The sequence below is a fragment of the Capricornis sumatraensis genome, chromosome 10 (assembly GCF_032405125.1).
Source record: "Capricornis sumatraensis isolate serow.1 chromosome 10, serow.2, whole genome shotgun sequence".
Lineage (NCBI taxonomy): Eukaryota > Metazoa > Chordata > Mammalia > Artiodactyla > Bovidae > Capricornis > Capricornis sumatraensis.
Genome location: NC_091078.1, coordinates 60,602,419 through 60,668,854, shown reverse-complemented (window position 1 = coordinate 60,668,854; position 66,436 = coordinate 60,602,419). Strand labels below are relative to the sequence as shown.

At 48.7% G+C, this 66,436-nt stretch overlaps 1 protein-coding gene across 1 annotated transcript; it reads right to left on the bottom strand.

Annotated features, from left to right (window-relative positions):
- Positions 1-27,810: 27,810 nt before the first annotated feature.
- Positions 27,811-63,289, bottom strand: GASK1A (golgi associated kinase 1A). Its single transcript, XM_068983102.1, has 6 exons — positions 63,253-63,289; positions 46,832-46,893; positions 44,626-45,894; positions 29,736-29,858; positions 28,561-28,664; positions 27,811-28,012 (listed from the first exon to the last, which is right to left on the bottom strand). The coding sequence occupies exons 1-6, from the start codon at positions 63,287-63,289 to the stop codon at positions 27,811-27,813; spliced, it is 1,797 nt and encodes a 598-aa protein (XP_068839203.1).
- Between the last annotated feature and the right edge of the window lie 3,147 nt (positions 63,290-66,436).

Below are 66,436 nucleotides of genomic sequence, written 5' to 3'. Positions count from 1 at the left end.
GTTTACCTAACTTTTTTCTTTAATTGTGCTGACAAGTCAATCAATAGAAAAATGGATTCAAACTAAAAAAAGAAAAAAAATACTTTTCAAAAGAAAGGGAGTAAAAAAGAAATGAGATTTAAAACATGCTTAAAACAGCCCTCTAGAAACTGAGGCAGACAGAGGAAACCACCAATTCACCCCACCCCACCCCAAACTGCTTCCCTCAGCTCCTGGACATGGATGATCAGATTCTTACAGACAGCGGGATCCCACCTATTCCAGAAAGCACCGGAGGAAGGTGCTGATGCTGCCGCCACACCTGCAGACACAGTAAGACCTGTGGGGTCCCTACTATGGGGGCTCCCAGCCGAGGCTGCTCACCCATCCCTGGGTGCCGGCTCCACTCCCGGGGGCCCTGCCAGGCTCCACACACAGGCACAGAAAAGCCGTTCACAAGGGCCCCGGCATCTGATAAGGAGTAAGAGCCCCAGGAATTTCCGGCCTCGAGCAGAGGGTGCAAATTCACATGCTTACTGAGGCCAAGAACCAGCAGTCTCTAGGCATCGTGCCCCAGAGACCAAACACCCAGATTCAAGTTCAGGTTGACGAGGGCCTGGCAGTACAGTGGCCTGGCGGCACCTTCAGTATCAGTTTGCTCCAGCTGCTATAACCAAGGACTGCAGACATTTCTTTTCACACAGTTCTGGAGGCTGGAAGTCCCAGACCCAGGTGTCAACATGTATGGTTTATCCTAAGGCCTCGCTCCTGGGCTTGCAGATGGCTACCTTCTCACTTGTCCTCAGGTGACCTCCTTGTGTGCACTGAGGGGAGAGAGCTCTCTGGTCTCTCTCCTTGTTATTGGGACACCAGTCCTATCAGATTAGGGCCCCACCCTTATGACCAGGCTCCTCTGTCCATGGAATCCCTCAGGCAAGAACACTGGAATAGGTTGCCATTTCCTTCTCCACGGGATCTTCCCGACCCAAGGATCGAACCTGGGTCTCATACATTGCAGGCGGATTCTTTACCGTCTGACCTACCAGGGAAGCCCTTATGACCGTAGTTAACCTTCATTACCTCCTTAAAGGTCCTATCTCTAAATACAGTCACACTGGGGGGTCAGGGCTTTGATTATGAATTTCCAAGGACACAATTCAGTCTGTAATACTACTTTTCTGGTTTTCCAGAGAAGCCAGAAATCTATTTAAAATGGGAAATGTCCTAGTCTGTAATTTCTGGCCACTATTCCACTTGAGTGAAGATGACAGGTAGGCCCAAGGACTGGGGCTGCTAGCCTTGTTGCTGGTCCAAGGATGTGAGCTCTGGTTTTAAATGAACCCCTCTGCTGCTGACCTGGCCAACTGTACTGGGTTCCCAACTGCCAGGGCCAGCCGCTGGTCACTGGTCATGCCCCCAGGAGCAGGGCGGAGAGGCTAGGACTGCCAGCACCCACCAGACCCAGGCTCAGAAGACTGGCAGGGCCAGGCCAAGACAAGGGCTGGCGATAGTGTCTAAAGAAGGTTTTCTATTAATAGTACAACAATTTTACTTTAACAGGTTGTTCATACCCCCAACTGAAAAACCAGAGAGTTCTTGTTAATTATTGAAAAATATGCTTTTACCCTAAACGCAGCCTGGATCACTGATGCTGAATGATGGAAGCTTCCTGTCCTGCACCGATGCATCTCACGTGTCACCAGTTAGCGAACACCACACAAGCTCCAATAACTCAAACGCCCTCAGAGTGATCTCTCCCTGGTCCTTGCCCCTCCTAGTTATGGCTACCAGAAGCAGAACATGGAACTGCTACTCCTCCATCATGTTTATGTGGGGTCCAAACTCAGATCTCCATCAATGCTGCTGACAAGCCTGAACAAACACCGACAAGGCATCAGGGTTTCCGCCAAAAGCGTTTACATTTTGGCCAAATGTTGGTAGCCTCTGACTACTCCTTGTAAAACCTAATATTTAAGTGATCAGGCATCTTTAACATTTAGTTACAAGTTCACATGCTTACACCAAAAACTTAACATGGATAATAACCCCTCAGTTTAGCATAAAGAGCAAAGAAAGGCGAAGATGCAGACGTTCATCCTCTATCAACAGCTAAACATAGTGACTCTTCTTTCTTATCAGCAAAATTGGATAGAACTCCCAGGGTGGACCGGTGGGGCTGCGGGTGAAGCAAAAGAATTCCAGTCTGTGTTATTCTGGCACAATGGGCAAAGGCAAGCTTTGCTGAGGACAGCCAAGGCTCCAAGGCACTCAGCACAGGCAGGACAGCTGAACAGGTGGAGGTGAGTCCCACCTACCACCAACACAGAAACCCTTGCTCGTACAACTTGCTGTGACACCATCTGGCTTTTGCTTCACACCCACGGGTCACTTGCAAGTTAGAGCCCCCTGTGTTGGCCCTTTCTGGCATAACAGAAAAGCATTACCAGGCACCAATGTGGTCACAAACAGAGATGAAGCAGCAAAAGAGAATCGAGGGAGTGGCTGCTGTGATGCTCAGAACACGCCTGCACGACTGACTGCATCAAGAGGGTCAGAAAGCAGCACAAAACATTCACCCAGAAGAAGGGAGAAGTGTGCATGACAGGAAATGGTCCTGGTTCGACCTGAGGCTATCCATGGAAGCGACCTGAAGGGTGGAGGGGTTTTGAGCAAGGTTTTGGAGGTGTTTTTGTGGTCGTGGGGATTAAGATGACTGCCCCTGTTAGGTGTCCACACGTCCCTGCTGGCAATAACTATGGCAAACTTCCATCCACAGCAGACATCGCTGTGCCCAGGTCTTGCATCTGCCTACCAAGCAAGCCATGAGGTCACCCAGCTATGGGCTCCTCTCTCTCCCAGGGCTGTGACACGCAGGCCCAAAGCCACATGCAGCTGAGAGGGCAGTGCATTACAGACAGGCGCAGAGTGGGCAGCGTCAGGGACATGCGTTTCACCGGTGGAGCCCCCTGGGCTCAAGTGATCACCTGTGAGGCCCCTGCGGCGGGGGAGCCAGGCAGTGCCAAGGTCACAGCAGTCCCTGCCAAACACTCGGGGAGCCTGGAGCCCGGCATGAGTGATAAGGAGGCGAGAGACCTCAGTGAGGGTTTTCCTTTGGCCTCATCACCAAGATGTCACCCTCATCGCCTTCCTTGCATCATTACCACCACCACCACCACCACATCAGAGCCGACATTGACTGGCCAATCATGAGGTGCCGGGTTCTCCACTTTACGTGGTGATCTTCGCTTTATAGATGGTAGAACCGAAGCCCACTGAGACCTGCCCAGGGTCCCGCAGGAAGCAGCGATGAGACTAAGGAAGGCGGGCTGGCTCCAATGTCATCTCTGTTACCCGTTTTCCTTCTTTTTATCTGGAAATAATCCCAGACTTAGGAAAAAACAAAACAAAACTGTGTGTATAGTACAAAGAACTCTTCTACATCCTTAGCCTTACCACCAACTGCTAATCTGACACGTTCATTGTACCATTTTCTTTTTTCCGAACCTTTTAAAAATAAGCCAGAGACATCTGCCCCTTTAGCCCCTACCACTTCATCATCTGTCTCCTAAGAATGAGAACATTCTCTTGTAATCACACAAAATCGGGAATTAATATTGTTAGTAATTTGTGGTCTCCACTCTGTGGCCCAGAATCCAAGCCAAGGCGAAGCCTGGTGGCCGGGTAGCACGTCTCACTCGTCTCCCCTAATCTGGGCAGCCTCTCAGACTTTCATGGCCTCAACAGTTTCTAATGGAGTCAGATATTTTCTGGTATGTTCCTCAGTTTGGGCTCGTTTGGTGTTTCTTCATGATTAGACTCTAAATATGCACCTCTGGCAGGAATCAGAGTCTATGTGCCTAATTGTTCATATGAAACTATTCTATACAAGTGCTTCTGGGATTCTCCCAGTGGGGCAGCCAGGATCAGCAAAGGTCCAGAAACCCCACTCTGTGTAGGATGCAAGGAGGAGTAGGGCCCTCTTCCTCAGGGAAAGGAAGCCCCTGGACCTTGGGCACACCTCAAACGCCGAGGGGCAGAGCAGCAAGAGGGAGGCTGCCACAGAGGGGGGCTGCACCCCTCTCTAGCTGAGTGGGCACACACGCACGCTGGCAATACATGCAACCTAGTCCCCGGGCTGAAGAAAGGACGTGTAGCTCCCGGCTGCCACGGCCACCAGGGCCCTGAAGTAAGGCCTGCGGAAGCAAATCATGGGGGTATTTCAGCGTGGGAGACAGGAAGAGGACTTCTCCAAGGCTTAGAGCTGTTCTAACACGGAGGAATCAGCGACTGTAGTGAGCCCCTGCCCTGCCAGGAAGTGGCCTGGAAAATCAAGGTCAACCTGTGATGTGGACACAGGGTCCCCCAAGGCAGTCTTAGCATCACCTGGGATGTGAGAAATGCAAAATCTGGGGCCCCTCCAGACCTGCTAAACCTGAATCCCTGAGGGAACCCAGGAACCCATGTTTTTAATAAAGCTTTCAGATGACTCTAGAGTGAACTCAATTTCAGAAAGTCCTCTAAGATTTCTGTAACACTTCACAATTCTGCAATTCCCCGCTTCTAAATACCCAGCAGGGCATTTCTGTCCAACCCAGGATAAACCACCAAGGACAGCCCTCCCCGTCACAAGGCTAGTAAATCCTCCCCCCAGCCTCTGCGAAAATGATGTTCCGGGGCAGCCTATGTTCCTGGGGCAGACTGAAAAGGCTGCCATATTCTAAGCCCCACTTTGAGAAAAGTTTCCCCAGCTCACACCTTCCCACACAAGCCATATCACTTATAACGCTGAGTGGCAAAACAAAACAAAAGCAGCCCAGTTCTCCAGGCCACAGCTAAATGGATGAGAGAGTGGAGCTGCCCGAGAAGTCAGATCAGGTGGCGGTGGCGGTGCTGTTCCCAGATGCCCACACCTGCAGGCCTACAGGGAGGGAGGTCGGTCTCCTGACAAATGGACTCCTGAAGGGAGCAAGGCTGGACTGCTTCTCTGGCTCCTAACAGGGGCCACTGTCACTCCTCTCGGAAGCTCTGGGACCAGCCTAACCCTGGTAACTCCGGAAGTCCCCCAGGATGTGCCTTGATTCCTGCCACAAACCCCCACTATTGAAGGTCCCCAGGGTGTTCCTTGTCACTGGGTGTCGGTCTGAACCGGGAACAACAGTGATGGTGGCAATACAGCAGACATGGTCCCCAACCCCTCCCTGAAGCCTAGCCCAGGGCTAAGTACCCACTGCTCAGCCAGGAAAGGGCCCTCTGTTCCGCTTTTCAAAGTGGAGAAAAGAGACAGCTTTTAGCATTAAGACTGTACTGATGGGACTTCCCTGGTGGTACAGGGGATAAGAATCTGCCTTCCAATGCAAGGGTCACGGGTCCGATCCCTGGTCCAGGAAGATCCCACATGCTACGGAGCAACTACACCCATGCGCCTCAACTACTGAGTCTGTGCTCTAGGGCCTTTGAACTGCAACTACTAAGTCCGCGTGCTGCAAGTACTGAGCCCACGTGCCTGCATGACAAGAGAAGACAGCACAATTAGAAGACACCACAATTAGAAGCCACAACGAAGAGTAGCCCCCGCTCGCCACAATCAGATAAAGCCTGCACAAAGCAATGAAGTCCTAGTACAGACAAAAATAAAATTAATTAATTAAAAAAAAAAAGACTACTGATGGTAGTCACCAATGGCAGAGTGAAAGGTGTGGTTTCCTGACAGACCGTGGGTGCTGAGTATGTAGGTGAGGACCTGCAAAGCCAAACAACATGGAAAGACTGGGACTTCCCTGTTGGTCCAGTGGCTAAGACTCTGCACTCCCAATGCAGAGGGTCCGAGTTCAACCCCTGGTCAGGGAACTAGATCCCACAAGCCTAACTCCTAAAACTAAGGAGTCTGCACACTGCAACGAAGACCTGGTACAACCAAATAAATAAATAAAACATGGAAGGATTGACAGCTGTTCTGAAACATGTCAGGAAGAGGATACTGGCCTCTGGACAGGGGGTGGAGGTTAATGCTGCCACCATCTTACTTCATGTGCACCTACTATGTGCCAGTCACTGTTCTAAGCCCATTCTCTGCCCACTTCCACTTAAGCCTCAATGCACAAGCCCTCTAATGCAAGTACTCGTGTTATCTCCATTTTCTTTTAATATGAAAAACTAGAGCTTAGTGGGGTTAAGTACTTTCCTCTAGGTCCTGCAGCTCAAGCAGAAGCACCAGAATTCAAGCTTGTGCCTGATTCTGGGGTTCGCAGTAATTCAGACTCAGAGGCACAGTCGGTGATGGAAAAGCAGGAAAGATCTCAGAGCTGTGAGTTCTCCTCATGCAAGAAGGGCAGAGCAGCTGTGGACAGCTCTGGAAACAAAGACCTATAGGCCCTCAACTGTAACTTAGCAACCCAAGGCTTCTTGCGTGTAACCATTCCCCACCCATCCAGGCAAGTAGCTCAGGGAGCTGTGGTCATTCTCTCGCCCAGAGGGAGGTGTGGGGTGCACAGTGGAGTGACAGTTACCCCACCCACACTGGTGCTGTGCTGACAGGGTTAACCCACATATTTAAAATGACAAAACCAACAATTTTTAGAGCTACAAGAGCCCTTAGAAATTATCTGCTCCAACTCTTTATATTATAAAAGGTCTTGAGGGGCAGGGGGAGCTCTCACAGGGGCCAAGATGAAAGCAGTGGGGCTGGCTTTCCTCAAACCCACAGGCAAAACCCCCTCCCCAAAGCAGAGGTCAGGCCCAGAAGCAGCACACGCCTCCGGGCCTCTTCCCAGCTTCTGGACAAGATCACTTCTTCTCCAAACCAGGCTTCCGGTCTCACCCAGATCACGCCCTTCCCTGGCCCTGAGGTCCATGATGAGAGCCGCTAGGGTCGAGATGGCCTTCGGCTGCCTCTTGCTAACGCTTCACCCTCCAGCCTCGGCCAACCTCAGACACAGAGAGGAAGCACCCTCCGCCAGGCTGCAGGCTCCTGCCTCTTCTCCAAGCAGCCCAGGCTACCTGCTGTAACACCGGAGGCTGCCCCAGGTCACAGGCGGGCTTCCAGAACCATAAAGACCCCAAGCAGCAGGGGAGGGGAAGTAAAGGGCTCCGGTTCTGGAGTGAGATGCCAGGATGTGAGCTCTGGTCCTGACACTCAGCAGCTGCATCATCGTACACCAATTCTTCTTTTAAATTTTTCCACCACACGACAAGGTGTACATAATTAACATACACAACACTCTAAGGGTGGTGATAAGTAGATACCCAGGAAACCATCACCATAATTTATGCCATAACCTATCCATCACCTCCGAAAGTTTCCTCTGTCCCTTTATTTACTCACTTTGTGATAAGAACACTTAACGTAAGCTCTACCCTCAAAGCAAAATCCGAAGCATATACTACAGTGTTGTGAACTGTAGGCTCACGGCTGTATGCTGTGCAGCAGGGCTCTCAGAACTCGGCCCTCTAGTCTATCTGAAACTTTACACCCTTTCACTGATACCATCTCATCTTCCCTCCCTACAACCCCTGGCAACCACCATTCCACGCTCTGCTTCTATACATCTGACTATTCTACATTCATCCTTTAAGTGGTATCATGTGGCTATTTGTCCTTCTATGTCTGCCTGGGTCAATTCTTAAACCCTGCAAGCCTCCATTTCCTAGTCTGAAAAACCAACAATTATACTGACTTCACAGGGTGGTTTTACGAATTCAAAGAGAACTCAGGCAAAGCACAGTGCCTGACAATTATTTTTGTGTAATTATTATTAACCATAATAATGCCATAACTTCCATTCACTGGCACTGACTCCAGGCCAAGAACAATGCTAAGTGCCTGACAAGAATTATCTCGTTTGTTCCCTATTACAAATCTATAACAGGTATTAACCAATCTCATTCCACGTTGAGGACGTATGGTCAGAATTATTCAGAGAACTGCCCACTGTCCCACAGCTATCAAGTGGTGAGACTGGGATTCAAACTCAAGTTTGGTTTCAAAGCCTATGATGACATTTTTGGGCTCTGCCTTTCATGTTCATGATTTTATCCAATTAAAAAATTTACTAGGTGATAGACCTGGGGGAAAAGTATCCACTGACAACCATTGAGAATAACAAGGACCTTCAGGGACTGGAACATTTGATAATTTAATTTTCTGGTTAGCTCAGTATTCACTAGAAGCCTATGTTATTGCTAAGCATTTTCTAAAGCAAGGCTCAGAGCAAGAACTTGCCAACCAGAAGGTCAGTTTGAAAAATGCTCTGACACCTGCCACATCGAGGCCACCAGGACACACACACAGCTGCAGTCCGGGGGAACTGCACTTGCAGTCCCCAGCAGCCCAACCTCCTTTGCTGAGGATCCCCATTCTGCTTCTCCTCACCCTCCTAGGGCCCAAGACTCAGGATCTGATGCTCTGTCCATCTCTGGGGAAGAGAGGACTCCCCTGTGCTCCTTCCTGGCTCTGCTGGCAAGTGGGACTCAGATTTCTCATTTGTAATGTGCAAGGATGAGTTGGAGAAAAGATCTCCAAGATCCATGAGAGTCAGAGTGGGCAGCTAACTCCAGTGATACAGACCTTGGTTCCAATCCCACCTCTAACATTTTCTGTTTGATAGCGACCACAAATGCTAATATTTGCTGCACGTTCACTGGGCACCAGACACTGGGCTTCCAACTTGTAAGCATTATTTTATTTAATCCTCACAGCAACCCCGTCTTGCAAAGAAATAAGAGGTCCAGAGAGGATAAGTGACTTGCTCAAGGGCTCACACTTAGTAAATGAGAGCCAAGATCTGAATGCCCTGCACACGTAGCAGAACATATTTGGTAAATAAACCCTATTCTGTCTGTGCTCGGAGCCACCAAATCCTGAGATAGTTCACCCCATAACCATTCCCATGCCATTCTCGATTCCCCCAAAAGTAGGTTCTGAGACTTGGTTGGCATAAAGAAAGCCAACCCTAGCTGCCCACCACCTGGCAGGACTCTGGCCTGAGGGCCCTTGACCTTAACAGAGGATATTCATCAGGAGACCGGCTCCTACACACATGTTGGGAACCGAAGCCCATTGTGTCCCTACTTCTGAGGCTATCCCAGCATTGTCAAGCAGGCGATGCCAGGCTGTCATCACCAGACACACAGTGGGCACCGTACTGAGCTCCCAAGGAGCCCAGGGGTCACTTGCGGGCTGTCCTGGTACTGCCTTCACAGGAAGCTTGGGAGGGCCAGGACCCCTCCGTGCTTCTCGCCTGGCTCCCCGCCACCCGCGCCTCATGAGCACCATCTTCCAAGCAGAAGGGCGTGGGAACCGGCTGCCGGTGCCAGCCCCGAGCTAAGGTCTGTAGCTGACACGCCGGGGCCCGCGGTACCTGGACCTCGAGGGTCCACATCCCCTCACCCTCGCCACCTCCCGCGCCTCCTTCGGCCCCAACCCACATCACTCCTCCCAGCCGCAAATCCCCCTCCACTCCTTCTCTCCAATCCTCCGGGGGGAGGTCGCAGGGCCGCTGCTTCAATTCCAAACCCAGCTGTGTCGCGGAACCCTTGCCCTCCGCGAGCGCGCGCACCTCACCGGCACCCTACAGCCCGGGCTCCACGGGGCTGAAGCTTCCAGGCAGGCCCTCCGCAGAGATGGCTTTGGGCGAACCCGTGCCCGCCGCTGCCCCGGCCGCCGGCTCGGAGCCGTGGAGGCCCAGGACGGGAGCGCAGGCTCCTCCGCGCCGTCTGGTCCGTCACCGCCGCCAGGCTCGCAGGTGCCCTACGTGCGCCTGCCCAGCTGGCGGGCCCCTCGCGTCAGCTGTGCACGTGCGCAGGCTCGCCGGTTCCACCGCCTCAGCCAGAGGCCGGACCTCTTCCTTGGCTCGCGGAATTCTGGGAATTGCAGTTTGCTTCCGATGGTTGCCGGCTCCTTCGACCCGGGGGATCCTGGGAGTTGTAGTTTGCTCCTGGAGACGTGAAGTCGCGCTTCATGTTTTTCAGTGGTAAGTCGTGTCCGACTCTTTGTGTCCCCATGGACCCTCCAGGCTCCTCTGTCCATGAGGTTCTCCAGGCAAGAATAACGGAGTGGGCTGCCATTTCCTTCTCCAGGTCGCTTGGTGTTAAGTTTATACAATTATGCGAGGCCCGATAATACAAGTTTAAACCGACAAGCAAAGGTCATTTATCAAATCAAAATACTACTTTCACATGCTTTTAAAAAATATATAATACTTGGGAGGGGGGCGCGGTTCTCAGGTGTTCAGTTCAGTCGCACAGTCGTGTCCGACGCTTTGTGACCCCATGGACTGCAGAACGCCAGGCTTCCCTGTTCATCACCCACTCCGTAGCCTGCTCAAACTCATGTCCATTGAGTCGGTGATGCCATCCAACCATCTCATCCTCTGTTCTTCCCTTCTCCTCCTGTCTTCAGTCTTTCCAAGCATCAGGTAAAGAACCCGCCTGCCAATTCAGGAGACATAAGAGACGTAGATTCGATCCCTGGGTTGGGAAGATCCCCTGGAGAAGGGCATGGCAACCCATTTCAGCATTCTTGCCTGGAGAATCCCATGGACAGAGGAGCCTGGCAGGCTATAGTCCATGGAGTCTCAAAGATTTGGACACAGCATGCACACACACTGCAGGGGACTTAAATACAAAAGCACCATTCCTCTGCTCCAATCCCCTACCCCTACTCTATCCCATCCCACAGACCTGCCCCTGAAGGACAACCATTCCCCACTTTGATGGCTGCTGCATATGACATTTACTGATGACTGACTGCGGTAGTGATTAAACAAATCTACACATGTGATAAAATGACACAAACTATACACAACTTTATACCAGTGTCAAAACCTGGTTTGGATACTGTACTATAATTATGTAAAATGTAGCCGTTGGGGGAATCAATCTGTAAATATTTCAAAATTGAACAATGTAAGGGTTAATAGTCAGCCACCTGTTGCTCTGGCTAAGCCATGAGAAAATCACCATGGGAAAAGCAAAATACAGCAATACAGCATAACCCTAGTAAAAGTACATCGGTTGATCAGTTGGAGTTGCCATGCCCTGCTAAGCTAAGGAAAAACAAAGTGTGGACCTTGGAACACCGTGTCAGAGCAAGTTCAGAACACTGCTTGTGCACACACTAAGATGTTTTCCCAAAGGCACACGTGAGTCTATGACCTTCAGCTAGGTGACAGCCCTTGTGCAAGAAAATAACAAAGATAGTTTACAGTAACCAATCAAATGGGAGACATGACTGGGGACACAGAAGGCTGGCTTCATCATAACACAACAGACACCTTCCGCTTGCCAAGACACGAAATAAAAGTGATGTGGCTCTGAGGAACAGGGCTCTTGAGCCAAGAGGTCTTGAGTTCCCCAGTTCCATCTTTAAAACTTTAATTCTGTCTCTAGTTTCTTTTTCTCAAACTGCATCGACCACTTTCAATCCCTACCTGCAGTGCTGGCTGCAGCAAAAAAGTTTTTTAAAAAGAAACAAAAAACAAAAAAAATGGACATTACTTAGGTCCTCAGCTGTACAGGACAGATTAAAAAACATCATGGACCATCTAAGAAATCGTTAAGAGAAAGTTTCAAAATAATATTCACTTAATGCTTGGAACATATTTCATATTCAGTTCAGTTCAGTTCAGTTCAGTCCCTCTGTCATGTCCGACTCTTTGTGACCCCATGAACTGCAGCACGCTAGGCCTCCCTGCTGCTGCTGCTAAGTTGCTTCAGACTCTGTGCGACCCCATAGATGGCAGCCCACCAGGCTCCCCCGTCCCTTGGATTCTCCAGGCAAGAACACTGGAGTGGATGGCCATTTCCTTCTTCAATGCATGAAAATGAAAAGTGAAAGTGAAGTCGCTCAGTCGTGTTCGACTCTTTGAGACCCCATGGACTGCAGCCTACAAGGCTCCTCCACCCATGAGATTTTCCAGGCAAGTGTACTGGAGTGGGTTGCCATTGCCGTCTCCCTATCCATCACCAACTCCCAGAGCCTACCCAAACTCATGTCCATTGAGTCAGTAATGCCATCCAACCATCTCATCCTCTGTCATCCCCTTCTCCTCCCGCCCTCAATCTTTCCCAGCATCAGGGTCCATTCAAATGAGTCAGCTCGTCACATCAGGGGGCCAAAGTATTGGAGTTTCAGCTTCAACATCAGTCCTTCCAATGAACACCCAGGACTGATCTCCTTTAGGATGGACTGGTTAGATCTCCTTGCAGTGCAAGGGACTCTTTAAGAGTCTTCTCCAACACCACAGTTCAAAAGCATCAATTCTTTGGCATTCTGCTTTCTTTATGGTCTCCAACTCTCACATCCACACGTGATTACTAGAAAAACCATAGCTATGACTAGACGGACCTTTGTTAACAAAGTAATGTCTCTGCTTTTTAATATGCTGTCTAGGTTGGTCATAACTTTCTTTCCAAGGAGTAAGGGTCTTTTAATTTCATGGCTGCAGTCACCATCTGCAGTGATTTTGGAGCTCCCCAAAATAAAGTCTGTCACTGGTTCCACTGTTTCCCCATCTATTTGCCATGAAGTGATGGGACCAGATGCCATGATCTTCATTTTCTGAATGTTGAACTTTAAGCCAACTTTTTCACTCTCCTCTTTCACTTTCATCAAGATACTGTTGATGAAGTTCTTTTTCTCTTTCTGCCATAAGGGTGGTATCATCTGCATATCTGAGGTTATTGATATTTCTCCCAGCAGTCTTGATTCCAGCTTGTGCTTCTTCCAGCCCAGTGTTTCTCATGATGTACTCTGCATATAAGTTAAATAAGCAGGCTGACAATATACAGCCTTGGTGTACTCCTTTTCCTATTTGGAACCAGTCTCTTGTTCCATGTCCAGTTCTAACTGTTGCTTCTTGACCTGCATACAGGTTTCTCAAGAGGTGGTCTGGTATTCCCATCTCTTTCAGAATTTTCCACAGTTGATTGTGATCCACACAGTCAAAGGCTTTGGCATAGTCAATAAAGCAGAAGTAGATGTTTTTCTGGAACTCTCTTGCTTTTTCGATGATCCAGTGGATGTTGGCAATTTGATCTCTGGTTCCTCAGCCTTTTCTAAATCCAGTTTGAACATCTGGAAGTTCACGGTTCACGTATTGCTGAAGCCTGGCTTGGAGAATTTTGAGCATTACTTTACTAGCATGTGAGATGAGTGCAACTGTGCGGTAGCTTGAGCATTCTTTGGCATTGCCTTTCTTAGGGATTGGAATGAAAACTATTATATCGTATTTAATTTTAAAAAGTACCAAAACAGGCAAAGTGACTTCTTTTTAAAAAGATTATATTGTTGGAGAAGGAAATGGCAACCCACTCCAGTATCCTTGCCTGGAGAATCCCATGGGCAGAGGAGCCTGGTAGGCTACAGTCCACGGGGTCGCAAAGAGTTGGACACGACTGAGCGACTTTTTACTTTTACTTTTTACTTAGTAACTATATAACATCCAGCTAAAGACTAGCAGGCAGGTATTCTTTCTGCCCACTTCTGATGTCTATGTCAGAAGCTTTGTCTATCTCCTTTATACTTTAATAAAACTTTATTACACACACACACACACACACACACACACACACACACACAAGAGTATATTGTGCAAGAGTCCAGAAGGATATCACCTGTGTGGTGAGATTAAAGGTAATTTTTATTTTCATCTTGTTCATTTTATATGTGTGTATATATATATACACACACACGCTCCTGGAATGAACATGTAATTTAAAGTTTACATTGTTTTTAGTTTTTAAAAAGCTCATAGGTTGAATTTATGGTTCTCAACAAGAAAGCCAGGGATGGTCTGCTGATGGAAAGAGGCACCAAGCAGCCTAGGTGGAGAGGGACTGGGTTCTGTCCAAGGCAGAGTTTTCCGGATAAGATCACAAAGGACATGGCCTGTGGGTTCCCTAGGACCAAGTTTGTAGACAAGGATGATGTTTCATTTTACAAGCCAGTCATGTTTTTAAAACTAGTCTGGTGTGGAGCACCAAAAAAAAGTGCTTTATTTACTGGCTGTTTGTTGTTGTTTAGTCACTAAATCATGTCCAACTCTTTGTGACCCCATGGACTGTAGCCTGCCAGGCCTTCCTGTTCATGGGATTTTCCAGCAAGAATACTGGAGTGGGCTGCCATTTCCTTCTCCAGGGGATCTTCCCAACGCAGGGACTGAACCCACGTCTCCTGTATTGGCAGGCGGCTTCTTTACCACTGAGTCAATATCCTCCTATTTTAGTTGTCTGATACTGCATAGCAAATCCCCCCGAAATGCACTGGCTTAAAGCAACAATAATCATTTATTATATCTCATAGTTTTTTGGGTCTAGAATCTAGAAGTGACTTTGCTGATTGGTTCTGCCTCAGGGTCTCTCACAAAGTTGCAATTGGATGTTGGCTGAGACTGCAGTCAGCTGAAAGCTGTGTGAGGCTGGAGGATCTGCTTCCAAAAGGGATGGTTCACATGGCTGGGAAGTTTGTTCTGCACATGGGCCTCTCTCTACAGCCTCTTGAGTGACCCTGTGGCAAGGCAGTTCCCCAGAGCAACTGGTACAAGAGACCGAGGCAGAGGCCGAGATGAGACCGAGACACAGTGCCTCTCACGGCCTGGTCTCCGAGCCCTCACGTGCTGTCCCATCTGTGTGTTCTATTGGTCACGCAGGTTGATGCTGATTCAATGTGGAAAGAGATCAGGCAGCGGTGCGGATACTGAGCAACAAGGTTGCTCTAAGACCTTCCTGGAGACTGGCTACTATATAACAAGAGGTACCATCTGTTCAGTACCTAGGCTATGCTTGGCTTTAGATGGAAATCTCATTTAGTCCTCACCACAACCCTATGCAATAGATTCTGTATGTCCCCAATTTATAGATGGGAAAGGCTGAGAGTATTAAACACTTTGCCCAGGGCCATGCTGCTGGCAGGTGGAGGGAGGGGAGGAAGCCAGTTAGTGTGACTCCATCCCGGCTTCTCCACACCCTCCCGGGCCTGGAAACCTCCACGACACTTTGCCCATCTGCCTCCTCACCACCAATCATATAAATTCCTGCCATGTTTATCCTCCCCCTCATTCCCTTGCAACTTTCCCTCTGCAGTCCTGATTCGGGATGATCCCCCAAAATAAAACTTTGTTTTTTTAATGCTTGTTTGTTAAATTAAGAGAGAAACTCTAGCAACCTCTATAGTCTACTGGGCATGCATGCTCAGTCACTTTAATCAGACTCTGTGATCTTAAGAACTGTAGCCCACCGGGCTCCTCTGTCCATGGGATTCTCCAGGCAAGAATACTGGAGTGGGTTGCCATGTCCTTCTACCGTACTCAGTTTTAAACCCATGCATCTGCTGTATTAGAATCTTTAAAAAGAATCTGCAGGCTCAGACCAAATGGTGAAACAGGAAGCCAGATAATCTCAATGGAATCTGTGCCCGGATCAGAAAACGAGGCCAGGGCAGGCCCGGGAGAGCTGGATTAAGAGGAGAGGGGGAGAATGAGAGTCCTTCTACTCAGTCGTTAGTCCCAGGCTGGTCTCTCTGGCTAAGGCCACAGAGTGCGGTTTTGGAGGGCTTGAAAACTATGCTTTTAGAAATTTAATCATTACTTTTCAGAAAAGGGAATTGTTGTAAACCTTCTCCAGTGTATGTTTTTAACTCAAGGTTATATCTGCCCAGTTCACTGATGACACGTTACATCGTTTTGCTAGTATTTGGGCTCACCAACCCTGTTTGCTGAGGGGACATTCCATTTCTCCCACGGAGAGCACTCCCTGCAGATAAGCAGGGGGTATAAATCAATGGACATGAACTTGGGCAAACTCCGGGAGATGGTGAGGGACAGGGAAGCCTGGCATGCTGCAGTCCATGGGGTCGTGAAGAGTCGGACACGACTTGGTGACTGAACAGCAACAAATAATTAGGGCTTTTGTGAGTCCCCCCTGCTGTATACTGACTTGTAGAGATAATTAAATGCTCTCGAGGGAGAATGATAACTATAAAAGACACAGCTCAGTTCAGTTCAGTCGCTTAGTCATGTCCGACTCTTTGTGACCCCATGGACTGCAGCACGCCAGGCTTCCCTGTCCATCACCAACTCCTGGAGCCTACTCAAACTCATATCCATTGAGTCGGTGATGCCATTCAACCATCTCATCCTGTCACCCCCTTCTCCTCCCACCTTCAGTCCTTCCTAGCATCAGGATCTTTTCTAATGAGTCGGTTCTTCACATGGCCTAAGTATTGGAGTATCAGCTTCAACATCAGTCCTTCCAAGGAATATTCAGGACTGATTTCCTTTAGGATGGACTGGTTGGATCTCATTGCAGTCCAGGGGACTCTCAAGAGTCTTCTCCAACACCACAGTTCAAAAGCATCAATTCTTCAGCGCTCAGCTTTCTTATAGTCCAGCTCTCACATCCATACATGACTACTGGAAAAACAATAGCCTTGACTAGACGGACCTTTGTTGACAAAGTAATGTCTCTGCTTTTTAATATGCTGTCTAAGTTGGAGAGGGAAATGGCAACCCACTCCAGTACTCTTGCCTGGAAAACCCCATGGACGGAGAAGCCTGCAGGCTATAGTCCATGGGGTTGCAAAGAGTCGGACACGACTGAGTGATTTCACTTCACTTCACTAGGTTGGTCATAGCTTTTCTTCCAGGAGCAAGCGTCTTTTAATTTCATGGCTGCAGTCACCATAAGCAGTGATTTTGGAGCCCAAAAAATAGTCTCTCACTATTTCCCTTGTTTCCCCATCTATTTGTCATGAAGTGATGGGACCAGATGCCATGATCTTTGTTTTCTGAATATTAAGTTTTAAGCCAACTTTTTCACTCTCCTTTTCACTTTCATCAAGAGGCTCTTTAGTTCTTCCCTTTCTGCCATAAGGGTGGTGTCATCTGCATATCTGAGGTTATTGATATTTCTCCCAATCTTGACTCCAGCTTGTGCTTCATCCAGCCCAGCATTTATCATGATGTACTCTGCATATGCTTGACGTACTCCTTTTCCCATTTGGAACCAGTCTGTTGTTCCATGTCTGGTTCTAACTGTTGCTTCTTGACCAGCCTACAGATTTCTCAAGAGGCAGGTCAGGTGGTCTGGTATTCCCATCTCTTTCAGAATTTTCCAAAGTTTGTTGTGATCCACCCAGTCAAAGGCTTTGACGTAGTCCATAAAGCAAAAGTAGATGTTTTTCTGGAACTCTCTTGCTTTTTTGATGATCCAGCGGATGCTAGCAATTTGATGTCTGGTTCCTCTGCCTTTTCTAAATCCAGCTTGAACATCTGGAAGTTCACGGTTCACATACTGTTGAAGCCTGGCTTGGAGAATTTTGAGCATTACTTTGCTAGCATGTGAGATGAGTGCAATTGTGTGGTAGTTTGAACATTCTTTGGCATTGCCTTTCTTAGGGATTAGAATGAAAACTGACCTTTTCCAGTCCTGTGGCCACTGCTGAGTTTTCCAAATTTGCTGGCATATTGAGTGCATACTTTCATAGCATCATCTTTTAGGATTTGAAAGAGCTCAGCTGGAATTCCATCACCTCACTAGCTTTGTTCGTAGTGATGCTTCCTAAGGCCCACTTGACTTTGCATTCCAGGATGTCTAGCTCTAGGTGAGTGATCACACCATTGTGCTTATGTGGATCATGAAGATCTTTTTTGTATAGTTCTTCTGTGTATTCTAGTACTTTTCTGAAACTGAAGCTCAAATTATTGCTTTTAATAAACTTTAAGTTTTGGAAGAAGATGTAAAATTTGCCAAATTCAGCATCATCCCATTCTTTCATCTTCTCTCCCCCAACATTCCCCTTTTCCTTTTGCTCCTGCCAGTAACTGTTACCTAAATTATCCTGCCCATCCAGGCTTCCAGAAGATTTTACTCTGAATGTGAGAGAGAAGTAAGGCACAGCAAATGCCTTTGCATAGAAAAAACAGTGCTTTCAGTACACACACCTGGGAAATACCTAACTGAGCAAACTAGTCTCCCCACACCTTATACGATCATCCTAGGTCACTGGCTTGTCTTTCTCTGGTGTCTCATTTACTCAAATAGCTGCAGTCACCCCAATGCTAGTGGTAAAGAACCCGCCTGGCAATGCAGGAGACATAAGAGATGCAGGTTCGATCGCTGGGTTGGGAAGACCCCCTGGAGGAGGGCATAGCAACCCATTCCAGTATTCTTAACTGGAGAATCCCATGGACAGAGGAGCCTAGTGGGCTACAATCTATAGGGTTGCAAAGAGTTGGACATTCAGAACGCACGCCCCCCAAATAACGTTTTCCCAGGTGGCACAGTGGTAATGACACTGCCAATGAAGGAGACACAAGAGGCATGGTTTTGATCCCTGGGTTGGGAAGATGCCCTGGAGTCGGAAATGGCAACCCGCTCCAGTATTCTTGCCTGGAGAATTCCCATGGACAGAGGAGCCTGGCATGCTACAGTGCATGGCATCACAAAGAGTCAGACATGACTGAGCGTGCACACACACACACACACACACACACACACATACCTTGAGTATGGCTGCTCCTGAGATCTCCAACCCAGTGACTTACTTCACTTTTTCCTGCCTGATGTCCTGAATTACTTGAAGGATAATTTTGCTGTAAACTAAAGAATTAAAAATAGGGAACAGTGGCAAAGTGAAATAAATCAGACATAGAAAGACAAATACTATATAACCTCACTTATATGTGGAATCCAGGATCCCCTCCCCCCCCAAAAAAAAAAACCCAATAAGTTCCTAGACACAGAGAACAGACTGATGGCTGCCAGGGCCTGGGGCATGGAAGGCGGGTGAAATGGGTGAGTGGAGTCAAAAGATACAAACCTCCAGTTATAAGTCGTGAGGCTGTAATGTACAGCATGGTGACCGTAGTTAATACCGTACTGCATATTTGGAAGTTGCTAAGACAGTAGATCTTAAAAGTTCTCATCAAAAGAAAAAAAATTCTGTAACTATGTATAGTGATGCATATTAACTAGACTTATTGTGGTGGTCATTTCACAATATATACAAATACTGAATCATTATGCTGTACACATGAAACTAATATAACTCTGTATGTCAATTATGCTTTAATAAAAAATTAATTAAATGCTAAAAATAGGGTAGGTTGTAATACCTAGTAGATGACTTACTATCTGTGGTATGAGGGAAGAGGTACTATCATACACTACAGATGAGAATATAAATCAATGTGAATAAGTCAGGGACTACATTGGGCTATTAGCAGCAGAGGGCAGCCTACACATACATACAGTCGCTAAGTCGGGTCCGACTCTTGAGACCCCATGAACTGTATCCCACCAGGCTCCTCTGTCCATGGGATTCTCCAGGCAAGAATACTGGAGTGGGTTGCCATTTCCTTCTCCAGGGGATCTTCCTGACCCAGGGATCAAACCCAGGTCCCCTGCATTGCAGGCAGATTCTTTACCTCTTTACTGACTAAGCTACAAGGGAAGCCTGGTATAGTTTAAAACAATTAAGACTTTGTTTGCTGAAGTCTGAGAAACAGCCCAGAGCTGTTTGAAAGCTCTAACAGGGCTTTCAAGGACCCAGACTCATTTGGCCTTCTTGATTCCCCATCCTTAGTACACACTGCCTATCCTCAAGGTCATAAGAAGGCTGCTGCAGCTCCTACCATCACAACAGAGATCCATATAGGAAGAGGAAAAAGGACAGGAAGCAAAAAAGGACTTTCCGGGAAGTCTCATTCAAAACTTCTGCTTACATCTCATTGGCCACTGGGTCAGCATGGAAGGCCCCAAAATATAATGTTCTGATTATTAAGGGAATTAGGGTGAATGGATATTGGGTAGATTATTTGCAGTCTCTGCCATGAGATGCAGCCTCTTGGGAGGACAATTCAGAAATAGCTATCAAAATTTAAAAATTTAAATGTACTTACCTTGACTCACAAATCCCCCTGCTAGAAATTTATACTGTAGATGCATTCTCATATATGTGCAACTGCTTACACACCACAAGTTGTTTCTTCCAGCAGGAAAGGATTCAGGGACATGCATTTTCACTAAGTGTAATGTCTCAGTGAACGTCGGGCTCTGATCCATAACTTTAGCAAGTTCTCTTTCCAAGGAGGAGGTGGGTAAAGACAGGGAGCAGGAGAGTAGGTCGGGGGGAGGGGGGTCCATCTCTTAGCCAAACCAGTGAAGTGGAAATCAATCTGCCTTCCAGTGCAAAGGACACGGGTTCGATTCCTTGTCTGGGAAGATTCTATACGCTGCAGAGCAACTAAGCCCATGAGCCACAACCACCGAGCCCAGGTGCTGCAGTTACTGAAGCCCAAGTGCCCAGAGCCCATGCTGTGCAACAAGAGAAGCCACTGCAATGAGAAGCCTGTGCACCCCAACTCAAGAGTAACCCCTGATCCCGCAACTCAAGAAATTCTGCGCACGGCAATGAAGACCCAGCACAGCCAAAACTAAATAAATATATTTTTTAAAAAAACTGGAAGTGTTCCTCTTTCATTTTTCTTCCTGTGGTCCATTTCACTTCTGCTGGAGTGTCTTTCGGTGAAAATGACTAACTTCACTCACCACTGACTCTATCTAGGGCAACCTTTGGATGAGCCACCCCTTCATGGGACTCCAGAGTTGTCTGTCGTCCTTGATTTGGTTTCTGCTGTGTATCTCCATCTGCCTTCACCAATTTTTGATCCACTGTCCAGAGGCAATATGACTGAAGAATGCATTACATAAGGTAAAGCCTCAGAAACTCAGCAAGACGGATAACGGCTCTGCCTTGCAAGGATGCCCCTGGTGAGCTCACTTGCTTAGTTACCCAATGAGACTCTATTTTATTTTCCAGACTACCTAAACAATCCATGGTGTACCACATACAAATTCTAGCCAGAGAATATCTGCTGACGATGACAGTAGTTGATTGGCGGAGGTCCAGCTACAGGCAAGATGAGTTTCACCCAGACACTACCTGGAACAGCGCTGCTCACAGATGGGAGTCTCCCACTGAAGCTCAGGGGGGCTCTGGGTCTCTACTTCTACAGGGGGAAGATCAGACTTCAACAATTCCCTTCCTTCAGCAAATACCCTGTGCAACACGTTGTTTGGGATATGTATCAGCATTTGGGGTAGATCTTCAGTGTGTGTTTTCAGACTATATAACCTCAGAGAAGGCATCTGGGCCAAGTTCCATTCATCAAAGACAAGGCTGAAGGCTTGCTGGCTTTGCTTCCTTTAATTTTGGAAAAACCCTTCTAGCCTGGCTAAATCTACCTGATTCATAGCCAAGCTGGAAGGGGACAATCATCTGAAAGACATTCTAAAGAATTCTGGAGGAAAATGTCTGTTTGTCCTGCTCTCATCAGACTGCTATCACCCACTCTCTAGTTCACAGGAGAAACTGCCAGTCCTGGGCCTGCTTTGGGGTGGGAGAGTGGAGGCCAGACCCTTGAATTTACTGTGTTCCGTACTTTGTTCTTCTGTCAAGAACTTGATCCTGGCTTGTGAAAGAGACATTTTGCAAGAGCAGGAAGAGTACCGAGGCTTACATCAACAACGTGACCTGAAGGGCAGGTGATCTGTCTCACTGGCACGTGAAGGGTCATCACGCTCAGAGAAGGGAGATCATTCCTGAAGATGAGGGAGGAGAAGTCTTGAAACAAATCAGACAGCTTATTGGAGCAGAAAAGTCATTCCATTCCTGGAGCAGGGAAGGAAATCCAATACAGCCTGCTCGTTTCCCACTCCTGCCCGTAGGGTTTGCAGAGAGCTCCCTCCTTTGTTTCTTCTCCAACATCAGACTTCTGAAGCCCAGGGAACACACTGATGATTTGGATCATCCCCACCTACAGGAATCTGTCACTCCCCATGACCTGCATTTGCTGTATCATTCTCTTAAGTCGGGTTCCTCCAAAATAAGAATTTGAGGGAAAGCAGTTTGAGAGGCAATACTAGGAAGCTGTAGCCAAGGGTTGGGGAAGTGATACAGGGAGTTAACAAAGGTAATATGGGGGAATTATTAATCACACCGCCACCGTGGGAATCAGTGGCTGGGCCCCACCAGCGAGCTCTGGAGACTGAGGAGAATCTGTCTCCCAGTCATCTTGTGTGAGAAGGGTGTGAACGGAGGCTTTTACTCTTCACTTCCTGTCCATTTTGCAGGAACTGCTTCTAGGAGTCTCCCAACCTCCTTCTGCACCACATCTGTGGAGAAAGACCTCAGATGGAGAATCCCAGGCACTTTTCTTCAGAAGCTTTCACTGTACCAGGGCCGGGGGGGAAGGCTGAGGGGCTGTGGACAGCCTCCGCCGTGCTTTTCCTTGCTTATTCACTCGCTCACCGCCCTGTGTGGAGCCCTGTGCCAGATCCTGGAGCTGCAGTGGAGAACAAGGCAGACGCTGTCTGCCATCCCCTGGAGCGTAAAGTCCTGCAGAGAAGTCCAATGCTGATTAAATAAGCATGCAAAGATGTAATGAAATCCGTGAAAAGGGAGGTAGAAAAAAAGAACTGAGAACTCTGGGAAAGGACGGCAGGAAAACATATTCTGGTTGGAGATGTCATGGAGGGCTTCTTTGAGGAGGATGTGAGAGTTATGTAACTAGAGATGGCAGAGATATGCGAAGAGAATTTCAGGCAGAAGAAATATCATATGCAAAGGCCCTGAGGCACCAGAGACCATAGTATTAAAGCTAGAGGTCAAAGAGCAACAGGAGGAGTTGGAGGGAAGTAAAGCTGAAGAGGGAAGCATGAAACATGCCATGCAGTGCTGTGTGAGCTGTGCTCAAGCCAGAGCTGTGCTCTGTTCTGGAGCAGTGGGCGCCACTGAAGATTGTTAAGCTAGGAAGTGACATAATCTGACTTTAAAACTTAAGAGATAGTTTAAAAAAAAAAAAAAAGAAAGAAAGAAAGAAAAGATAGCTGCTGGGCAGAGAGTGTGTCAGAGTGAGAAAGAGTGGGAGAAGTCATGAAGTCAAGAGCTGATGTTAGGATTTCTGCTCCAGTCCAGAGTAACAGGGACTAGATTTATCCTCTAGCCTGAAATAGTTACAAAATTGGACAAAGTGGTTTTGAAAACATCAGGCATGCTTAATGATGCACAGTGAGAATTAAATGAGGCAGAGTTACGATTTCCCCATCTTACTGCATGGAGAGTTTCTAGCCCACAGGGCCAAAGAAAAGAAAACGAGGCTGAGTTCTGAGCTGAAAGAGCTGAAAGCCTTGGTAGTCAGAGTAGCCAGAGTTCAAAGGGCAGAGTACTGGAGAACAGAGATCTCAGAGGTCCAGCCATAAAAAAGAATGAAATGATGCCATGGGCAACAACACAGATGGACCTAGAGATGGCCATACTGAGTGACGTCAGACAAAGACAAGTCCATCACCTATATGTGGAACCTAAAAAAAAAAAAAAGACACAAATGGGCTTATTGACAAAACAGGAATAGCTTCACAGAGAAAACAAACTCCTGGTTACCAAAGGGGAAAGGGGGAGAGGGGTAAACTGAGAATTGGGGATTAATGGATACACACTACAATATATAAAATAAACAACAAGGATCATCTGTATAGGGATTCAATATCTTGTAATGACCTGTAAAGGAAATATCTGAAAAAGAAAAAATATATATGCATATATCACTTTGCTGTATTCCTGAATCACTGTAAATCAATTATACTTCAATTTAAAAAATAATAAAATAAAGGGGAAAAAAAGAAAGTTCCAGAGCTTAGGAGTGGGTCCCCCCCCGCTAAATTTTTGGTTGAATATTGATCAGTGTATGTGTATGAGGAAACTCCCACAGGCCAAAGAAAGAACCACCTAAAGGGATTGGAGGGAAGAGTGCCCAGAGCTCTCATGCGGCTGAGAGATTTCAAACTTCCCTCTGAATAATTAGTACAGCAAGAGAAGACAGAATTACTGACAATGTAAAAGACTTGAATATGTAAGTAAAAATGTAGAAGATTAATCAGTAAAGATGTAGAAAACAACCAATTTGATTTAACTGATATTTAAATAATACCCTGAAATAGTAGAATATTCATTTTTTCAAATGCACACAGACCATTTATCAAGTCAGACAATATTTTGGTACATAAAATAAGTTAATAAACTTAAAAGGATTCAGGTTAAAAGTAGGTTCTCTCAACAAAGTGAAATTAAATTGGAAACCAATGATGGAAACATACTGGGAAAATTCCCCAATTTTTGAAAACTAAATAACACATTTATAATTAATTCATGGATCAAAAAGTAAATTAGAAAATATGAGCGAATGAAAACAATAACCCAACATTCTAAATTTGTGAGATGCCACTAACAGTAAAGAGCAGTTTATAGCACTAAAGGCCTAGGTGTTTTAAAAAAAGTTTTCAAATTGATGACTTCAGTGTCTACCTTGAAAAACTTTAAAAAAAATGTACAAATTAAACCAAGAGTAAGCAGATGAGAAGGAAATTATAGATCAGAAGAGCAGTAGAAATAGGAACAGAAAACAGAAAAACAAGAGAGAAAAACCAGTGAAAATATCAATAAAATTGATAAGCCTTTAGCAAAACTGAGCAGTATAAAAACAAAAATTAAAAGATTACCAATCCTATGAGAGAGGTGACATCATACAGATTTCACAAATATTAAAAGACTGATAAGCAAAAGTTGGGACTTCCTGGCAGTCCAGTGGCTAAGGTTCCACACTCCCAACGCAGGAGGCCTGGGTGCAATCTCTGGTCAGGGAATTAGATCCCACATCCCACAACTAACGATCCCACATGGCACAACTGAAAATATTTCACTTGCCACAATGAGCTAAGACCTGGCACAACCAAATAAATATAGTTTTAAAATAAAGGAGAGTTATGAATAATTTAATGCCAATAAGTTAAAAGCCATAAGAACTTGAAAGATAAAAAAAGTATCAAAATTCTAGAAGAATAACTTGGAAAACCCTATAAAATATCTAAGAGAGGAATATTAATAACTGGACCTAATCAAAACAAAGAAACTTTTTCTCTTCAAAAGTCACTGTTAAGAACATGAAAAAGCAAGCCACAGACTGAGAGAAAATATTTGAAAACATATATTTGACAATGGACTTGTATTTAGAATGTATGTATGCATGCTCAGTTGCTTAGTCATGTCCAACTCTTTGTGACCCCATGGACTGAAGTTCACCAGGCTTCTCTGTCCATGGGATTCTCCAGGCAAGAATACTGGAGTAGATGGCCGTTTCGTCCTCCAGGGAATCTTCCCAACCCAGGGACTGAACGCACATCTCCATCTCCGGCATTGGCAAGAGGATTCTTTACCACTGTGCTACCCAGGAAGCCTTTTTAAACATAAAACATGATACCATAAAACTCCTGAAGGGACCATTAGCAAAATATTCTCTGACATAAATCACACCAATGTTTTCTTAAGTCAGTCTCCCAGGCCAACAGAAATAAAAACAATAATAAACAAATCCAACCTAATCAAACTTATAAGTTTTTGTACACCAAAGAAAACCATAAAAAAAAAAAGAAAAACCTATGAACCGGGAGAAAATATTTGCAAATGATGCAACTGACAATGGCTTAGTTTCCAAAACATACCAATAGCTAATATAACTTAACAACAACAAAAACAACCCAATCAAAAAATGCCAGAAGACCTAAAAGAACATTTCTCCAAAGAAGACATACAGATGGCCAAGAGGCAAATGAAAAGATGCTCAACATTACTAATCATTAAAGAAAGAAATGTGAATCAACGCATGTACACCCGTGGTGGATTCATGTCAATGTATGGCAAAACCAATACAGTATTGTAAAGTAAAATAAAGTAAAAAAAAAAAAAGAAATGCAAATCAAATCTACAGTGATATATCACCCACACCAGTCAGAACAGCCATCATTAAAAAGTTTACAAATAACATGCTGGAGAGGGTGAGGAGAAATGGTAACCCTCCTACACTTGGGAGGGTTGGTGGGAATGTAAATTGGAACAGCCACTATGGAAAACAGCATGGGCCTTCAAAAACTTAAAATAGAGTTGCCATATGATGCAGCAATCCCACTCCAGGGATTCAGATAAAACTATAATCCCAAAAGATACATGCACCCTAGTATTCATTGAAGCATGATTACAATAGGCAAGAGATGGAAAAAATCTAAGTGCCTATCAATAGGTGATTGTTTTAAGACGTGATCAATAAATGCAATGGAATATTATTCAGACATAAAAAAGAATGAAATATTTCCATTTGCAGCTACAAATGGACCTAGACAATATTATACTTAGTGAAGTAAGCCAGAGAAGGAAAGATAAATATTATTTCACTTATATGTGGAATCTAAAAAATAATACACAAAAATAATCTACATACAAAACAGAAACAGACATAGTAAACATAGCAGACATTGTAAATAAACTTACAGATATAATAACAAACTTACAGTTACCAAAGGGGAAAGCAGATGGGGAGAGATAAATTTGGGATTAACAGATACAAACTTTTATACATAAAACACATAAACAACAAGGATTTACTGTATAACACAGGGAATAATATTCGATATCTTATAATAACCTATAATGGGAAAGAAGCTGAAGAAAAAAATACATATAACTGAATGACTTTGTTGTATACCTGAAATCAACACAATATTGAAGGATAGTAAATCAACTATCCTTCATTAAAAAATAAAAATAGCTTTCCCTATCAGATGAATAAAAACAGTAAGTCTGAGAATATCAAGTGATGATGAGGTGTAATGAAACAATTAGTCCCCTACCTTCTGGTTAGGAATGTAGACTGACACCACCATTTTGAAAGGAATTTGGCAGTTTCTCTGAAAATAAAGAATGCCCATTAGCCCATTTCTGCTATCCACTCATGGAAATATAGCCGGCAGAAATAACTGCACATCATGAAAAGATGTTCGTGGCAGCATTGTCCAGAATTGGTGAAAAGTTAGAGCCATCTAAATGTTCACCATGATGAGAACAGATAAATGAAATATAATATGCCCCTGCATGGGAGTTCCTTGAGGTCATAAGAACGAACTGAGTCAACTAGACCGCAAACACAGAACGTAGTGTTCGGCTGTAAGTTCGTTCAGGAAGTGCCAAAGTAACTTTCCTCCAGACGCTCTCACTTCTTATCTTGTACGCTTCTATTATTTATGAGTTTGTTTTTAGTGAGCATGTATTACTTTTACAATTCTTAAACCAAAACATAAATGAACAAAAATTGAACATCTAAAGGCTATAGAGACAAAAGGCTCAGGGTTCTAAGAGCTGAGTTCACTTTCAGTCAAAGTAATTCTGGGCCACAGGTACAATTCAGTAAAGATCCTTGATGAGGCTCATATCACGTGTGCATGTGGGCAGGTCCACATACCATGCATGCATACCCACACACCTACACACACACACACACACACACACACACACACAGAGTTGTCCAGCTCTGGGTGTGCATGTGCAATGCATGACTTTACAGTATCTGGAGCAGTTCATAGAACATTCTGTGTATTTATTGGTGCAGGAGAATAATCAGCCAGCTGAGCTGGCAGAAAGGAACGTGATGAGATTGAGAACCCAACACCCATCACCTCCTCCACCAGCCCAAGCATGCGACACATCCCACGGCGTCCATGGTGCCCTCCTGGTTTCTGACTTTTCCCTTTTGTCTTCGAGACATTTTCAACACAAGAAATTGTGGCCATGAGGATGGGCGCTTATCCCCTCAGGTCGTGTAGTGAGTGACTCGCCTGCGGTGAGGCGAGTCCTGGCGGACGGAGAGGGGGTGGGGTGGGCGGGGCTTGGGGTGGGCGGGGCTTACGGGTCCCTCCAGGGCGTCGGGTGGGGCTGGGCGGGGCTTACGGGCCTTAGTCCGGGAAGATTGTTAGGTTGTGCGTCCGGATGTGGTGCAGCAGGACCTGTGCTCGCTGCTCCAGGGTCTGGAGGACTTGCTGAAGGCCCTGTCTCCCACCTTGGCTTTCCCAGAACACTGGGTCCATCTGCAGCGACTTGAGCAGCATATTCTGTAGACACCCTGATTCCAGAACCTTCATGACAGGCTCAGGAAACCTGGAGGAAGGTCCCCCAGCCCCGGAAAGAAAAGAAGGGCAAAAGCCCGCTTAGAGAGTTTCCACCCACAAAGTCCCGGGGACCACCTGCTGACTAGTTGTCCGGGGACTCTTCCACCCACTCTGCTGTGACAGCAGACACAGGATGAAGCTTTCAATGGGTCCCAGTCCCCCAGGAGGGCGAATCCACTCTGCTGGCCTGAGCAAAGTGAGGAGGAGCCCTGGGAAGGCCGAGGTGTGGCAGGACTGAGCAGGGAAGTTGGCTACCTGGCCAGCTCCCTGCCAGGCAAGGGAGCCTGCCCACTTGGCCTGCCCACTCCCCAGCAGGGCATCTCGTGCTGTGCTCTGGATACCAGGGCCATCCTAGACTTCAAGGGCCCACTGCCTGTTAGCTTTCCCAGGACTCTCCACATCCTCCTGAGGCTCATCAAACAGCTTCCATCTGTCGGACAGTGGACTTCTCGGGGGCCATGGTTCAAGGCCGCGGTGTCTACGACAGGGCCGCTCAGCTCAGTCCCTGAACCTCTGCCCAGCCCCTTCGATGCTCACCCATCGATGCCCTCGAGAAGCCGGAAGTTCAGCTTGTGCTCCGGGTGCTGAAGGTGGCCAGCGTTATCAATGTAGACCAGACGAGTGGGGTCACTGCTCCGGACCTCGGGGAAGAAGATGGACAGGGACAGAAGATGGACGTGGTGCCCCAGGGTGCAGCAGCTCAGGGGCCCCTAAGCTGTCAGTCACACAATGCACCCTGCTCCTCGCCCAGTTGGTTCCCCCACCACACAGAGCAGTGAGCTCTTTCCACCTGGTGCTGTGCTCAGGGCGGCCAGGCACCATGTCTGGTGAACCCGCCCAGCAACCCTGGGGCGAACGGCCAGTAATACCAGCCCCATTTTACAGAGGCAAAAAAGTTAGGTAATTTGCACAAGGTCACACAGCTAGTAAATAGCTGGTTGGCTCAAACCTGGACCCATAGCCCCAGGTGGCAACACCACTGGTGAAACCACAAAGTGGAGGCGTTGATTTCTCTTCTGGCGACTGAAGGGGTGAGGAGCCCGAGGCCGGGCGGCCTGATGCTCAGTCCCAGGCACCATCTGATGGCTATGCTCCATGGCCAAGGGGGGACGGCGAGGACACCAGCCTCACTGAGGGAGACAGAGCAGCCCTTCCCCAGGGTGGAACTTTGCCCCTCCTGCAGGAGCAGCAGCTCTTCTGCCCCACCAGCCCCTCGCTGATGGTCTCAGCACAAGGCTTCCCACCCTGGGTTCTAGTTTTCACTGGAAGCAGTGTTTCCCAACAGCCCCAGCCTGTGAGCCGATAGGGTCCACGACAGATCCCTGTCACTGCCACCAACCAGACATGCAGCCTTGGAGGGCCCCTGCCCCGCTCCAGGTCATAATTTCCACGTTTACTGGCACAATGAGGATGCCCTACTAGATACACACATACCACACTCAGCTGCCAGGACCCGAGGGCGTCCCTGGAGTCTTTAGGAGACAGAGGGGTTGGTGACACTGGCTCCAGCCCATCCCCTCCTCAACCACATACTCCAAGCTTCATTTTTGTCCCTTCTATATATTAAGGCTTCCTGGAAACATTCAAAGGGTTTTCCTGCTGAAAAGAACAGGATTGTGACACCCAGAGTCACGTGACCCCTGACCCTCGCCACCAGCGTCTGCTGATGGACAGACAGGAAGACCCGAGTCTGGGGTGACCCAGGGACATACCAGGATGTGGACCAACCGCAGCTCCCCGGGGTTCCGGCATTTCTCTCGGAGTCTCTCTTCCACACAGGGGTCCGAGGGCTCGGGCTTGAAGCCGCAGCAGTAGCGATCCAGGCGGTCATGCACCTGTGGGGGCACCGTCCTCTGAGGGGGGCGGTCTACCATGTCCAGCACTCAGGCTTCTTGAGCCCTGGGGCCACCCTCAGGGATCTCTGCCCTGGTGAGCTCAGCTGCTGGCCCCCAGCTGTGATGGGCTTCTGCTTGCTCCTCTGGCCAGCTCACCCTGCACTGGAATGGCTTACTCACACTGCATGGATTTCCACCCAACATGCGGCAGGTGGATCTTAGTTCCCTGACCAGGGATCGAACTCAGGCCCCCTGAAGTGGAAGTCCTGCTGCTGTTTAACCTATACTACTGGCCCTGAGCTCCGGCCTGGGGCCTCCCAGTGCAGACTATCTGTCCACCTGGGGAGACTCACACGTGACCACTTTTTCTTGAAGCAGCAAATGCTACCGTAGGGATTCCTCCTTTTTCGGGGATAGAAAGATTTTAATGACCGTCCAGGCAGCTCCTGACTCTCAAACAGCACTTCCACCCTGCAGGAGGCCTGGATCAGAGTCAGGAAGGAGAGCATTCCTTTTCCTGACTCATCTTACACTGGATGGCTAAAGTGGGAACAAAGACACAGAGTCTTTCCCTCAGAGATGATCATGAGAGATGGTCTCTGTCCCTGGTTCTTGGCACAGAGCTCCTAAAACCCCTGCAATTGGCTCTGTGATATGAGTACATTTTGATATTCATAATCCTCCGACCACATCAGAGTTTAATAAGATGACTCATGGGGCCCTGAGATAACTTCATGCTGATTGTTAGATGGACAAAGAATAGAGAGTAGGTGCTTTCCACCTGACCCTCCAACCTCAGGGAAGAAGAGGGGAGCTGGAAACTGGGTTATAGAAACTTTTGAACTATATTCTAGGTAGAACACACCCACCCACCAGGAGGGTGATGCACCCCAACTCCACATACGGGGTCATGGACTTGGGACCTTTTCAGACTTCACCGCACATACCTCTTCTACTGGCTGTTCACTGACATCCTTTATAATAAACCAGACCACTGAAGTGTGTTTTCCTGAGTCCTGTGAGCCACTGTAGCAAATTATTGAACCCAGGGATGAGACAGTCATAAGAACCCCAGATTTTTAGCCAGTCGGCCAGAAGTACGGGGGGCTCAGGACTCGTGACTGGCATCTGAATCAGAAGTCCTGTGGAGCTGAGCCCTTAGCTTGTGGAATCTGACATTGACTCCAGGGGGATAGAGTCACCCAGCTGGGGTTGGAGAGTTGGTGGGCTCAGAAGAAGGCATCACCCAGAGGACCAGCAACATCATTGCCTCTCTGTCTCAACCAATTCTCACTGCAGGCTTGCAAGGGAGATATTATTGCCCCAATAACACATGGAGACATGGAGCCCAGACCTCCCCAAGGTCATACACGAGGAAGTAGTCCAGCTGGGGTTTGAACCCAGGTCTGCCTGGCTGGAGCCCAGCACTCTCTGATGTCCTCCACTGCCTCCCTGAAGGTCAGGGAGAGGGAGCCACTTGGAGGCCAAACTCTCTCCACACATGGCAGAGGGACCAGGGGCAGGGAACACACAGATGACAGCCCCCAGGTGCAGCACACATCAAAGCCAGGCCAGCGACCTCACAGTCCACTCAGCTCAGCGCCAGCCAATGAAAGGTCTCACTCCATTTCCATATCCCTTTGGAGGTAACTCTTGTGTGTTCTGAAGAAATACAAAATTGATTTCCTTCTACACAAGCCAGAAAATAACTATAGCTCTATTCACCAATCAACCTCATGAAACCAGACGTCCAGAAATGAGACAGTGTTGAACAGTCCCAACTACTGTCCCCAAACATTATTTTCCCCATTTCATAACAATTCGGTGTGGAGAAGTCCCACCCCGGGCCTAGACCACTGCCCCAGACAGGCTGAGGGCCTTTCTGTAAGGCCGCATCATGGAGTGTTTCCAGGGGCAGCGGACTAAGGACATCACTGACACCACAGAAAAGGCATGTTTAGCCTGGAGGACCTGCCTGGCTTGGCCATGATACAAACAGCCAGAGCCTTGTCCATGCAGCGAGCCCATTAAGCCCCCGAGGTGGACAGTCACTGCTTTAGCTTCCTGGACTTTGAATAACAACAGCCACAAGTAACAGAAAATTCTGGTTGGAAGTGACTTTAACCACAGGGGAAATTAAGATCTGCAGCAGGAAGCCTCAAGAGCCTTGCAATAGGACAGGCTTGGGGGGCACCTTAAAGCAGCTCCCATTGTCATGATAAGGACTCAGGTTTCTTTCTGCTCTTCACTTTACCCCACAATGTTAAGGACATCCCTCTGTTGTCTCGGAAAACCTGCAGGTGGCCCCTGTGGGTATGTTTTTCCTTGTGAGTGTGGTAAGTCGCTTCAGTTGTGCCCAACTCTTTGCAGCCCCAGGGACTGTAGCCCGCCAGGCTCCTCTGTCCATGGGATTCTCCAGGCAAGAATACTGGAGTGGGTTGCCATGCCCCCTCCAGGGGATCTTCCTGGCCCAGGGATTGAACCCGTGTCTCTTATGCCTCCTGCACTGGCAGGCAGGTTCTTTACCACTAGAGCCACCTGGGAAGTCCCCATGTTTTTCCCTGTTCATGTCCAAAGAGAAGGAGACAGAGAGAGAAATAGAGACAGGAAGGAGGGGAGGGGGAAAGAGAAGCCCTCCCCCAACAATCATGGAACAGCAGTCCTTCCTTTCAGTCTGATTGGACCAAATCTGGACCCAGGCTCATCCCTTGTCCAGAGGCCACCACGGGAAGACGGTGATGTACTGACCTCTGAGCCTAGGAACGGGGAGAAAGGGAATCACACCAGGGCCCTGTGCAGAAGAGACAAGAGCGCCCCACTGGGTCCACCAGAGCCCCCGAGTCCTCACTGGCTCCTACAGAAGTGTTGACAGGACGGGGCTGAGGACAGAACCCTGCGGCACACCCCCAGAGACCTCCCAACCTTCCGACAGTTTTTACATCCACTCGAAGATAGTAACACGCCCCTATATTTCTCCATATTGTCCTCGAACTTGGCAAGGGGTGGAGTCCTCCACACATTCCTATGTAGGCCTGCCCTCGGCAGGAGCCCTCCAAGGCCGCCTGCACAGAGGTTTAGGGCAGAGATCAGCAAGCTTTTCCCACAAAGGGCCAGACAGTAAATATTTTAGGCTTTGCAGCCCATACGGTCTCTGTCACAACTACCCGACTCTGCCTGAGTTGTGCATATTGTACATATTCCAGATAATATGCAAACAAATGGCCGTGGCCATGTTCCCCCCCCAAAAAAAACTGTATTAACATACACTGAAATCTGAAGTTCATAGCATTTTTAGATGTAATGAAATATTATTTTGATCTTTTCAACCATTTGAAAATGCCAAAACCATTCTTAGCTCATGGACTGTACAAAAAAAAAAAAAGAGGGGAATTTGGCCTGCAAGCTGGGCTGTGTCTGTGACCCTGGTTTGGAGCCCAAAGGATCTGGGGGTGAATCGTGGCTCCTCTATGTCCTAACTCTATGACCCGAGGAAGTTATTTAACCTGATGTTCCCTCAGGGCCTCACTGGGGACCACACAAGGTGAGGAGGGTGGCTGTCATGGAGAGACCTGGAAGAGACAGGCCTAAAGGCCTGCAGGAATCTCAGGGATTCCTCTCTCTGACAGCCCTGGCCATAGCCCTGTGAAGCAGTCTAAAATAAAGCCGTGTCATGACGGTCTAGCCACTCTCCTCTACGTGTGTGCAAGGCCTGGTTTCTGGAGCCCAAACAGACTTGTGAGACGGATACCACCTGCCGAGTCATCTCTGGCTGGGAGAGTAAATGCCAGGATGGTTCTAGCAGGACTGAAATCCAGCGACTGCTCCAACCGCATGTCACATCTGATGGCACAACCAGACAAACCCCCTTCCTCAGGCCAAACGCTCCCTGTTAGCAGGCCATTCTATGCAGATTTTAACTGGATGCAGTGCTTATTTCCAGAAGAAGCTACAAGGACTGTCGGGCCATATGACAGGGGCAGCGCTGGTGCCCCCAGATGTACACCCATTTGAATGTTGAACGGGGAGGGGAGGGCTGGCCGGCCCAGGTGCCAGAGTGAATAATCCGCGATGCTGTCTGGGAACTTTTTTCCACTGAAGAGCAATTCAGTTGAAACAGTTGAAACAGCAGCAGCCAAACAGGACCAGGCTTAGGTTTCATTCCCACATCCTAAGGCATCAGGATTTCTTCTTCCCCCTTTTTAACAAAATGAGCAGTAACCAAGAAAAAAATGATCATCTTTTGCAGTTTGGGCCTTCTAGCAGTGTGTGTGCTCAAGAGGTTGTTGTTTAATTTAACAGTTGTGAAGCCCTTACTCTGTGCTGGATCGGGCTCTGAGTGCTTTACCTATCACAGTTCACTTAACCCTCCCAGCAGCCAGGAGGCAGGTACAGTCATTATCTCCATTTCAAAGACGAGGTAACTGAGTGACAGAGGCCAGAAAACATGCCTAGGGTCCCACAGAGTGAAAGCGGCAATGCCTAGACTCAGACCCGGGCAGTCTGGTTCTGACCACTGAGTTGGACTGGGTGGCAGGCACATACATCATGACACTAGAGGTCACAAGTGCCTCAATATCAAGAAGATGTGGTTCAACCGGATCCCCAGCTCCTAGCACTTTTTCAGTACAACGAGACTTGGCTGAGGTTTTCGGAGTGCAAGAATGAATGAATGAAGCGCATGGCTGGCTGCCACCCGGAAGGATGGTGGGGGAGGCCTTCACATGAGGACTGACCACTGAAAGCCTGCCCCTCACATGAGCCTGACAGAGGGAGGCCTGCCTCTGGGTCCCCCAAACAGGACATCTAGTGGGACAAGACACTGCAGTCTGCCAAGAGGGACACCAGGCTGAGCTGTGAGGTGAGGACGTCTGAGAGGCGCCCAGCACAGGGCACGAGGACCCAAGTCCTCTCACCTATCCACCAGGCTCCTGGGCCAAGACTTCAGCCAGTGCCAGATCCGAGTCTGGTGGATTCCAGAAGAACCGCCTGCTGCCCCTGGTAGCCCGGGGCCCCTGTGCAGGACCCTCCCCCACCTGAGGACAGTCACGGGCCCAGGGTCTTCTGGATTGAAAGGGTGGCTCTTGGCTGGGTCGGCTTGCTGCCAGACAGCCCCAAGGTGGCAGCATCTCTGTCCAAGGAGGGCAGCAGGCTGGCCCCGCACTGTCTGTTAGAGAATTCGTGAGGCTTTGGGGAGGTGAGGGTGTGAGGAGGAGTGGGTCACTTCACACTGACTCTTACCATCCTCTGATGACTCTCTCTGCAGTGCTCCCCTTGTGTCCTGACAGAGGGTAACCTCCCCGGAGGCCCTGGGCAGGGGAACCTCTGGATGCCTCATCTGCCCCAAGCCGGAGGCCAGAGGTCACAGCACCAGCTCTGGATGTGGGTGAATATACCAGCTGGTGGGCTTTGAGGAGATGGTCTGAGAATTATTATGTAAAAAGACAGGCGTGCGTGCTAAGTTGCTTCAGTCGTGTCTGACTCTTTGAGACTCCTATTGACTGTAGCCCACCAGGTTCCTCTGTCCATAGGATGCTCCAGGTGAGAATACTGGCGTGGATAGCCATTCCCTCCTCCAGGGAATCTTCCCGACTGAGGGATCGAACCCACATCTCTTACGTCTACTTGCACTGACAGGTGGGTTCTTCGCCACTAGTGCCACCTGGGAAGCCCCGCTAAAAGGACTAAATCACTCTAAATTTTACACATCGACACAAAATCCAACACCTGTGAAATGACGTATCCACCACAGCAAAGTACAGTTCCAACCAAGAAAGCTACAATGAGTCACCAGGGGAATACCTTTCCCAGAAATCAGTCCCCACATCAATACATTAGATGGAGGATGTGTGTAATCTGTGACCTCCTCCACTGATACTCAAAAGGCATCTGATGTCATTTTTACATCCATTCCTGACAAGAAAAACTCTTAATAAGGCAAGAATAGCAAATAGTTCTTCAGCCAAAAGTCAGCATGATCTTTTATGGTGAAACACTAGAAACTGTCCCAAATCTGTAGAGACAAGTCATGTCCAGCATCCCATTACTATTTACCATTGCTCTGGAGGCACCATGGTTGTAGTGAGGTTAAGAAAAATGAAAGAGGAGGCAATGAGAACACAAAGTGCATTCGTTACAGAAGAAATGACCATATACTTGGAAAACACAGGGCAACTGTGAGAAGCATTATTAAGTGAATGAGTAACCAGTAACCGAAATATGATACAAAAACAATATCCTTCACACAGACCAGGAGCTACGGGCCAGAACGTGTTGAGACAGGCTGGGACCTGGGACCCTTTTCCAGAGAGCTTGAGCTTGCACCTGGACAAATGCCTCCCCAAAGAACGGAACCCAAAGAAACTATAAGGGGTTCAGGGACTTCCCAGGTGACCCAGGGGCTAAGACTCCATGCTTCCAATGCAGAGGGTCCAGTTTCAACCCTCTGTCAGGGAACTAGATTCCACATGCAGCAACTAAGATCCAGCTCAGCCAAATAAATGATTTTTTTTTTTAAAAAAAGGAACTACAAAGGATTAAAACTAACTGCTCACAGGCCCAATGGGGCAAATTATGAACAACAAGACACAAAAAGGTCACAAACCAACTGCCACTTTTGGGGAGCTGGGAGCAAAAGCACGGTTACTGCTGTGATCCCTGCTCACAGCACCATGGAGGGGATGGACAGGGCAGGCATCTTCACCCTCACTCCCTTTAAGGGACCGGCTCGCCCCTGCCTTGGGAAGAGAGCCAGGGCAACAATTTCTTGTTTTCACTCCTGTGTGCTACAGCTCGAGCCCCAGTAAAGCCGTGCCTGAACTTCTCAGCCGACTTCTTATCAATTTCTGTTGATCAAGGAATCCAGAAACCTCAGTTAGTAACAATATAATAGAAGGAAAAGAGGCCCTTCTCAATGGTCACAAGATGAAATATCAGTATCATCCTAACCTGAAAGTGAAGATCCAGCTCAGGAAAACATAAAGATGCTTCTGAGGAACAGAAATAAAATGAAAGACGCAACCTGTTCTTGGCCTTGAATGACCCTGTATCTTAGGATGTAAATTCTCTCTATATTAGTCCACACAGATTTCATTTGATTCCAGTGAAGTCCCAAGAGGACTTGGGAAGGCAAAGGAAGTAACAAGCTGACTGAGAAGACTATTCAGGAGTATTGGGGAAGATCTTTAAAAAGAGCAAGGAGACCAAGAACTCCCAGTTATTAACATAAAATATAAAGTGTGATAATTAAAACAGTGTGATTCTGGCACATAAATAGACAGACCCTTTACTGGAACAGAAGAGTCCACAAATAGACTTGCGTACATATGGAAATTGGCTATATGGAAAAGGCAGCATTTCAAATTGGGGGAAAGAAGGATTATTCAACAAATGGTGCTGGGACATTTGGGTTGCCATCTGAAAAAAAAAAATCATTATTTTGCACCTGATCTCTTACTCCAAAATAACTTCCAGATGGATCAAAAATATATAAAAACACATGGGAGGATTTTTTTAAAATAACCCTGAAAATGAGGATGGTCCTTAAAAACATAATACACTAACCTAGAGTCATGAAAAATTGCTTGATAAGTTTAACAGCATAAAGCAATTTTTAAAAATTTCTGCACAGCAGAAAGACTAGAAACAAAGTTTGATGACAGTTGAGCCTGAGAGAAATACCAGAATGCAATGAAAACAAAAGACTGATTTTCTTAATCTATAAAAAAGCTCTTTTTCCATAAGAAAAAGACCAACAATCCAACAGAAAATGGGGCAAAGAATATGAACAGTTAAAAAAAAAAGATTTTTAAGAAATCTAAGCAGAGGCTAAGGCAGGAGGAGAAGGGGACTGCAGAGGACGAAATGGTTGGATGGCATCACCAGCTCAACGGACATGAGTCTGAGCAAGTTCCAGGAGATGGTGAAGGACAGGGAAGCCTGGCGGGCTGCACTCCATGGGGTCGCAAAGAGTCGGACATGTCTGAGCGACTGAACAACAAAGCAGAGGCAGGACGAGGGCGAGGCAGGGAAGTGCTGTTGGCTGTCAGGATGTGCAGAGCAGGCTCACCCGAGATGCGCGCTCCTGAAGGAGTCTGCACTGGAGGCCCCTCCCTTGCCACAGGAACTCTGCTTCTATGGCTGCATAACAAATGACCACCAGCTCAGTGGCTTAATATAACACACTTATTAACTCACAGTTCCTGTGGGTCAGGAGTCCATCCCGTTTTGCCGGGTACTCTACCTGGGGTCTCAGGCTGAACTCAAGGTGCTCCATCTCTTTCGTAACTCAGGCTCCTCTCCTGTGCTCAGTCGGGCTGCTGGCAGAAACCATTCCTCGTGGTTGTAAGGAGAACTCAGGGTCCTTCCAGAGGCCTCCCTGACCCACAGCAGCTCACAGCCTGGCTGTTTACTCCTCGAGGCCAGCAAGAAAATCCTCTGATGCTTCATCTTTGAAAGACTGTCCTGGCTGGTTCAGGCCAATGGGAGAGTCTTCCTTCTGATTAACCCCAGATTAACTGATGAGTACCTCAATAATATTGTAATAACTTTGCATGGTGACAGACTGAAACTAGACTTATCTTGGTGATCATTTCATAACATATAGAAATACTGACTCATTAGGTTGTGCGCCTGGAACTAGCAGAGTGCTGTAGGTCGATCATGCTTGCTTGCTTTCGTGCTCAGTTGCGTCTGACTCTTTTTGACCCCATGGACTGGAGCCCGCCAGGCTGCTCTGTCCTCGGGATTTTCCAGGCAAGAATACTGGAGTGGGTTGCCATTTCCTACTCCAGGGGATATTTCAATCAAAAAACAAATAAATAAAAATACCCAAAGATAACTGATTGGTAACTTAATCACTGAAATAAGATTCCATCATATTTACAGGTCTCATTCATTCTCAACGGCAGGAGTTCACACTAAGGGGATGGGTATCTTGGGGACCATCTCTGAATTTTGCCAATCACACTCGTCCTAATTGAGGCCCTGATCTTCAGTATATGTAAAGATGCTTGATGTCACCCTTAAATACCCCTGTCCGGGTGGGCTGCTTCACCCTCCGTGGCTGGCCGCACCGTCTGTGCAGGAGGAAGGAGCTCTGCTGTGGGACTTGAAGGAGCTCATGCATGGGCACCCCATAAAGGTGCTACGATTATATTTCAGGTCTCAGGCTGGAAGCTCGAGAGGCAGACAGTGGTCATGGATCTGGGCTCCTCTCTAACAACACCCGATGTTCAGGAATGCCAAGCCAGAGAAGAATGACGTGAACCATATATTTGCACTCAAAACAAGGAACACACACAGGGTCACAAATGACTGAACCCGGCCCCCTAGGAAGGAGATGGGCCAGCCTCATCCAGAAGAGACCCAGAAGAAATGCCTTTTCCAGAGTCAGCTGAGTCAGCAAAGAGGGCAAAAGCATGCCCTCTGTGGTCAAACTGCAGTGGGTCTGATCCCAGCTCTAGCACTTAAGGCCGCAGGTTACTGTGGGCAAGTTCCTTATCCCTTCTAAACCTCAGTTTCCTCATCTGTGGAATGGAGTTAAAACATACTGTCCACTCCCAGGGCGGTCACGCATCAACACGTGTGAAGTGCTGGCACAGTGCCTGCTGCAGAGGGTGACAGGTGACGCCATATGCCATCACCTGTTCTGGAAGCACGAGTTAATCACGTGCCTGGTCAAGGGCTGGACAAACGACTGTCACATAGTTTTCCACCTCTATATCTCTGGGACCCAAAAAAGAAAAGGAGAAGCCTGTGGGATTCTTTTCAGTCTAGAGGAAGGAGTGGTATTTGGGCAAGCAGAACACAGCAGCACCTAAATAGCAACTCATACAGAGGCCCTGGATTCCTTCATTCATTTGTTCATCCTTCCACCCACGCGTTCAAAAGCTGCTTCTCCAGGATCCAACCGAGAGCTTGGCCCTGTGCTAGGCGCTGCGGATGTGACCAAAACAGAGAGACAGAAGTGAACAAATAAAATAGAACTTACTGTGCTGGGGAGTCAGAAAGAATATAGACAGGCTAGCACGAAACAGAAAGAGGCTAACAACAGAATGTGGAGGTTGGGAGAGTGGAGGCCCAGGGAGGAGGATGAGAGGCCTGTCTGAGGCCCTGCACCTGAAGAAACTAACCAAGGCCACATGCCAAGAGGCAGGGCTGAAGATATCAGACAAGGACGGATCTGTGGCGCCCTGAAGCTCCTGATATCGAGGGAACTGAGATGCTTTGCCTTATTGTAATGGAGAAGGGACACAGTCTGACTTACTGTGCTCTCTGCCTGAACAGTCGCATGTGAACTTCTGAGGTCTCCCTCTAACTTCCAGCTGCTATAGGCTCTGCCCGGGGGGCTTTCTCCAAATGCCACGGAATTAACACCTCCAGGAGCAGCCCTCAACCAAAGACCAAGGGGAGATTTGGCTATCAGTACCTCATGTTCCTCACCTCTTGGTGCGCTAACTCTGAACTTGCACTTTATACCATTGCTCAGAAATTTCCTGTGGATCAAGCCCCAGTCACCCATAGCAGTGACCTGTTTGATGACATGCCCTCTGCTGGCCACCTTCTAGCCGTCTCACTTTCATCTTCCCTACGAGGGTTTCCTGGGGTCCCCTCCCAGAGGAACTACTGCACTGGACCTTGGTCTCAGAGTCTGCACGGGGGAACGGAAACCACGACATCCCTCCAGCTTCTGTAAGGAGACCTGGTTAGAGGGGACGAAAGTGGAGTCGTTAGGGAGACGTTAGGGAAGAAGAGTCCAGGTAAGAAAAGATGGTGGCCTGCACCAGGATGGCGGCACCTGAGGCTTTCTGGGGTCTGGATTTTCCGGGACATGAAGGCCCTGCATCAGCGGAAGCAGCAGGATGACTTCCATGAGCAAACACCACCCTTTCACTGTCTTGAGTTCTCTGCAGCTGCTCACCCCGTGCAGCCAAGATGAAGCAGGGTATGAGAAAAAAGAAGCCTCTCTAGAAGGAAAAGATACAAATGTGCCCATTTCTGTTCCCCCCCCCCCCACACACACACACATCCTTCCCACCCTCTGGCCTCTGGCCTCTTGAGTCCAGGCACGACTGCCCGCAGGTTGTTCCTGGCTTCTGCTCAGTAGGGACCTGGGTTCCTGGGCTGGGAAACCCACAGCCCCTCCTCACTCCAGCATGCCCGTGGTTTCTAGGAAGGCAGCACCCGCCAGCCAGGGGTGTTTGACTTGCCTGGTGTTCGGCAAACCCAGGAAGAGGTGGCATGAGGCCAGCTGAGTGGCGTCTGACCACACGCCCACCTGTGTGTGCTCTGGCGGCTGAACCGCCCACCGCCATGGCTGGGCTTGGCAGCTGAGGAAGGGCTTCACACCACAACCTCCAAAGACAGACAGAGGGGCTCTGTGTGGGCAGAAAGTGGCTGTGTGCACATCAGCTAGATGGGGGATCACAAGGAGGGGCCTCAGGGCTCAAAGTCCCAGCTGTCCCGACAGACACCCCCTTTTCCTGCCTTCACCCATGGCTGGCTGAAGAGAACTATGTGAGAAGGAGGGTGAGCTCTGGAGCCAGACCATCCAGGCTGTGTCTCAGCTCCACCGGCCATGAACTTAGCCAAGTCACTTAACCACTTGAGACCTCAACTGTCCAACTTCAAAACAGGGAGAAGCCTAGAATCTCTCTAGCAAGGCTACCATGAAGACTGGAGGAGTTAATTCCTGTAACATGTTGGGGGCAGTGCTTGTGTATTACTGAGCTTGGGCCATCACCAGGCGCTGTATTAAGTATATTACGTCAATGATCCTGCATGCAGAAACCACACAGGGTCAGTGGTGTCATCTGATGGAGGCCAGGCTCCCCCAGAGACAGACCTCAGTGAAGAACTCAGAGAGAAAGCAGTTGATCTGTGAGCTAATTCAAAAACACAAGCAAGGATCGGGGAAGGGAGACAGGGAGGGCAGGCAATGAGCTCTGTGGGTAACCGTGGCTCAATCCTGGTAGGTGACTCTGAGAGACACGTGGAACATGCCCCACAGAGCCACCCCAGCCAGCGAACCAGGGCTTTTACAGACCACCTCCCATCAGTCATAGGATGGCTGTTCCTGGAGGGAGCGTGGCCAGCTCTTCCAGTTTGCCCAAGACTGTAGTCTGTGGTCTGGGAAATGCCTCCCTCCCAGGCTCGAGGATAGGTCACGCTGTCTGGAGGGCACTAATCCCTAGCCCTCAGCCTGTCACACACAGGCAGAGCAGGCTCAGGGCCCAGAGCAAGCCTGCATCAGGAGCTGGTGATTAAGAGCTACCACGCGCTCAAGGGCAGAAGGCAGGGACACCCAGTCCCATTTAGAGAGAAGTGAAGTTCAGAGACGCTGGCTAGTCTGCTCAGGGTCACACAGTGGGATGTGGCCAGTGGGCAGGGGGTTCAAACCCAGATCTGTCTGGTGCCAAAGCCCATGCCAACCACCAGGCCCCATGCTCCTCCCTCCACAAAGCAGCCACGAGACACAGACTCAAGGAGCTGGAAGTATTGCGGGAGGCCAGCTGGTCCAGTGACAGGAGACAAATACCCACAGGCAGACAGATAACATCCAAGAGTTTAGGGTTGAGTGTCAGACAACAGGGATTTCCAGGTGGCTCAGTGGTAAAGAATCTGCCTGCAATGCAGGAGACACGGCATAGAGCCCTGGGTTCTAGAACACAGGTTGAATCCCTGGGTCTGGAAGATGCCCTGGAGGAGGAAATGACAACCCACTCCAGTACTCTTGCCTGGGAAATCCCATGGACGGAGTCTGGCAGGCTACAACAGTCTGTGGGGTCAAAAAGAATCAGACACGACTTAGTGACTGAGAATGCTCACAATCACATCAGACAATAGGAGGTGTGGTCTTTGGCAGAAAGGGGAGCATGGCAACATTTAAAGGGGCAGCAGCTACTCAGCTCAGGCTCATTTCTGCTGCGTGGGAACAGAGGCCCCATGTTATTAAACCATCCAGTGTTTCAAAGGAAGTGGGATTTTCATGAGAAATCTCAAAGTATTAAATGTGGTCTGAGAATCTTCTAAAATACATTTCCAACCAAACTTGTCTGAATAACACAGGGAGCATCAGTCCCTGGCTACCAGTTATGATGTTGAACTTGACCCATGGCTCATCCAGTCACCCCAGCAGGTAAATTTAGGGCTAATATTGATCTCTTCCCTCAACAGAGGTCCCTACAGGAATGGGGCTGCTTTTGTGTGCATACATATCCACCCACTGTGTGCTTGAATCGTTTTTTTTCTTTCTTTCCTTCTGACCGCATTCCCCCACTTGTGTCTCCACAGCTGACATCCAGCTAATACTTCCTGGAGCAGCCACATCAGTTGTTGACAGGCCACTCAGTAAATATCTGATGTCTACAGTCCCCCTGGTAAGCCCCGTGCCCTAACTGCCCAACCCCTTCCCTAGGATACCCCAAAACTCCAGGGTTAATTTCTGGCACAGCAGGGACCTCAGCTGGCCCTGTGGTTTCCTTCTCTCTCCAGGGTCCAAGCGAGACCAGCATCATCCCTTTATTTCTCCCCTCTCTCATTCTCTCTCTCCTCCACCTCAACTCTCTTTTTTGAATTATGCAACCAACTTGAATCCTTCTTGATTCAAGGATAAATTTTTAACTACCAGCTCTCCGGGAATAAGGAGGAGTCCTGATTTGAAGAATTCTCTCATTCCCAAGGTATAAATACTCCTGCCTGCATGCGTGCTAAGTCGCTTCAGTCGTGTCTGACTCTGTGCGACCCTATGGACTGCAGCCCGCCAGGCTCCTCTGTCCACGGGACTCTCCGGGAGAGAATAGTGGAACGGGTTGCCGGCCTTCCTCCAGGGGTCTTCCCAGCTCAGGGACTGGCGTGTCTCTTGTGACTCCTGCATGGGCAAGCAGGCTCTTTACCAGTAGCACCACCTGGGAAGCCCCATAAATACTCCTACCCTGGCCTGTTTCAAGCTGCCAGCAGGCACGAATGTGGAGTCAGCAAGAGACATGACATGCAGTAGCTCAGCACTAAACAGTATTTACTGCTGCTGCTGCTGCTAAGTCACTTTAGTCGTGTCCGACTCTTTGCGACCCCATAGATGGCAGCCCATCAGGCTCTGCCGTCCCTGGGATTCTACAGGCAAGAAAACTGGAGCAGGTTGCCATTTCCTTCTCCAATGCATAAAAGTGAAAAGTGAAAGTGAAGTCGCTCAGTCGTGTCCGACTCTTAGCGACCCCACGGACTGCAGCCTACCAGGCTCCTCCGTCCATGGGATTCTCCAGGCAAGAGTACTGGAGTGGGTGCCATTGCCTTCTCTGACAGTATTTACTAGGTAGATGCAGAAAACCTCAAGAGCTCAGATAATAGTAAAATGTAAAATAATTGTGAAGTAATGATATCAGAGTATTGATTACCTTTGTTTCTAATATAACTTATTATATTGTTAGTTTACATAATTTCAATAATGCCTGTGTTTCACAACTGGGTCATACAATTCCTGAAATTCAAGAATGAGCCTATATGAGCTGGTTTTCAGCACACCAATGGATGAATGAACACAAGGCAGGAAAATAACAAAAAAAGGGTGCTGGGTGATCAAAAGACAAGGACTAAAATAAAAAGTTAAGCATTAAAAAAAAATGGTAAAAAAGCAAACAAACAAACGAAAGTAAAAGACAAGGGTTAGGGGGAGAGTCACCATCCACCCTCACGCAGGCCATTCCAACGTCTCAGTTCACCTAGAGTCCTCGTTTCCGCGGGGCCCCGCCCCGCCCCTCCAGGCCCCGCCTACCTGCAGCAGGAAGTCAAAGAGGGCCAGGCGTGCCCACTCAGCGTGGTGGATGCCCAGGCATGGGGCATGGCTGGGTCGGCCACAGCCACGTGCCAGCAGGGCCTGGTACTGCAGCCAGCCCAAAGCCAGAGAGTTCTGGTCGTCCTCCGGGTCACCCAGGTGCTGCACGTCGGGCGCCCACCAGATGACGGGCCGGGCGCTGCCATCCGTGTAGCGGTAGGGCAGCAGTGGGCTGTGGAAGCGCCTGGCCACCGCGGGCAGGCTCCGGCGCAGCCCCAGCACGCGGTCTACGTGGAAGGACAGGACCTCGGACAGGTCCCCGGGCCTCTTGATCAAGCCACAGAGCCCCTGGGAGCAGAGCTGACTGAGCCCAGGAGCTGCATCCTGAAGGGCCCCCTCGCTGGAGAAACCGACTAGCAGCACCTGCCCGTGGCCAGGCACCCGGGCTTTGCCCACCACCTCCCCCTGGGCCAGAAGCTGGAGGGTCTGCACATCCTGCTCTGTGAGCCACGGGGGGACCTGCTTGCCTGTCCTGAAGCCACTCGACAGCCCAGGGGTCTCAGTGTCACACCAGACAGACCCTTGCAGATCCCTAACAGAGCCAGGCCACCAATGAGCCCCTTTGGTGGGAGCAGGACCCCCCACTTGTTGGCCACCAGTCCTGGCTCTGTTCCCCACTCCTGGCAGACCCCTGCCTTCTGGAGGAGGCTGGAGGATCAGTCCAGCAGTAGCTCTCCGAGTCTGTAAGGCTGACATGTCATGCCCTGCGAGGGGGCCACCTGGGGTGCTTGTCTCACTGAGTGCCTCTGGGAGGGGACCATTTTGCCAGGGTGGGTCCAGGTCTTTCGCCTCCCCCTGCAGGAGCACAAGACGCCGGGTACTGAGTCTCAGGTCTTCTGGAGATGCCAAAGTAATGTCATTCCCGATCCTCCCTGGATGGCTGCTCTCCTTCCCTGGGGACCGTCTTCTGCTGTCCACGTGCCCTCTGTGGCCTTGCTCCTCAGCACACACCAGGATGGAGCTCCTGGGCAAGGCCCAGCTTCTCCTCAACCTTCTTGCCTTCTGCCTCCAGCTGGAGCTCAGAGCCTGCCGACTCTGGGGGGCAGGGGCATCAGCAACCCCCTGGGGCTCCATGGGGCCAGGATCTGGACCAGCGGCTGGGTGCTGTGTGGGCAAGCGGGTGACAGTCACCACAGACAGAGTCATTAAGAGGCAGAATGCCATCGCCAACCGCCTCTTGCCACGCAGCTTTCTCCAGAGCCAAGATGCCTGGGGGATGGGGATAGAAAAAAAAAGCTTAGGACCTTGAAAACATCAGCCCTGACCCACAAAATAACGGGACAGTGAATGAATGAACGTCTTGGGTGAACAAGGAGGGAAAAGAGTGAAGCCTGGGCTGGGGGGTGGGGGGCGTGACACCCAGCTGTCCTCAAGACAGGAGCAGGCAGCCGTGCTCCTGCTTCAGCGCTCAGCCTGCTCTCTCTCAGGACAGCCCTGCAGGGGAGACCAGACTTCTCCTCTCTGAGTAAACTGTTGTTATGACTCAGATTTCCGAACATGCTAAGAGCCTTTTGCCATCTGTTCCCCACACTGAGTGCTGGCCCCTTCTTCTCGCCTCCACATTAACCCCCTCTGTGGACCTGCAGTGTCTCCCACAAACATGCCCTTCCCTTTCCGGGGCACACAGCCACCCGGCCGCAGATGGGCTTGCCTGGCCTCCCTGGCAGCCAAGTGTGACCCTGGGACTAAGTCCTTGCCCAGGGCCTGAAGCAGTCACTTTTATTCGCCCCATCTGTTCAAAGGGAGGTTGGCTGCCTCGGCTCGCCTCTCTGGGCCCACGTGTGGCCGAGTCAGCTCCGGACGGTTGGCAAAGGACATATCCTGGGGCAGTAGTTTTTCAACACGTGGTCTCGCGACCAGCAGCGTCAGTACCACCTGGAAACTTGTTTTCCAGGTGATTCTGATTCGTGGGCACCAAGGGGCCACGAGAAGGAAGGAGCTTGGGAGCTTGCGTGAGCCCATGGGCACCGAACTGGCAAGGGTTGTTCAAGTCACTGTGCTTTGGGGCCCCTGCAACTGTGAGCCTGCAGCACCACCTCCATCCACACACACTCCAGCAGTCCAGGCACCCTGACCCTGGACCAGAGCTGATGGGGCCACCCAGGCCCCTGACCTACACGAGGCCAAATAGCCCCTCAGCCCCTACCCTGCCCCCGGGAACCAGAGCTTCTGACAGGTCAGCAAGGTTGGCTTTGTTCTGCTCACGAACTTGAGGTCAGGGGCACATGGCAGACCAGCTACCGATGACCGCAGTGACCATGTCTACTGAGAGTGAGTCTGCAGGGAGAGAAAACAAACAGCCCCAAACCAGACACCAGATGGGAGGGAGCCCCTGCCCAGCCACCGGAAGTCTCTGGTTCCAGTTCCGAGCCTGGCCCAGCTCTGTGTTCTCTCACCGGGTGGATTTAGCCCAGTTCCATTACTTGAGATGCCTACGTGTTTAGTCTTTGTTCTGCTGTGGTATTTCATGGCATGTTTTCTGTATTTAAAATTTTTGAAGTCTTTCACTATGCTTTCAGTTACCTTTACTTTTTTCATGGTGCGCATTTCTTATCACATTTAGGAAATTTTTATTTGAATTCTAATAATTGGACCCTTCATGACTATACGCCCTTAAATGCCCAGTTCTTTAAACACCAGCTCTTAAATCCTAGTAAGAACGATCATAAAATTAGCATATTTCCTCTTTCCACCCCCTACTGTTCGATCACTATTCAATTTAATCACTGTGCTGCGGGCTCAGTCCCTCAGGCATGCCTGACTCTTGGCGACCCCAAGGACTGTGGCCCGCCAGGCTCCTCTGTGCATGGGATTCTTCAGGCAAGAATACTGGAGTTCGTTGCCATGCCCTCCAGCAGGGGATCTTCCCAACTCAGGGAATGAACCCAGGTCTCCAGCATTGCAGGCAGATTTTTTACTGTCTGAGCCACCAGGGAAACCCCTTAATCATTAGTATTATCTTTTTAAATGTTTGCCTTTGTACAATTAAAAATGCTTACATTTCTACTCTATTTTGTCAGCTTTAAATGACAGTCTTTGGCTCCCAGTCATTACTCATGAATAGCATGCTTATTCTTTCTCCCACCTTTTCCTTCATTCACCTTCCAAAGTTTATATTTGGGTTATTTCTGTATTGTTAGGATATAAAACATGTCCCTTCTACTCTATTACTCCAATATTCATATTTGTTTGGTCTTCGTTCTTCAGTTAGGTATATTCTTTGCATACTCCTGTCCCCTTTGCCCTAGTTTTTCATTATTTCTTGGTTGATTGAAGTTAAAACTCCATAATTTTCTCAAGAAGTACTCATGGGAACAATAGTCTCTGGGTTCTTGCATGTTCAAAACTATTTTTCTATTGCATTCGTACCTGAAAGAAAGTTTGGCGAGATATAAAATACTGCTCACAATTACCTTCTTGGAATAGCTTGTAGGTCCTGCTCTACAGTTTTCTAACATCAGATGATGCTGTGGAGAAATCTAAGATTAGACTGGCTCCCTGCCTAGGAGCCCTAAGAATTTTTTCTTTTTCTTCCTTTTTTTCCCCCCATTGTTTCCCCAGCTTTACCAAGGTATAACTGACCAAATAAAAACAACAACTGTGTATATTTAAATTATTGAACATGACGATTTGATACATGCATATACTGTGAAATGTTCACCATAGTTGTTAGTTAACACATCCATTCCTTCACACAGACCTGTTCCTGTGTGTAGTAAGAACACTTAAGATCTATTGTTTTTGCAAATTTCAAGTAAACGATAACGTATTACTAATACAGTCACCATGTTGTACATTAGATCCTCAGAACTGATTTTACAGCTGAAAGTCTTTTTTTTTATTTTAAGATGCTACATACAAGTGATACTACACAGTATTTGCCTTTCTCTGTCTGGATTGTCTCACTTAGCTTAACGTCCTCCGGGTTTATCCATGTTTGTTGCAAACGGCAGGGTCTCCTTCTTTCTTTAGTGGCTGAGTAATATTGCATCGTATGCATGCGCGCGTTTTCTGGATCCATTCACCCACTGAGAGATGCGTAGGTTATTTCCACGTCTTGGCGATTGTGAATCACGGTGCAGTGAACATGGCGGTGCTGGTGTCTCCTCCGGGTATGATTTCTCTCCCTTCAGAAATATCCTCAGCAGGGCTCCTCCAATTCTGGAGATCCCCCTATTTGGGGCTCCAGGGGCCTCCTCTCTATGGAAGGTGCTTTTGTGCCCTATGTTATGTTCCCCTGGACCCCCTGCTGATGCCAGCTGCCCTCACAGTGGACAGTCCCCCTGCACACTGCCAGCTTCCCACCTCAAGCCCCAGAGTCATTCCCTGCTTTCTTGCCCACTATCAGGGAGACACAGAGAAAATTAACACCTTTGGGGACAACCCTCAACCAACAGGGGACAAAAGTCAGTGGGTAGGGCTTCCCTGGTGGCTCAGTGATAAAGAATCCGCCTGCCACTGCAGGAGACTGGTTTGATCCCTGGTCCGGGAAGATCCCACATGCCGTGGAGCAGCTAAGCCCACGTACCGCAACTATTAAGCCTTGGGCTCTAGAGCCGGGGAACCACAATTACTGAAGCCCGGGCACCCTAGAGCCCATGCTCCTCAACGAGAGAAGCCACCTCAACGAGAAGCCCACGCACCACAGCTAGAGAAAGCTCATGCAGCAGCAAAGAGCCAGCATGGCCAAAAATAAATAGATGTTTTTAATGCTATAAAAACAAATTAGGGGGTAAACACCTAATTTGTCCCACCTGTTCAGAGGGACAATTCTGAGTGGCATTCTGTACGTTGCCACAGGATATGCCCGAGGGATTGAGCCTCTATGCTATAAAACAGATGGTCCTCGTCTCCCTCTAAGATGCCTTTCTTTAGCGGATGATCCTTTTGAAATGAGAGTCTAATTTGTTGTCCTTATTTATTACATATGTTTTAATATGGCTTTTATTACTACTTAAAGAACACACGTATGTGTAATACACTTCCCGGGGGCCCACTGGTAAAGAATCTGCCAATGCTGGAGCTGCAGGAGAGGTGGGTTAGATCCCTGGGTTGGGAAGATTCCCTGGCGGAGGAAACGGCAACCCAACTCCAGTATTCTGGACTGGAAAATTCCAGGAACAGCAGAGCCTGGGGGGTCGCAAAAGATTTGGACACGACTGAAGTGACTGAACACACACGTGTAACACATGCATAGGGAAGCACTGTGAAAAATTCAAATAATGCAGCTGGTCCTTCATAATCATGGGCTCCACATCCCCAGATTCAACCAAGTGCAGGTACCATTACTGATGTTAACTTTTCAGTTGAATATGAGTTATTCTCTCCTTTAATCCTTAAAACAACGTAGGGAAATGGGAATGACTCAATTCCTATTTTACAAAGGAGAAAACAGGAAAGTCCAGAGTGCTCACTTGCCCAGAATCACAGGCTGGCCAGAACAACAGCATTTTTAATTAAAAGTAGGAGTGGCCATGGACAAAACCCATGTTTGGGTTTCTTTTTCTCCCCTCTGAAAAGAAAATAATAGGTTTTCAAGTTGGATTCATAGTCTAGATTCTCAAAGTTCTGGATGCCACTAGGGAAACATAAATCATCTTTTAAAAATGTTTCAAGAAGACAGGCTGTTTTGATCCTTCTCTTGGCCTCACTTGGCCTTGGACAACCTGGGGAAAGCTGGCAATTGTGCAGTTGTGCAGAGAGAAAGGTTCAAAATGACCGTGAGCAGATGTCCCTGCAGGGCCACCCAAGTAAAGCTTTGGGGAAAAAAGATACTTGCTTTGATTGAACTGTAAAAACATCCTCTAAGGAGAAATATTCAGCTGAATAATACAGAGCACATCAGAGAAAGGAAAGGGAATGATGCCTGTCCTAGAAAGGTAGCTGGTGGAACCTAACCGCCCCCACTGCTGCACACGTGCCAGTGGAACCTGCCCCCCGCCATCTAATACATGATGGGAGACGCGCTCGCGATGCTGGCGGCAGGAGGGAAAGAAGATGGTTCTACAGTTGTTCTGCGTCTCCTCCGTGCTCAAATCCCACCTCCCACCCTTTCACCAAGACTCCCCCTTGATTCCTCAGAGAAGATGCCCTCTTCCCCAGAAGCCCCACCCATTCACAGCTGCAGAGGAAGAGGGGTGGATAAAGGGGGGAGCCAGAAAAGCTTTGGGGAAGACACATTCGAGTTCTAGATCAGCTTGTGGCCCTTCTGGACTGTGTTACAATGGGTAAGATACACAACCGCTCAGCCCTATTTCCTCCGTTATAAAATGGGGGAGAATGAGATAATCCCTCCTTACAAAGATTGACCTGAGGAAAATAAATGAGGACCCACTACATGGTTTGGTACATTTACATGATGGAATCAGGGTTTCTGTCCCCGCTTTCTGAACTCCCTCTGTTTTTCAGGGATCTGAAAAATACCCAGCACCACTCCTTCCTGAAGTTTGGCATATTGTAATGGGGACATTTGGGAGCACAGCTCAAGGTAAAGGCAGAAAGAGAAACTCTTTCATCATAAAGCCACAAGTGTAAGCTAGGAGAAGGCCACCTGGGCAGTAAGAAAGGTCTCGCCCTGCAGAGGCTCTGTCCAGAAATAACCCAGGATGGGACAGGAAGAAATCACTTGCCTTTAAAGTATGTGGGGAGCTGAGGAAAGGGCGGGAGCTAGGAAGGACACATGCACGAAGGCTAAAAGGAAACGACAGAGATTTGGGGTTCCCTAACAACTGTAGGGGGGCTTCCCTGGTGGCTCAGTGGTAAAGAATCCGTCTGCCAGTGCAGGAGATTCCAGAGATGTGGGTTCAATCCCTGTGTCGAGAAGATCCCCTGGAGTAGGAAATGGCAACCCACTCCTGTATTCTTGCCTAGGAAATCCCATGGACAAAGTACAGTCCACGGGGTCACAAAAGAGTCAGACACGACTTAGTGATTAAACAACAATAGTAGGAAAGGGATCCAGGAGAGTAGTGAAGGGCGCAGCCCCCTGAGAAGCTGCGCTGGGCTTCTCAGCACACCTTCAGGTGGGTATGTCCCACCTTCAGAGAAGCCGTGGCGGGATGAGGAGGAAGGACAGTGTTTTGGGGCCACCACCAAACTCCCATCATCGCCTCCATGCAGCGGTGAGACGGCTCTTCAGCATGAAGTGAAAGAGGGCATCGTAGATGGAATTGCTTGTTCCTTGTCCTTCCTCCTCATCCTGCCGCGGCTTCTCTGAAGGTGGGACACACCTCCGCACTGTCTTACCTTGGTCGTGTGACTTGCTTCTGCCAGTGGAATGCAAGTGGACAAAACATAGGCCGCGTCCTGCTGGTGGCGTTACCTGTGCTTGTGTGGTGCTAGCCACCTGGCAGACTCGTGCACCACCGTGACAGGAGCGTGTCCCAGGCGAGGCACTGAGTAGGCCTGAACCCAGGGCCCAGCCTGGCCCCAGCCCAGCCACACCCACTGGGCCTGGTGAACCCCCAGCCCTGGAACCAAGATAAGGCTGCATACTGTGGGAACCATCGCGACTGCAGGCTGTTTGTAATGCAGCGTGATCACAGCGAACCCTAACTCGTTCAGATCCTTGGGTGACTTCTTTGGGGCTCTAAAGTGGTTTAGTAATCAAGCACGGTGCCCTCCCCTTGACTAGTAAGGATGTAGGGGTATCACTACAGAGGCATGGCTGGCTCTGACGATGACGGTGCAGCCTGGTCACAGACACGTCCCATGACCAGTTTCCCCCCATGACATGGCCTGGAGGACCCCTTCAGTCAAATGAAAACTGGAGAGCCTTTTGAGAAGAACTTTTGGGAAAAATTCCAACATATGCTGGTAGCCTTTGCACAGACACAGTTTAAGAAACCAGAAATATTTGGGGAGAAGGACTCAATTACAGTTTGTACTGAAACCACCAGCGGGAGACTCTTTCTCATTTCTAAAGGGCCACAGGGAAAGAAATGCCCTTCTACTTTGGGAAAACTCATCAGGACTTGGCCTCACTTTGGGGCCCTACTTATCCTGTCCCCAGACCACCTCCCAGAATGTCCTGCTGTGAACCCTGACATCCCAGGGCTGTCACAGGAACCGGCTGCCAGGGATGGAGGCAGAGCCATCTTTTCTCAACTCCCAGAGGTCAAAAAACGATGACAAAAACCCGGTCCTGTGCTGAACTGCCGTGGCGGATGGCATAACATGCAGGGCAGGGCCAGTGGGGAGAGTATAGAGACCGCATGGTCCTCTCCCCCTCACAGCAGACAGTATCGCAAAGCACCTGTACAGTGCTTCTCGGTGGAGGCGTCCTGGGTGGGAGAATGGGTGGAGAGAAGCCATGTGATGTACGTGTATGCGGGGAGGGGACGGATAAAAATCAAAGTTGGCTCTGGTTTAGTCTCCACCAAAGGAGTGTCAGCCCCCTCAGTTGTGTCCCCCGACCTCTCCCCTCTACGACACAACCCCCCTGGCTGATTGCTGGTTCACCACGACTCAGACTCTGGCTGAGACTGGCAGAGATTTTGCAATGTGGAATTTCTGTTTCAGTTTTTTAAAGATCAGCCAAATGATTTTCATAACAAAACCATGGCCAGGGTGAGAGGGAATACATAAGCATATTTTCAGAGGGCTGGATTAAAACCACATGTTGATGCTGTGAGTAACACCGTGGGCTGGACCTGCTCAAATTCTGCTTCCCTTGGCTGAACTCAGAATCTAACCCCAGGAAGGGAGAGCTGGGCGGGCACAAGACTCTGGGGGCAAAGGCGGCAGGCAGGGCTCACTGGACCCTCCAGCCACACAGAGCCCCTCTCCCAGGGGATCTCTGGGCCGTGGAGGCTGGAAGCATTTGTTCCACTGTGGGCAGAACCCCAGGCTGCCTAGCTCCTAAGCCACCATCCCGCCAGGCCCCTTGCTCAGCTCCTTTGCAAGCTGTGATTTTCCCTCCACATCAGCATCTTCAAGATAAGAAAGGACTTCTGCCCCTGTAATTTCTGGCCCAGCCAGTCTCCAGGAGGGGGGAAACCCAAAGGAATGATAACTAACATTTACTCAGTGTTCACTATGAGTCCCAACTATTTGGAGAACTTTACTTCTATTAACTCATTTAATCTGTATGCCAGACTTATGAGGTAGATATGAGAATTATTATCCCATTTTACAGTGAGGAAAACAAGGCACAGAGAATTGAGGGGACCCAGTGCTCACAGACCGGAGAAAGCAATGGCACCCCACTCTAGTACTCTTGCCTGGAAAATCCCATGGACAGAGGAGCCTGGTAGGCTGCAGTCCATGGGGTCGCTGAGAGTTGGGCACGACTGAAGCAACTTAGCAGCAGCAGCAGCAGCAATGCTCACAGACAGAAGCGCCATGAGGTGAACCCAGGCCGACTGGCTCCAGAGCCAGTGACCTAGTAGCCGGGTCACCCTGGAAGGGGGCTGCCAGCCACAGCCCCTGCCCCAGCCCTGATTCCAGGACCACACAGGGCCCCAGGGGCAGGCCCTGCTCTCAAAGGCTTAGCTCTTTGGGACTGGTCAGCTCAAGTGTAAAACGAGGCGTGAGTGAGGTCAATGCTAGGTGGCAGCCTTTTTGCACTGGTTAAATTGAGGGAAAATAAAGTGCTTTCAGGCTATATTTATTTTTCTTTCAAAATGAAAATAACTTTGTTGTGTCTCATGTCCTACTTTAATAAATAGAAGAATATCAGTTAGAAAATGCCACCATTTGACCCACTCCAATCTGGGCATATTTGAGAGGTAACATCAGAAGCGGGTTTCTAATAATATGTTATCCTCAAATTAGGTCTAGGGCTTGATCTCAGAACCACGCAGGTGGTTCTCTTGCCCCTTCCAAAAGAAGATGGTGCCAGAGTGCCTTTCAGCTCAAGCATTCTGAAGACTATAGCCAGGAAATTGGACATATCTGACTTGAGAAGTGAATATAGCAGACCTTATTAACAACAGCCACTCACCAAGCATAGACCATGTACCAGGCACACTCAAAATCTCACAAAGTATGTACTAACATGATGAATTTGAAACTGCAGAAGTTAAGATTTACAGACTTCCTGACTTCAGACTATACTACAAAGCTACAGTAATCAAAACAGTATGATACCAGCACAAAAACAGAAATACAGATCTATGGAACTGGACAGTAATCCCAGAAATAAACCCACACATCTGTGGTCAAATAATCTATGACAAAGGAGGCAAGAATATGTGATGGAGAAAAGACAGTCTCTTCAATAAGCGGAGCTGGGAAAACCAGACAGTTACATGGAAAAGAATGAAATTAGAACATCTAACACCATACACAAAAATGAACTCAAAATCGATTAAAGACCTAAACATAAGACCAGATACTATAAAACTCTTAAAGGAAAACACAGACTGGACACTCTTTGACACAAATTGCAGCAATACCTTTTTTGGGTCCATCTCTTAGAGTAATGGAAATAAAAACAAAAATAAACAAATGGGACCTAATTAAGCTTAACAGCTTTGCATAGCAAAGGAAACCATAAATAAAATGAAAAGACAACCTACAGAATGGGAGAAAAAAATTAACATATGGCACAACTGATAAGGGATTAATCTTCAAAATATACAAACATCTCCTATAGCTCAATATCAAAAAATAAAAAATAAAAAAATGAGCACAACATCTAAACAGACATTTCTCCAAAGAAGACATGTGCTGTGCTAAGTTGCTTCAGTTGTGTCCAACTCTAAGTGATGCTATGGACTGTAGCCTTCCAGGCCCTTGTGTCCATGGAATTCTCCAGGCAAGAATACTGGAGTGGGTTGCTGTGCTCTCCTCCACACACACTCCACCACATCACTCATCTCACACTTGTTTAGTGTTTTTCACTACATGGCGAGAAGGATGCTGTTTCTAGACGTTCTCACAACCCTGGAAAGGAAGGAGGAATTCTCACCATGCCCATTTTACAGATGAACAAATTGAGGTTCGGAAAGACTTAGTCATTTGCGCCAGGTGGCATACCAACTAATAAAAGATCTGGGATTCCAACTCTTTCAGAATCCCAAGCGCTTTCCCAGCACACAGGAGCCAGGCCTGGGAATATGGGGACATAGGACGGAAGGATCAGCTAAGGCCCTCAGTGCTTATCCAAAAGCATTCCTGATGCTCCCAGATGACATGGGGAAGCCAGTTCCAGGAAAAGGCTTTAGAAGACCCGAGGAATTTCTGGATGTGTCTCTTCATTACATGAGCTGGGAACCTGATCCCAGGTGAGACACAGGAGATGATGGGCTGCCTTCTCCCTCGGTGAGTACTTAGCAAAGAAAGGCAGAGTCCTGAAGGACACCCTGGAGGAGCTGGACTCTCTTGGTCCAAACATTGGCTCCACCACTAATGAGTGTGTTACACAACATCAGTTTCCTCACCTGAAAAATGGGTATGACAATGGTACTGACCCCAAAGAGTTGTGGTGAATTTTAATAAAGGGCTAAAACCAGGGCATTGCATGTATTTTGATAGCAATTACTCAGCGCTATTATTTAACCCCAGGATTATTAAATCCCCGCAGCACTTTGCATCTCCAGCACCTTCTTTAGGTTACTATCCTTCACCTTACTCGCTCCATCTGTGCACAGCGGTAATGGTTGGATCATAGCACTCTGAGGACTGGTAACTCACAGCTGGTTGAGAGGAAGGAGCGTGAGGAGGTCTCGGAAACTGATGCCACCACTTGCTCAAGTGGCCAAAGAGCAGTCTCCGGCTCCAGTTCTGCGGGCCCAGTGTGACTTCTGCACATCGGCCATGGAGCCCTGGAGACAGTTAAACACTACTGGAGAGATGCCTGCCATGAGCAGAGGAGGGCTCAGCCATAAAATGCCTTGAAGACTGGTCCTCAGAAGGGCTATGACAAAGCTGCCCTTGGAATCAGGCTTCTCAGCTAAAGAATCTGCTTGTAATGCAGGAGACATGGGTTTGACCTCTGGGTCAGGAAGATCCCCTGGAGGAGGGCATGGCAACTCACTCCAGTGTTCTTGCCTGGGAAATCCCATGGACAGAGGAGCCTTGTGGGCTGCAGCTCCATGGGGTCACAAAAGAGTGATACATGCCTTAGCAACTAAACAACAACAACAAACCCTTGGACTCTGAAATAGAAAAATTCAACCTTTAATTTTGCCTTTAGCAAGTTTATCAGATGGGCAGTCTGTGGGTTGAATAAAAAATAAAGGGACCTTGCTATGGCAGGTGTCATGGGACATTTCCAGACAACCATGGGGCATAGAGTCCATCCCAGCAGGTGGTCTGGAGCTCAAGAGGATGAGGAAGGAGCTGGGCAGTCAAGCCTGCGGCAGGTATGGAACCGTCTTGGAGGCATGGAGGCCCTCCCTCCAGGAAGCTCCATGACGTCGTCTGTAGCCAACATGATGGAGCACCTCCTGTGCCCGGTCCATGCCAGCTACTTGACCCATGACAGCTCGTCTACTCCCAGCAACCTCCCTGTAGGGAAGGCATCACTGTTCATGCCAGGCATTGAGGAAACTGAGGCCCAGGGAATTCAGGTCACGTCCTTACAGCTTCATAGTTAAGCGGCAGAGGTGGGATGCAAACCTGGGTCCAGCTGACTACATCAGTGTATGAACCAGACTTCTGTCCCTGCTACTACGGAAGCCTCAGAGAACAAGAGTTGTTTCCGTCTTCACCACCATTCTCCACGCAAGAACGTAAACCTGGAAAGTTGGCCTCTTCCTGCCCAAGAGAGAATAAAAAGCCTCTGCTTTCAAAGCCAAGGCTTTCAGAGGTGAGTTAAGCTGGGCTTTCTGTCAGATGCTGGGTAACTGAGGTGGGGGCTGGCTTGGAGTTGAACAATTCAATGTAGAAGAGCAAAGCTGTTGTTCATCTAGACATGGTGGATGAAACACCGGCCATTCCTCTCCACTCTTCTGAAACCTCACCAAAAACAACAGCAGGTCAGGAAGCAACAGTTAGAACTGGACATGGAACAACGGACTGGTTCCAAATAGGAAAAGGTGTACGTCAAGGCTGTATATTGTCACCCTGCTTATTAAACTTATATGCAGAGTACATCACGAGAAACGCTGGGCTGGAAGAAACACAAGCTGGAATCAAGATTGCTGGGAGAAATATCAATAACCTCATATGCAGATGACACCACCCTTATGGCAGAAAGTGAAGAGGAACTAAAAAGCCTCTTGATGAAAGTGAAAGAGGAGAGTGAAAAAGTCGGCTTAAAGCTCAACATTCAGAAAATGATCATGGCATCCAGTCCCATCACTTCATGCCAAATAGATGGAGAAACAGTGGAAACAGTGTCAGACTTTATTTTTTTGGGCTCCAAAATCACTGCAGATGGTGATTGCAGCCATGAAATTAAAAGACACTTCCTCCTTGGAAGGAAAGTTATGACCAACCTAGACAGCATATTCAAAAGCAGAGACATTACTTTGCCGACTAAGGTCCGTCTAGTCAAGGCTATGGTTTTTCCAGTAGTCATGTATGGATGTGAGAGCTGGACTGTGAAGAAGGCTGAGCGCCGAAGAATTGATGCTTTTGAACTGCGGTGTTGGAGAAGACTCTTGAGAGTCCCTTGGACTGCGAGGAGATCCAACCAGTCCATTCTGAAGGAGATCAGCCCTGGGCTTTCTTTGGAAGGAATGATGCTGAAGCTGAAACTCCAGTACTTTGGCCACGTCATGCGAAGAGTTGACTCATTGGAAAAGACTCTGATGCTGGGAGGGATTGGGGGCAGGAGGAGAAGGGGATGACCAAGGATGAGATGGCTGGATGGCGTCACTGACTCGATGGATGTGAATCTGAGTGGACTCTGGGAGTTGGTGATGGACAGGGAGGCCTGGCGCGCTGCGATTCATGGGGTCGAAAGAGTCGGACACGACTGAGCGACTGAGCTGAACTGAAAAAGCTCTTATCTTCAAGGGACAAACTGATAAGGATAAAGAGAACTGGACAGGAGGCACTGATTAGGTAAAATTCAGGAAGTTAGAACACAGGTGAGTGAGTGGCGAAGGCCTTACCCAAGTAGCCAAGAAAATGGCTGAAAGCAGGACTCCTACTGTAGTGAACCCAGTTGTCTGCAATTCCCTCCCCGCCCAGACACAGACACTCATTTGCATTTGGATGGATCCACCCTGCGGATGATCTGGCCTTTCCCTGAGGTCCTGGAGACAGCTTGTGGCTGCAGACAATAAGAGTGGAAGCTTCCACAGCAGGGGCTACCTGAGGCTCTCTAAGCCACCAACAGGCACTTCCTGACAGCCTAACCTCAGGTGCTCTGTCGCTCACGGGCCCCTCCCCCAGGCCCCAAGACTAGTAGGCGTGTGGTACCCAGGAGTACACAACCTGGAAATATAGGGCAAACTCAGGTCTTCCCTGGTGGCTCAGGTGGCAAAGCGTCTGTCTACGACGTGGGAGACTCGAGTTCGATCCCTGGGTTGGGAAGATCCCTTGGAGAAGGAAATGGCAATCCACTCCAGTACTATTGCCTGGAAAATCCCATGGACAGAGGAGCCTGGTAGGCTACAGGCCATGGGGTCGCAAAGAGTCGGACACAACTGAGCGACTTCACTTTCACGTTCAGGTCAAGTGGAGCCAATTTTGATCGCTGGGAGACCGAATCCAGTGCGTAAAATCAAGCGGTCCTGAATTCAGTTTGTGCAGCGCCTTGGTAGGTCTATAGGATCCTGCAATCAACTGCACTTAGCAGCACTTGCGATCCCCTGGTGGCTCAGACGGTAAAGAGTCTGCCTGCAATGCAGGAGACCTGGGTTGAATCCTTGGGTCGGAAAGATCCCCTGGAGAAGGCAATGGCAACCCACTCCAGTACTCTTGCCTGGAGAATCCCATGGACAGAGGAGCCTGGCGGGTAACAGTCCATGCGCTTGCAAAGAGTCGGACACAACTGAGGAACTTTCACTTCACTAGCAGCAGCCAGCTTAATCAGTAATGGATCCTCATAGCATTCCTCCCTGCTTTGCTGCGTGTTCACTGAGATGGCACTCGTCTCCAATGAAACAGCAGCACGAAAGCCTTCTGCCTCAGGCTCAGCTACTGGGAAACCAGGAGAAGACAAACCAAGACACGTCCCTGTGAAATTTCAGAACATTGGGGGAAACACCCTACCAGTTCCCAGAGCAAAAGAAAAAAAAACAAAACAGGCTTTCTACAAGTAATCAAAAGTAATCAACAAATCAGAATGGCTCTGGTCTCATAACTGCAATATTGGAACACAATTGAGCAAATCCTTCAAAATCTGACAGAAAATTGTTTCTGGCTTAGAAATTCATATTCTGGTTTAGATTTACATATATATATATATTCTGGTTTAGAATTTTATACCCAGTCATACTCATTGGAAAAGACCCTGATGCTGGGAACGGTTGAAGGCAAAAGGAGAAGAGGGTGGCAGAGGATGAAATGTTTGGACAGCATCACCAACTCAGAGGACATGAACTTGGGCAAACTCCGGGAGACCGTGAGGGACAGGAAGGGCTCGAGTGCTGCAGTCCCTGGGGTTGCACAGAGTCTGACACAACTGAGCAAGTGAACAACAACCACCACCCAGTCACACTATCCATCGATTGCGAGGGTGAAATAAAAGCAGCTTTAGATGTGCAATGTTCCATAATGGTTTACTCCTCAGCAACTGTTCACTTGGACCAACATGGCTGTCAACACAGACACAAAGTCACGCATAAAAACCAAAGTGCAGTGGGGTTCTGACAAGGGAGTTAGATTCTGATGGAGCAAATTAGGCAAAAATGAAGTCTAGATCAACATTTCCTTTGAAAATTCCTTAAGAAAGAAATTTACACACATCAATTTTTCTCCACCCTTAGAACAGAGGCTGAGTCTTTAGTCTCCAGCAAATAAAACCAAAGAGCTGGGAAATTCCCGTAGCATACTCAGCCTCTGAGACCACTGGTCTTTAGAATCACCTGGACCATCTCACAAGGGATTCTGGGAGAAGAGAGTTTGAGCACAGACCTACCTAGCTCCATTCGCATTTGGAAGAACTAGCAATAATTAACCTGGAGAAGGCAATGGCACCCCACTCCAGTACTGCTGCCTGGAAAATCCCAGGGACAGGGAGCCTGGCAGGCTGCAGTCCATGGGGTCGCACAGAGCTGGACATGATTGAAGCGACTTAGCAGCAGCAGCAGTGATAATTAACCAGATTTCTAATCAGCAGAGCTTCCACCTTGTGTGTGTATGTCCATGCACTCAGTCGTGTCCGACTCTGTGTGACCGCATGGACTGCAGCCCGCCAGGCTCCTCTGTCCATGGGGTTCTCCAGGCAAGAACACTGCTAGTGGGCTGCCATTTCCTCCTCCAGGGGATCTTCCTGACCCAGGGATTGAACCTGCGTCTCTTACATCTGCTGCATTGGCAAGTTGGGTTCTTTACCACTAGCGCCACCTGGGAAGCCCAGTTTCTGGAAATCAGAAGAATCCAAAAAGGAGAGGAGGGTGTGATGTGTGACCCTGTAAAAGGTCAGGGAGCTGCCTCAAGGGCAGCTGGGGGCCTTGAGGGCACACAGCCTCAGGTGGGAGAAGGGTGTCAGGAGAGGTGGCAGCCTGCAGGACAAGGCAAGGAAGTGAGCTGACCATCCAGCTGGCAGGAAGCCTCCCTAGCCCGCAGATTCCGTCTCCAAAGCAAGCGTGGCTGCCCTCCCACTGGTCACAGAAATTTTAAAGAGTAACATCGCCCCAGTTGCCCCCAGTGCCAGCCCTCTCGTTACAACCCCAGGGCCTCACCTGTCCCCACCTTTACGGTTACCTATGTCACCTCCCTAACTCCTCACTGAAACTCCTGGCAAAATCAGGTGTTCCTAGAAGTCAGGAGCCATGACCCCCGACCCCACCTTGAATCCCAGCTCTCCTTTTTGGAAGGGATAAAGTCAACTGGTGCCTCCCCCACCTGCAGCTTTGTGTTCATGAACAAAGAAGCAAACGCCGCAGCCCCTTCCGCACACTTGCTAACAGCTGTGTGAGCTGCTCAGCACAAACTCTTGTTTCCTAACACCCATTTCCTTTTCCTCAGCTCTGACTGCCCAAGCCCTTTCCAGGCTGGCTGTGACCACATGCTGTTTGCATTGAGCTCCACCCAAAATGATCCCTTATTCTGGACCATAGTTTACCAGGTTCCACCAAGAGAAGCAGCCAGAAGGGCTACGTGCTTCTCTGCGTCCTTACGTGGAACTTCAGACAGTGCCTGCCCCAGGCAGGCAGGCTTTCTAGGCGAGCCCCCAGTGCCCTGTTAGAGTTCTGCCACAGCAAAGATGTGGCGCTGGGTGTTCCTGACACTGGGGCACCTGGGAAGTGTATCTGATGGACAGACCGGGGGAGGGGCAGGGGTGGGGAAAGGGAAGAGGAGCCAAGGAGAGGGCGTTCCTAGGCAGGGAAGTGTGGATCAACTCCGTCTCTCTCACGGGGACAGGCGTCCGCTGGGTCTCTCACCAATGTATGATGGCACATCGGGGTCTGAAAGAATGTGATTTCCCCCGTGTCCAAGGAAGTATAAATTTTAGTTAGGGAGGTATGTCCAGGGCAAGACTTTAAAAGGCAAAACTAGCAAGGAGGAGGATTATGCCCCCATTCTACCTCCGATACATCTAAAATGAACTGTCTATAACCTCAGCCATTTGTTGGATGGTTATACAGTTCATCTCTTGGAAGCAGCACTCTCAAACAAGGAGTGTAGGAAGGACAGTGTTTACAAAGTATTAATCCTTGCTTGCATTCCGCCCTCGCCCCGCCCCTTCCGCTCCCCACTGCAAGACCCTGAACTGTGCTCTTATTCCTCTATCTGAGAATGATACAGAAGAATGCTACCCAACAATGTCACAAAAGGATGCAAAAAGTTACACCTTCCAACTTCTGACATGGGAAATAGAATGGAAATACAGGGACTTGTGGATGAGGCTACTGTCTCTGGGCCCGGAGCAAGGCAGCAGCTCACCAGGCTCACCTACCACCCGCCCCTGGATGACACACAGGTTCAGAGCCAGGCTGCGAGGATGTTGATCCCAGCTCCACTGCATCCTGGCTGTGTGAACGTAGGCCTCCACTTCCGCATCTGTCCCATGGCAATTCTAACGGCACCCCTCTCAGAGGGTGGACCCTTCATTACCGCACTGGGCAGATATTCCTGAGCCAAGCCCTGCTCCAGGCAGGAGGGAAACATCAAGAGCAATGGTGACATTCTGGTGGGGAAAAGAATGTGACTTATCATTTAAAAAAATAACATCGCTCCTAAGTACTCCTAAGTGCTGTGAGAGGTGTATGAGCTATTGTGTGAAAACAAGCAAAATAGAAGCTGAAATATAACTATGTTTACTCATAACTGATCATGGGGCTTCTCAGGTGGCCCTAGTGGTAAAGAACCTGCCTGCTAAGGCAGGAGACATAAGAGACGTGGTTTCGACCCCTGGGTTGGGAAGATCCCCTGGACAAGGGCATGGCAATTCGCTCCAGTATTCTTGCCTGGAGAATCCCAGGGATCCTGACAGGCTCCTCTGTCCCTGGGGTCGCAAAGAGTCAGACATGACTGGAGCACCGGCACACACGCACAACTGACCGTGCTCTTCCAGCAGGACCCGCGGCGTCACCTCCATGGCGGGTTCCTAGCGCCTGCACTGAGAACACATGCCTGCCTGACCTGCTCCCGAGGGGCTAAACGACGCGTCCTTTATCCCTCCCTCCCTGCTGCTGGTTGCTCTGCTCCAATCTCTACGGTGATCGTATGTCGGGGCTTTTCCAGCCCCAGGAGCCTTCTCCACACCCATGACTGAATTACCATTTTGTTCCAGCTCACAAGAGCACTAGTGTGGAAACACCGCAGACCAGATGGAATTTTCGAGACCCTGTCATTTGTAGGAAATTTTCTCTGGCTGCCTTGGTATTAACGGCCATACAGTTTTGCTCTCAGGCCTGGGAGTGGGGATTGAGGCTGAAAAATGAAAGCAAGTTTCCCTCTGGGCCATTCTGTTCCAGCCTTCCAGAGATTTCTACTCTCTGGCTGCTCAGAGGCCAGGGACACGGCCCCAGAGAAGAGTGGGAGAGGGCGGCAGGTCTGTGTCCTACATACACACTTCCCCCCAATTCCAACCAAGCTCGTGGCAACAGGGGGCCTGAGCCAATTAGGGCCACTGAGGGGAAAATCCACCTGATTCTGCCTTAAATCCGTCCCAGTCACAGCAGGTGGTATGGACTTCTCCAGAATCAGGCCTGGAGGAGAGTTTGTAAACCGGGATCCTTGGGCTGAATCTGGCCTGCAGATGTGTTTTGTTTGGCCTAAGAGGTTTTAAATAAATTTGAGCCAATGTTCAAAACACCAGGATATTTCCTATAAAATTCCAGCTTTCCAGCCTCCTATGAAAAGGGAGAAGTCTGAGCCACAACCTGGGCCCACGTTCTCATACAGCTGGAGAGGAGGATGGCTCCCTCTCTCAGTGACACGCTCTCTGCCGTCCACCGCAGGCTCCACCGTGCCCTGAAGTGTCTCCCACGAGAAGGAAGAACAGTTGCCTTTGGACTCTCACTTGCTTTGCTGTTTTTCCAAGAATATAAACACTTCCCTGAGCACAGCTCAATACAACCAGAGAAAACAAAACCTAGATGGGCATTGTCTTTGTTACACCCAGCCCACTTCTTTCACTTATGCCACCAGCCTGGGTGCCATCGGCACTTCCGTTTATACTTCCTGGGCCAGATGGGCACTGTCCAATACGAGAGCCACGAACCACAGGTGGCTATTTCCATTTAAACTCATTAAAATTTAACACTTCCATTCCTGGGGTGCACTCACGCCGTTTCAAGTCCTCAGCAGTCACCCGGGAGTGGTGGCCACCGAGGTGGACGGCGCAGAGTAGGACATGCCCATCTTCTCAGAAAGTCGTCCTGGACTGGGCTCTGGGGACACTTGCTGAGTTCCCGCCCTGGGCGCTCTAGGGAGCTGCCACCTGGCAGAGGTTCACTACCTAACCAGGGAGAAAGCCATCGACCAGGATGAGAGATGAGGGGAAGCACCCCTCAGTGTCACGGGGACCCTCTCAGAGCCAGAGAAGAGGAGCAGGTCTGTTTTCATGATAAAAAGGAGCGCTCTGCTAGCCCCTATGTTTCCGGTCCTGGGCAGTCTCCTCAGAAGCTTCCAGAAAGGGGGACTCCTTCAGCCCCTCATGGAGATGCTGCTCTGATGTCTACTGCGAGCTCTGGAGGTGCCCCAAGCGAAGCCCAGAGTCAAGATGGGCCTCCGAGCCGGCGCTCCCTGGCAGGACTTCTCCCCCCAGCACTGGGCTCCCCCTCCTCCAGCCCCAGCTCCGACACACCCTGCCGCCTGTATGTCCTGTCCGCATCGCCTCACGGCCGTCCTCACCCTCTCCCTGAATCCATTCTCGCCCATGTCCAGGGCTCCCACCCTCCCCACCCCAGCCGAGTCTAAACAAGACACTCCTGGGACCCACACCCTCAGGTGACACGCTACACAAGAAACTCATTTCCAAGAACATTTACTTATAACAGAAAATTTCCACAGATGCTACCAAAATAAAACAGCTACGTACCAAGTGTGAGAATTTTCAGGTTGATCGAATGGAAAGAGACTCAGATCTGTGGTTGTAGTTGATGCTCAGTCGCTAAGTCATGTCTGACTCTTTGCAACCCCATGGACTGCAGGCGGCAGGCTTCCCTGTCCTTCAGTATCTCCTGGAGTTTGCTCAAACTTAAAGTCCACTGTAGGGCCCACCTTAAAGGCCTTCATACATTTGAACTGTGTGTCTTGGCAATTGGAGCATTGCTGGTCTCTAAGTTACTCTATTTACTGCTCTCTAAACTGGATCCAATGACAGCAGCCTTAACACTTGAAGGATCGAAGATTCAATACAATCATGGATAAGAGAGCTGCAAAGCCCAACACAAACATTTGCTGTTGTCAGTTCTAAGGTGAATGATCTCACAGCCAGCACAGAGGCCAGCACTCACTAGAAGTTTGCTGAAGGTTATTTTTTAATGACCTTGGAGTAGAAGCTGAGGAAAGACATTTTTTAGACAAAGGGAGTTCTTGGCATATTTGAAGATCATATCACACAGACAACCATCTGTACAGAAGCAGAGTTTCCAAATCCTTTAGCACCAAAGATTAGTGCTACTTCAGCCACCTGGTGAAGCCACGGCTTTCTCAGGATGCTTTTTTTTTTTTAATGTAAAAATAAAAAAGCAGAGGGTTACAAAGGCAATCAATTATACTGAAATATAGTCATCAAAATATTCCAAAAAACAAATCTGTAATATAATAATACATATGCTTCTTTATTAATGCATTAAATGATGAGATCTATCAACTCATCTAATAACAAATGCAGTTTCAAAGCAGTGAAGAGTGAAGACTATATTTCAGAGAATCTGCTTCCACCTCATGATGTAAAATCTCTGTGATTCCAAATGCTGAATTTCAATTTGAGACCAGTGAAAATAAAGATGGAACTTTTCATTATCCAAGTTTAGAGCTCTTTTGAATTCTAGGCATGGACCACGTCAAGACTCCTTGAACTGGTACCATTTGATTCTGCCTTTCTCCAGTTCACCATCATAGGGAGAGACCCACATGGTTGATACAGAGGCAGGCCCTTTACAGTACCTATTCCCTAGTGGGAACTAGGGAACAGGGATACCCCCCAACACCTGCTCCCCTGATGCACTGAAGGCTCCTGCTAACAGTCCTAGTGGCCCAGGCCTTTATGCATCTCCAGCCCTATCTGTTGTCC

Bases quoted from the DNA above. Each gene is read 5' to 3' on its own strand.
- GASK1A (XM_068983102.1), bottom strand. From the start codon at position 63,289: ATGGAGGTGACGCCGCGGGTCCTGCTGGAAGAGCACG. The intron at 46,894-63,252 runs GTCAGTTGTGCG...CCTGACCTCAAG, and splicing joins GGTCCTGCTGGAAGAGCACG to TTCGTGAGCAGAACAAAGCC. The intron at 45,895-46,831 runs GTAGGGGCTGAG...CCCATCCCCCAG, and splicing joins CTCTGGTTCCCGGGGGCAGG to GCATCTTGGCTCTGGAGAAA.